The 71,207-nt window shown below is 46.6% G+C and overlaps 2 protein-coding genes across 2 annotated transcripts; one reads left to right on the top strand and one right to left on the bottom strand.

Moving 5' to 3' along the window:
- Nucleotides 1-30,462: 30,462 nt before the first annotated feature.
- LOC102938919 (60S acidic ribosomal protein P2) lies at nucleotides 30,463-39,231 on the top strand. Its single transcript, XM_037885083.2, has 5 exons — nucleotides 30,463-30,733; nucleotides 34,080-34,203; nucleotides 36,560-36,608; nucleotides 38,338-38,427; nucleotides 39,112-39,231. The coding sequence occupies exons 2-5, from the start codon at nucleotides 34,081-34,083 to the stop codon at nucleotides 39,186-39,188; spliced, it is 339 nt and encodes a 112-aa protein (XP_037741011.1). The 5' UTR covers nucleotides 30,463-30,733; nucleotide 34,080; the 3' UTR covers nucleotides 39,189-39,231.
- An 11,871-nt stretch (nucleotides 39,232-51,102) lies between these two features.
- LOC102931927 (omega-hydroxyceramide transacylase) lies at nucleotides 51,103-62,175 on the bottom strand. Its single transcript, XM_037885105.2, has 7 exons — nucleotides 61,974-62,175; nucleotides 56,800-57,032; nucleotides 55,769-55,834; nucleotides 53,933-54,142; nucleotides 53,447-53,507; nucleotides 53,216-53,284; nucleotides 51,103-51,236 (listed from the first exon to the last, which is right to left on the bottom strand). The coding sequence occupies exons 1-7, from the start codon at nucleotides 62,173-62,175 to the stop codon at nucleotides 51,103-51,105; spliced, it is 975 nt and encodes a 324-aa protein (XP_037741033.1).
- Between the last annotated feature and the right edge of the window lie 9,032 nt (nucleotides 62,176-71,207).

The following is a 71,207-nucleotide window of genomic DNA, read 5'->3' as shown; positions in this document are numbered from 1 at the left end:
GCACTCAAAAATCAGTGGCCCCTTTTAGCTGCGGTGAATCAGTGGGAGAGATGGGAAGAGGGCCCAAGAGACTGCGCTCCCCCATGTCCTGCCCACTTAAATCATTAAAGTTCCCATGGAACCCTTCACAATAATACAGATACTGGCTAGGACAGCAGGGCCAATCTCCCTACCTAAAATCCCCCTTGTAGTTTCAAATGGAGATGATAGTCTTCGCTGTCCCTTCCTAAAAAAGAATTGTATAGTGGTGGTAAAAGGCAACATGGTAACTGCCCACATAACATTTCAATGGAGAGGCAGACCATAGGAACCACTTTATCAGTCTGTAAAGGCCCTGGCTCCTTCCGGGTTAAAGGCACTACAAGAATGCAAGATCCCTATAATTTTTAATAAGACTTGTGAAATACAAAGTGTTTGAGGAGTCTCACCTTCCCGTTTATTTCTATCAACAGCTGAGTAACTCTGACTGTCAGGTGTTTATTAGTCCCGAGTACAAAGTAACAACCTCTCAATCCACCAGCTGATGCTCTGGGCTAAATCTAGCCCTTGTCTAAGTGAATACTGGTCTTACACTAAGACCTGGAGTCCCTAACTGAGATCAGGGCTCCATTGTGTATGTACAGCTCTTGGCACGTATTAAGAGACAGTCTCTGCTCCAAAGAGATTCTAATCTAAATCGGCCAGATAATGTATCCACCCAGTTTTGAGAGAGGGATTTCAGGCAAAGATTTGCCCAAGGCCACACAGCCTGTGTCAGTAAAGGATCAAACCCAGTTTTCTTGATTCCAATATCAGTCTCTTTACCACGAAACCATCCTGACATGAATCATGCCAACCCCTGAAATGCTCTGAATTACAGCAGCGAGAGGAGCTAGCTGAAATCAGTGGCAGCCTTGTATCTCCTCTGCACAAACAAGGCCAAATTCTTCCCCAGCTGTCTGACTTTCTCTAGATGGTGAGGTTGAGAGGCTCAGAACACACGAGATGGCCTTGCGGCATCTATCCAGCTCTCCTGTCATTACTTTCCATCCAGCATGTACGCTTTGTTCATTCCCATCAGCGTTCACGTGAAAGGCCCCGTGTTAGCCCATCCCTTGGGGTGGCCCTTTCTAGGGGGAAGGACAGCTCTGAAGGGATCAAATGTTCGCCCAAGTATTGTACTCTGACGCATGGGTTTACTTGTGTACGTGTGTCTGTCTCTGTGCTGGTGAAAGGTACCGGGCTGGCAACCATGGAAACGAATATTCTTCCTCTTATCCCCACAAGGCCAGCGCTAGCCATACAAACCTCTCCACTTCATACCACCCCTGACTCGAACAGGTCTGCTTCAGAGCTAGCTTCATCCTGCACTGGTGACTGTGCCAGCTCAGGGTCAGAAATGAGGGAGGCAGCTTGTGCCTCCCTTGTTCTGCGGCTACAGGGGCCATTGTGCCCCCTGGCACAGGTAAGGCTGCCCCAGTTCATGCCCTTATAGGACTTTGCTAGGATGCAGAATCACAGGGATATGGGTTCAACCTCCCCCCTTGCCAAGCCTGACCCACTTCCTTCCTCTTCAAACCCACCCCGAGCACTGAGCTGGCTCTGAGCCTACATATAGGAGCCCTCTGCACTGGGGCTATTCCCCAGGGGACCCTTACACCTGTTCTCTGCCCCCTTTTGTCCCAGCCCTCTGTCTCTTAATCTAGACTTTCATACCATGTTCAGCACTATGGTATCTGAGTGTGAGACAACCAGTTTGGTGTTTGCTCTCCGACTTATCTGTCCGCTTGGAATTCGCCTGTGAACACCAGCTCACTTAACATGCCTTCTGCTGGCTCTTTGGCGCTGTCACAAGTTTTAGCCACTCTCACCCTGGCATGGATGTGGATATACTAGCCACCTTGACCCAAGTTCATTACCAGCCATGTGAGCCCAGGAAGGAGATCTACTTTTGTATTATTGAAGATGTCCAACTAAAAACAGAGTCTTAAAGGCCTGATTCACCATTGCACTGCTTGTGTGGTTGGTTACACCATGGCAGAGTAAGTATAAAATGTACCACTCTACAATGGCAACACCTTATTCTCTGCACTCCTACAAAGGTGTAGGAAAAATAGTTAATCAGGCCCTGTGTCACTTACCCCAGTGCAAGGTGCGAGCATTTCATACATGCTTTGCAACCTTTCTGAGCTGGCATTGCCTTACCCCTGCTTTGCTCCAGTTACAAGGTGAAGAAAAATAAGACCTCAATTACCCTCCCGTTCAGCTTGCTCACTGCTTGCATTTTGAGTGCTTTTGGTTGGGGACCAGAGAGGGGGCATGGGGAGGAGAGTGAAGGTTTTGCCAAATACCATGGAAAATCTGGTAGGATATTATTCTGAAAATTCTTTAGGATATTACAGAAATGAGAAATAAATGCTACTGACCAAAATGTCTCTTTGGAGAGAAATGATGGTGTAATTGCCAGAATTGTTCAGTTTGGCCAAATGTAATTCTCAAAACAAAAAGCAGATGGCTTTTCTGAGCTTGGCTTTTAAGTATTCATTTGGGGAACGTGGATTGCACAGAAGAGAAGCATAGGCTTAGTACGTTGGTTGCCTACATTAGGGACTAAGGGTACAGCTACACAGCAAGCAGGATTCTGTGGCAGTGAGTCTTGGAGCCTGGGCTGAAAGATTCTGGCTCATGAGGCTCGCCCTACAGCACTCAAACCAGCTGTGTAGACACTTGGGCTCTGAAGCCCAAGGAGGGGGTGGGTTTCAGAGCCCAGACTCCAGCCCAAGCTGCAACGTCAACACTGCTGTGGGCCTGTGTGTGTGGACCCAGGCTGCGAGATTTGCCACCACAGGTTTTAAAATGCAGTGTAGACCTACCTGCTGGGCCCTGAGCTCTTTGGAAAATCTGGCCCTGATTCTGGGTGCGGAGCCCTTGAAAATCAGGCCCTTAATTTGTTTTGAACGTTGCCGTGACAGAGAGAAAAGAGAGATGAAAAATCAGATCTCAGAAGGGAAAGCTTTAAACATGCTGGGGGGGAGGGGTTCTCCCATGCGGTAGCAAATGTATTGCCAACAGGCATCAAGCCTGAATCCCATCAGCAGGTGAGAACGTGCTAGGAAGAAGTGTGATCTATCCAGAGTTGCATCTATTTTTAAGGTGCTGCTGTTGCCCATCTGTTAGCAATGGGCGCTTTTTTTATTTAAAAGCGTGTAAATGTAATGCTGGTTACAGTCTCCAGGAACAGCTGTCAACCTGGAACTGAAGTCCTCTGTTTAATCATGGAACAGCACCAGCGCACCTCCCTCTTCCGCCCTATTCAGTGCAGGTTAGGTCTCAGCTGGAGTACTGGATCCAGTGTTGATCATCTGTGTATAAAAAATGTAGAGGAACTGGAAAGGTTCCAGAGGCGAGCATCGAAGATGATCAGAGGGATGGAACACAAGTCCTACGAGCAAAGGCTGAAGGAACTAGCTATGTTTAGTTTGGAAAAGAGGAGATTAAGGAGGGACATGGTAACGGTCTTCAGATATTTGAAAGGCTGCCATGAAAATGATGGAGAAAGTTGTTCTCTCTGGCTACACAGGGCAGGACAAGAGGTGATTGGGGCCAAACTACAGCACAGCTGATTTCGATTAAACCTCAGGAAAAACTTCCTATCGGTCAGAACAGCAGGACAATGGAACAGATGCCTCGGGAGGCTGTGGAAGCTCCTTCACTGGAGGGTTTTCAAAAGGAGGCTGGAGCCCTCTGTCTGGGATGGGTTAGACACAATACAAGTCCTGTATCTTGGCAAGGGGTTACACTAGATGACCGTTGAGGTCCCTTCTAACCATATGGGTCTATGATTCATCTCTGATCTTGTATATGCATGAGAGTGGGCAGTGAGGTCTTCATGGCCCATACAGTCCTTTGGATGCTTACCAAGTGGAAAACTTGTGATGCTATTCTGTGTGAGATATGGACAACCGCCTGCTAGGATTAGGAACATTTCACATATCCTAGGCCAGTGGACAGTCATCAGATAGCAAACATTTTCAGTCACTTCCATACTGGGCTGGATTTTTAACTGGCAACTTGGAGATGAAAGGAGCTGGATCACTCAAACACCATCGGAGATCAGCACCCTACTGGGCAGTACAGATTCCTTTAAAAGCTAGACAAGAGATCATTATCCCCATTTTACAGCTATGGCACTGAGGTGCAGAGTGTAGGTAACTTGCCAGAGGTCACACAATAAATCTATAGCAGAGCTTGGAATTGAATCTGATTCATCTGAGTCCCATGCATGGCCTTTCACCACAGGACCATCCTTCCACCACATAGTTTAGCTCACTGAGCCATCGGGTCTTCCAGTACGTGGCTGCTGTAAAAGTTGCAGAGGCATCTAAGAGGCGAACTCAAAGCTCTATATGAGAAGAGCTAACTGAAGGGTCTGAACACATTACTGACGGGGAAATGAGATGTCGTCCCAGAATATAAAAGCAGAGATGTGTGAAGAGTCTCATAACTGGTAAGCTGCTGTTAGTGACTGGGGTGGGATAAAAAGCCACTGCTTTTAAGAAGACAGGAATCAAAGCTAGCCACTTCCTTCACTGCAGTGCTGTAGGCTAGGTGATGGTTTACCCTCCCCACAGGGGAGAGGAAGTGTGTTGAATTCATCCTAGCCACAGACCATCTATTTCAGCCATGAGTCGGCGCCAGAGGGCTTTGTGACAGGCAATAAGTTACCTGACCTGTCAGACCATGTGAGCTTCTCTGCAGCCTGTTCTGTATCTCCCTGAAGAAAATACTTTCTTCCTCCAGCTGGAGAAGCTTGATTTGTGCCAATGCCTTGCTGTCCCACTTTAATTTTTATTAGCCCCAAGGCCTGATCCTCAGAGATGATCAACACCCTCGACCTCTGCTGGGTGACCGAGCTTGGCACTCTGCAGAATCGGGCCCCTGCTTGTCTCTGAAGAGGGTGGTGGGAAATGAGCCGTTTAAAACTCGCTGCTTCAGAGACCTCCGCAGAGATTTGTCTCTAAACCCTAAGCAGCCTTCCCCTTGTAATACTTCTGGTAACCATGCACTCATCAGTACACACACTCATTGGGCCTGATTCTCTTCTCAGTGAGTGTTTGTGTCTCTGGATGTGTACTACTGGGTGGATTGTTACCAAAAGTGTTACAAGATGCAAATAAGTGTGATTTACACTGGGGTGAGTGAGAGGGGAATCAGGCCTGCTTGTGAATCACGTCTGATTTACACTGGACCTGACTCCTCCCCTGTTCACACCAGTGTAAATCTGGAGCAACTCCATTGGACCCAACTCCCCTCTTACCCATTCCAATGGAATAAGTTACACCTGATTTATACCACTGAGAGAAGAGAATTAGGCTAGCTTTTTACCATTCATTCTCCAATTTAAGAGGTCATCTACAGCTGCAGGAAGTGATCTGAATGTCAGCTATATCCTCCAAATCAAGGCCATGTTACCTCATGCAAACATTTGCCTCCATTATCCAAATTCCTTTAATGCTGAAAGAATAATTGAGGTGCAGTAGAAAGCAGGGGGGAACCTCTGTCAAACTGTCCCTCCTCCTCTGAAGCAAAATGTCTCTGCTGTCAAAGCAGCAAAATTGAGACTACAGCCGCCTTAAGGAAAAGAATCACTTAGCATTTCATTAGTGTGAAGTACCATGTTAATTCATAGCATGGCAGCAGGAATTGTAAAGCACACTCTTATTGGGAGAGGTGGGCCAGATCCTCAGCTGATATAGGTTAGTGCAGCTTCAATGGAAGCTATGTGCATTTACACCAGTGAAGAATCTGGCCCAGTGTTCTTAAATCAAACCTCCAATGTGTTGGAATGGAGCAGGGGGAAATATATTTGTGGTGCAATGAAAATCTTCCTGCTCTAAGGAACCTAAAGTCACATGGGTAATTACAAATCATAGAAGATTAGGGTTGGAAGAGACCTCATGAGGTCATCTAGTCCAACCCCCTGCTCAAAGCAAGACCAACACCAACTAAATCATCCCAGCCAGGGCTTTGTCAAGCCGGGCCTTAACCTCCAAGGATGGAGATTCCACCACCTCCCTAGGTAACCCATTCCAGTGCTTCACCACCCTCCTTGTGAGATAATGTTTCCTAATATCCAACCTAGACCTCTCTCACTGCAACTTGAGACCATTGCTTCCTGTTCTGTACAAAGCCTTGAAATAGCTTCTGAATGGTTTAGGGAGCCTGATCCAGTGAGGTGCTGAGCACTTTGAAGGGGAATGGAGGATGCTCCACACCTCACAGGGGTGCTCAGGACCCAAGTTCTAAACAGATAACCTATACAGCTGTAATGGGCTGGCTGTTAAAGTGTGGTGCAGTGACTTCCCACTGAAAGCATTGGAGCCCTAGGAAGGTTCTGTTCTGTACTGCAATGTGTGCTGATGGTTATGGAAACTCTGAAAGGGCTGGTTTCTGTGGCTGTAGGTTTGATGGCAAAATCTGGATTCGAAGCAATCTGTCTAGGGGAATGGCTGATGTATTGAATTTGCAACCAGAGGCCCCAACCAAGATGGTGGCTAAGTGCTGTGAAAAAACCTAGTGAGAGCAATTCCCTGGTAGGAAGAGTTTACAGGACAAAAAGTAGGGCAGAAACAGGCACAGAAGGTGAAGTGACTTGCTAAGGATTGCAGTCTTACTTTCCAAAAAGAAAAGGAGGACTTGTGGCACTTTAGACTAACAAATTTATTTGAGCATAAGCTTTCATGAGCTACAGCTCACTTCATTCAGCAGTTCAAATCTGGCCTGGGTCCATATGGCATCACTTAAAGAATCCTCATAGATATATTTGTTAATGGTGAAGGGCCAAATTCTGCTCTGTTACAGGGGCACAATTCCCACTGAAACTGAGGCCAGTAGCACCCCATGTAACTGAAAGCAGAATTGGGTCCTGTCTGGCAAAATGCAGTTCTCCCCACCAGCTGCTGCTGTAATGAGCTTCCCCTCCCTGGCCACGCAGTCTTGTGCTGGAGTGATAGCGATCGAGGCACTGGAGGGAAGTGTCTCCAGAGCAGAGAGCGTAATAGTGAGATCTGCCAAGGCTCTGGAGAATGTACAATGCATGGGCATAGTCACCATTGCCAAATCTGGATTGACATCCGGTAAGAATCTGGATTATTCCAAGATCTTGACCCAGATCTGGAATGCCCAAGGTAGGTGGGTGTTTGGCTCTAAAATTTTTGGCAGAGGGGTCACTTGCAAAACGTGGATGTGGAAATGGGTTGGGTTTTCTAGCATCCCCACAGCTCGACAGTGGTTGGATCAAGTGTTTGGGTTCAGGGCAATGTGTCATTGATGCTGTTGATGGGGTTCTAGGCACCGTGTTACTTGAAGTGTACAGAGATTGTTCAGCGCTTCAGAGGGGTAACCTTAGAAAGCCAGGTAATAAGACTTTGCAATACCAGGGACAACCTAAAAAAAGTTCACCGGTAAGGCTCTTAAACTGTCAACTAGCCTTAAAGGGTCAAAGAGGGTGAAAGTGGAGGCCGCAGCTGTGCGAAGGAGACGGAAGATGGGAGGTTTGGGGGAACATGGGCTGCATGCAGTAAGAGCTGGGTCAGTAGGGGGTCAGTATTCAGAGTCTGCAATGCACAGTGTAAAATTCAGTCCGGGAGAAAGGGATACCCATAAAGTGTGTATGTGAGGGGGGTGGGTGGATTTTAAACGGCCTGGGAAAGGAATTAGTATTCAATTAGAATGTAATAAGAGAGCAAATCAGCCAGTGTTTAATTTGTAATGAAAGACGTGCCGGGGCTCAGGCAATTGTCTTATTTTCATAACTGATCTGGCAAGCCTAGAGGTGAAGCCCTGAAACCAATTCCCACCTCCAGGGCACTGGAATCGGTGTGGGTCTCAGCAGAAAGGAGAGCATGCCCTCCCCCCCCGCACAGCCCAGTTCCAGGGCTCCATGCCTGGCAGCATATAGGGGCAGATGGGAACTGGGTATGGGTGGGCTGAGACCAGAACACTTGCTGTTGCAGGGATTGTCTCACCCTCCCCACCATGACAGGGGCACACAGGGCTGCTTCAACCATGGCCAGGAAAATGCCTTGCCTTTCCCTTGTGCATCCTTTGCCCCAGCAACTCCATTTTCCCCTCACTGGGCTGCCTATTTGATGGAATGTGTATTGTACAGTGTCTTCCATCAGTAGATCTCAAAGCCCTTTACAAAGGGGATAAATCTCACTACCTCTATTTTACATATGGGAAAACTGAGGCCCAGAGGGGCAGGAACTTGCCCAAGGTCACCCAGCAGTAGAGCTGGGATCAGAACCCAAGTCTCCTGAGTCCCAGGCTAGTGCTCTATCCCCTAGAAGACCAAACTTCCAAATGGTAAGAAAGACTAGGGAGTGAATCTTTCCTTCACTTGCTCCTGTGCAAGCATGAGGAGTTTAACAGAGCAATATGGAAACTGGGTTACTGGGGAACTCCCTATGTCCGGTTCCTGAGACTTGGTACAGAGGGACATAACTCGGAGCTTTATTGATAGCATGTGTGCTGCATGAGCATCCACACAGCCCAGGCCGAAGTCCCGAAATCCCATCCCAGGACGCACTGGGCTCAGTGTCACTCTGGCCCTATAAGATAGGGACACTGCTCTGAATCTCAAGAATTATCCTGGGATTGAGTGGGCTGGCAGCCTTGAAGCAGAGGAAATCATAGAATATCAGGCTTGGAAGGGACCTCAGGAGGTCATCTAGTCCAACCCCCTGCTCAAAGCAGGACCAATCCCCAATTAAATCATCCCAGCCAGGGCTTTGTCAAGACCGACCTTAAAAACTTCTAAGGAAGGAGATTCCACCACCTCCCTAGGTAACGCATTCCAGTGTTTCACCACCCTCCTAGTGAAAAAGTTTTTCCTAATATCCAACCTAAATTTCCCCCACTGCAACTTGAGACCATTACTCCTTGTTCTGTCATCTGCTACCACTGAGAACAGTCTAGAGCCATCCTCTTTGGAACCCCCTTTCAGGTAGTTGAAAGCAGCTATCAAATCCCCCCTCATTCTTCTCTTCTGTAGACTAAACATCCCCAGTTCCCTCAGCCTCTCCTCATAAGTCATGTGTTCCAGTCCCCTAATCATTTTTGTTGCCCTCCACTGGACTCTTTCCAATTTTTCCACATCCTTCTTGTAGTGTGGGGCCCAGCACTGGACACACTACTCTAGATGAGGCCTCACAAATGTCGAATAGAGGGGAACAATCACGTCCCTCAATCTGCTGGCAATGCCCCTACGTATACATCCCAAAATGCCATTGGCCTTCTTGGCAACAAGGGCACACTGTTGACTCATATCCAGCTTCTCGTCCACTGTAACCCCTAGGTCCCATCATGCCATAGGGCAATATTCCACACTTGGTAACTTAACTTACTGCCCATCAGGCATTATTGTTTAGCAATATACGTTCTCAGTCTTGTCTGTCTCTCTTTCCTCTGATAACTGGGGGTATTTAGCTTGTATTTAACACCCTCTCTTGTATTTAACATCCTCTCTCATAGCTGTCACTATGTTGAGATAATGACCTTGTTTCTGGGCTGTGGTCAAGCTGAACTTGGCGTAGCTGTGGGAAAGGGGACACAGGCGGCTGCAGTCTTATTCTTCTTGGACTCAATTCCCTATATAAACTAGAGCAGCCTCTGGGGCTGCTCTGATTTACACCCTGTCCCTAAGGGACCGCCCACAAGAGACACAGTGCAGCATGCCCTGGCCACAACTCTGCATTGGCAGCAAAGGGCCATTCTCTGCCCTACGCTGTTTTATGTACAGTATGCTGGGTAATAACGTGAGGACTACATGTTACTAAAATTAAAGAGACTTTTTAAGAGAACTGTTTCCACAGTGGCTGCAACTGCGCATGGCTTGAATGCTACTTGCAAACAGTCTTACTGGTGTTACTGCCAATCTCTTCTCTCCTGCAACCTGTGCTCCTGCCTCCAGCTTGCTACATACACCTCTATGGATTCCCTTTTCCCCTAGAGGAATTCTTGCAAGGGGAGATCCAGCAGGCTTCAAGCCCCTTTACACTGCTTACTGGCATCAAAGCACCAGAATGCAGCTACACTTGGGGCCAATCACTGCCGGGGGCAGAAGAAAGCTGATTTATGAACCTGAAGGGAAGCAAATGCTTTTCCTTGACCTCAAACAGTCCTGAAAAGGGACTGGCATATCACACTGCTAGCCAAGGCCAGATTTAAACCAATACCCCAGAAATACACCTCTCCATAGCCCTTTACCATCCTACCGGAACTGTTTAGATAATCAAGCCATCAATTCAGCTTGCATTTCTACCCTCCAGCCAGACGTGTGGCTGACCTTACTGGAGTTCCTCCAGTAAGAAGTGTTTGCACGACTTGCTTTCGAAAGTGCATTGTAAAGAACTCCATCAACCATTTGTGAATTAGGCTATTGGTCTCTAGGCAGTTGGTAGTTATGAATGCAGAAACAAAGACGTGTGGCGTTTATACCTGGAGCACTAGCACACGCTGCTGCAGAAACTGTGCTAAAATCCTGCCGGTAGCGATTTGAACCCAGCTGCCGCTTGCCCAGTTCTGATCTCAGCAGGGCCATGGATCTGGTTTGGTTTTTTTTTTTTTTTTTTTTTTGTTTCCCAATCTAAAGTCAAAATAATCAGGGACTGAAGATGATCTTGGAACCCAGGCATAAAAGAATCCAGCTGAAGGCTTTCTTTGTTTCTCTTGTCTTTGGTAAAACAGTCCCAAAGGACCAGAAAGATAACACGTTTCATGGGCAGATGTTCATTTGGTGCCCAGCTGAATTTGAGCCCAGAAAGACTGAAGTCAAGGAAGTAGAAAACCTTGCATGTTGACCTGTCTCCAACTAAATACATGTAGGGGATTAACTGAGCTAATCCGTTGGAAATTCAGTCTTATGCACCATGTTTGCAAAACCTAAAACTGGACAAAAATAAACTCCTGAGATGCAGCTGTTTGCCTGCAGTCATCAAGGCAACTGAAAATGCAAGGCCCTGAGGCTGTTAAATGCTACCAGAAATCATTACAGCTAGAGTTTCCCCCCCCCCCCGAGTGCTCAGCAACCCCAGCTGAACCCCCACTTTCAGAAGAGTTCAGTCCTAGGACCTAACTTTTGGTTGGACATGAAGCCCATTGGAGAAGCTCAATGGAAAGATTTTTGGATTGGGCCTTTTAGCAGGCACTGATAACCCACAGTACCCTTCAATTTCACTTGATATCTACAGAAAGCTTGTAGCTTGTCAAGGTTCATAATTACTCTGAAATATATGTAGGATAATAACACTTTATGGATAAATCTCCTGTAAGACAAGTTTAGTGTAGTGAGTTTGTCAGGTCTGAGGTGAGATGTCTGCAAAGAAAAGAGGACCCTTTGCCAAGGGGGTCTTTATCATTGTGTGTGATTCTACTTCCATCTGAAAATCTCAAGCATTTTACAGATGTAACCAGTCACTCTCCCCCCCCCCCCCCCCCCAAGTTTCCTGAAGGGGAAACTGCAGCTAAATGACTTGCTCAAGAAGTCAGCAGCTGAGCCAGCAACAGGACCCAGGACTCAGAGTCCCTTGTCCTGTGCTCTAAACCAAAGTACCAAGGACTGACACCAGTCTTTGAGAGTTAGCTCCCTGATACAGTTTAGGAAGGTAGCAAGCTGGTCTCTGGTCTCAAAAGGGTTGAGAAACACTGCTCTGAACAATGAGCCCCAAAGGCAACTGAGTGTGATCAGGAAGTACTTTTTCAAAGGATCCTGGTAATGAGTGACTTTAATGGAGGTATCTGTGAGGACCTTCTGTAGCTTTTGTCATAATCAAGATGGTAAGTGAAAATTCTGTATCTCTATCTGCACTCAGATATACTGGAGAACTTCCAACTGAAGTCAATGGGGAATTGATTAAATCAAGAAGTTGTCTCTTGGCTTGGCAAAGTGGATGTGAACATATCAAGCAAATCGGGGATGGTACTGCCAGAGCCCTGGCTGCTGGTCCTCTCCCCAACCTCTAATCCCTGCTCCTTTTGCTATCATTAGGCTACAGGGACTTCCAACAAAGGGGTCCACACAAGTAAGTGTAGTATGCTGACCTGAGAGTCCAGTACAGCCACAGCTAAACCTGGAGGGGGTGACTTTGAGGGTGGCTCTAGAATGGCTGAGAGCCAGAGCCTATGGACTGTTCTCCTTAGGAAGCTTTGGACAAGAGACAGTGGATAATTGTGGTGGTTGTTTAAATAAAAATCTTCCACATGAAACATCAATTTTTCAAGTTCTGTTTTTTTATTAAAAGCCTCAGAAATGTCAAATTTTGGCAAACAAAAGATTAGAGATACCTGGTGGTTAAGGTAATTTTTTATTTTTTTTTTTAAATTGGACCAACTTCTGTCAGTGAGAGACAAGCTGTTAAGCCCCTCTCTCTCTTTCACCACCAGAAGTTGGTCCAATAAAACACACTACCTCCTGGTCTCTCTCATATCCTGGGCCTGACACAGCTACAACACTGACAAAAAACCTAAACTTGTTTTATGCAATCTCTTGAGGGGATGCAGGGGAGAATATGGAGGGGAGGGCATTTCATGGCCAGCTGCAGTCTTGACAGTTCAGATGTAACAAAGACGTGGATAGAACAAGGGTAAACTCCTCTGAAGAGATCCACATTAGTGAGTCTGGATGGTGTATATCCTATTGTGACCATTGTTCATGCTGATCGATGTTTCTTTGTGCTTCCCCTTGTCAGTTACAATACATGGGCAACAGGTGATTCAAGCTTCTCACGGAAGGGACTGTCTCTGTTAGTACAGTGCCTTGCACAATGGCCATGATGATACCTGAGATCATATTCTTCATCCTCCCTGGGGAATTCCATACTTCCTGTGCCAACAGGGCAAGAGAGGCTGGTCTCATGGTTAAGGCTCAGGAGGATTTCAATTTCCAGCTCTACTGCAGACTCCCAGGTGACCTTGGGTACATGACATGGGGCTACAGGGGTTCTCAAACGGGGGGTCAGGACCCCTCAGGGCATCACGAGGTTATTATATGGAGGGTCGTGAGCTGTCAGCCTGCACCCCAAACCCCACTTTGCAGCCAGCATTTATAATGGTGCTAAATATATTTAAGTCTTTTTAATATATAAGAGGGGTCGCACTCAGAGGCTTGCTATCTGAAAGGGGACACCAGTACAAAAGTTTGAGAACCACTGGGCTAGACATTCCTCGTATTGTACACCACATCCACTGCTGAGGCTAGATTCTCAACAGACCTCAGAACCAATAGGGGTGGAAGCCCTGGGTTTCCCAGCTCTGCAGCTGGTGGAAGCGGCATTTCCTGTCAAATCTGTTCTTTCACCACCTAGTGAATCCCAAATTGAATTATGGGAAGGATGTTGCACAGCAGACAGCTGTGTGTAGCAGATGTTCGAAAGCATGCCAGGTGAAGAGGGTGCCTCTACTCATGTTGCATCAGGATCTGTGAAATTAAGCATGTAACTATGCAGTTTCTTGTCCCACTGAAACACACACACACACACACACACACACACTGTATAGAGTGCTACAGTGTGAACCTGCATGAGCATTTTGAAGCTTGCCTGCTTAAGACCAGCATTAGTCCAAAAACTGAAACCATTTCAAAAAGCACATGCTATTTAGTGGCTTGCAAAAGGAAGGGGTGCATGGGACGTGTGTATAGAATATCCCCACAAATTGCACCAATTTAATTAAATTGATTGAGAAACCAATGTAGTTAAATTAGGGCACTGAATTAAGCTAAATCAGTGTCAGGTACTTTAAAATTGATTTGAGGGGGTCACACAATGGGATTGCCCTGATTTAACTACATTGATTTAGAAACAGATTTAATGTTTTACAACTTCCATGTATAGAGCAGGCCTCACTACTCACAAGGTGAATTGGGCCACTTCATCCCTATCACTTGGAAGTTCTGTGGGCTAGCAATAGTTCCAAATAGCGGTTGACTAGGAAAACTTGCTTTGCTTTGCACAAGTGTGGTGAGGCAGGGCTGAAGTTCAATGTGCCTCAACCCTGACCGCACCTAGGGGATGAGGAGGAAGGTGACTTTGGTCTATCCAAGTGAACTAATGGATACTCCTGCCAGTGTCAAGATCCTGGAAAAGAAAGTTCTCAAGGTCTGTCCCTCCGAGGCCTCTTTGACATGAATTAAGCAGGGTCTTAATCCTGCTGCTAGTAGAAAGGGTGTCCACACTACACAACCACCACCAGCACTGACACTATTGCATACTCTTGTTGATCCTCACGGCAAAGAGGCCATGGAGAACGAGCTGGTATATTTACCCCAGAGGCAATATCCCCAAATCCAGGGGTGAGGCCCATGAGCGGGGCACTGTGGTGGAAGCTGGCCGCTGCTGTACCTGTCCTGGGGGTAAATAGGAAACATCACTTAAACTAAACCAGATTTAGAGACTTGTGTTCAGCTTAGGAGAGGAAGGAATACATGTGGCTTTATGCCACCTTTTTGCCTCTGGGGTAGATGTGGCCTCCTGAATATATTCGAGCATTGCTCTAATTTTAACGCAGGTTCCTGAGAGCTTCTTAGGGGCTAGTCTAGAGCAGCCTAGAATCCATGCAGTGGGTTGTGCTCTGGCCCTGCACCCTCCCCTGGCATATTCCCTGTGGTGGGGCTTGTGAGGGGACCATCCTAGGGCCAACACAATGCCTGCAAAGGTGAAATTCTCCCCTCTGCTCCCTGAGAACTGTTTATGCCACCACTACAGTACTGCATACGGGCAGGGATGGGGGCAGAATCCCTCCCCATGATTGCTTTTTTTGGGGTAGTAAAAGACCATGGAAACAGAAGTGCAGATGCTAGTCTAATCCCCCATGGGGTGAATCTTGCATTCCTTGCACATCCAAGGTTCCCATTTAAATGGGAGTGGGGATTGTCCATTGTTCCCTGCAGATGTATAATTATCTCTGCTTCCTAAAAACTAGGTGCTGGAGCAACAATGCGAAAAACAACTAGCCCTACAAGCCAACTAATCTAGTTCCAAGAAACTAAAGAATGGCAGTGAATTATTTTAGATCTCATTATGCATAACAGCCTCTGGTTTCTTTTTTTGACTCAAATGAAGAGAGACAGAGGCGGGAGTTAGTTACCCACTTGGCAGCAGCCCAGTTAGACTTGATTAGATCACCACAACTGAGTCTAACGCACTGGAAGATCTAGGGAATTAAGCCACATGCGCATATGTGCGTGCTCTGTCAGATTTCTTCTCTACCCCTCCTCACCATAGTGTCTGAGCACCTCCGTGACATGAACAGCACTCGGCCTGAGTGAGCCCAGGCGTAGCTGAACGTGATGGGGTGGTGCTGAGCGTGCCAAAATGGTGGAGGGAATGAAGAGACTGACATGCATCGCCTCAGTGGTCTGGGTGCAACACACACGTCACTGCCGAACAATGTCTCGGACCATGTGTAGCAGGATGGTGTCACTGGAAAATTAGAAGAGGGGCTCAGAATTGATCCCACGGGATATTTAGGTGGTGGTTCTGGCCCAGGGGACAGAGTCTGATCTAATTTACATCACTGTTTATCTGGTGTAACTCTTCTGAGCTTAGAAACTGACCTCCCTCTTATTTAATGTCCATACATTGATTGGCATCTCAGGGTCTAGTGACCACTTTGGGAGACAGCAGGCCTAATCCTGCTCACACTGGTATAAATCAGAAGTAACTCCTTTCAAATCAAAGGGCCAGATCCTGATCTCCCTTACCCTAGTGTACATTTGGAGCATGTCCATTGTATTCATTAGTGTAGTAAGATGAAGCCCTGAAACATTAACCCTTGGTATCAGAGGCCCGGTATGAGGCCTAAGGCCTGAGCTAAAGTAATGGTCAAGACTTTGCTAACATAAAGCAAAGTTAAGAAGTGGACCAGAGGCAGGCTCTGCTCACAGAAGCTGGCAAGGAAAGGGCTGATGCTGCAAGAAGATACAGACCTAAAAGGTACTGGACTCTAGATATCAGAACACTCCGATACTTGGATGTTCCACACACATAACAAAGAACAAGCTGACTCATCCTAAAGACAGGGGCAAAAGGGTACTATGATGGATGGGGTTGTTTTGTTCAGACCAACATGTACAAGGTGAGAGGCGGCACCTTGCTCCGCAGAGGGGTTGCACCTCAGTACGTCAGGAGCGATGTGTAACTTGTTTGTACCTGTGTATAAGAATGCGTCCTTGGGGCGGTGTCTTTGTCTGGCCTAGGGGGCAGTGGAGAGTCCCGCCACTGACTGAGCCGGTCCATTGCCAGAGGGCACATATTCGTAGTATGTCCTGTAGAGTGTGCGGGGAACTATTACTGTGCTTCGTTTGACAATAAACCTGGCCGGGTGCCTTCGTACCTTCTCGGAGTCTGTGGTCATTGGGGGTTCTCTCGGGGTCTGCTGTGCCAGCAATCTGCAGAGCCGGGGCAGCACACAGAGGGAACGCACGCACGCAGCTGGCTGATATCAACATTGAACAGAGCAGAGCACCACACCAGTGACATCTGACAACAATTAGAATCACTCTGGATTTACACAAGGCAAACTGAGATCAGGATTTGATCTGGGGCGTTACATCCATGAATGATCAAACAGAATCAGGCCAACATCTGCCTCCTCTAGCAGGGGCCATGCACAGAAACAAGCTGGAATGGACTGAAAGGGGGAGATGAAACTAAATTGGAAAAACATTTGATTACATTTTCATATCCCTAATAATTCTTGGAGAGCTGCTTCCTTCTAGATTAATATGTATCGCTAGAACCCCCTCTAACGAACACTAGCTACATCCCAGGAGCTAAACTTAAAACTTTCTGTCAGCATCATGCAAGGAAATGAGCGAAACAGCACTCTGAGCTATTCCAGGCCTTTTACTGGTAAACCCTGCTTCTCTTCCTGAGGACATTGCTCTGTTAGCTAGAGCGCCCTTCCAGCGTGGCACAGTCTGGAGGAATGAGAATAAAGGTCAAAGGCAGAATATCAAGGAGAGAGAAGGATACAACAAATAGAGGGGGGGGGAGACACATGGCTGCACACGTTCATGCTGAAGCTATGGCACTAGGTGCTGCATACGATGTGTGTCTTTTGAAATAGACAAACACTAGCAATCCCTGTACCTAGACTCCATTGAGATTTGTAAGGCGTCTAAAGGAGTTAGACACCTGAATCTTAGTTCCAATAGGAGTTGGGCACCTCCTCCTTGAGTCTCTTTTGAACACTCCAACCCTAATCCTGTCTACTTATGGCACCTCCCAGTGTGCCCACCATGTACTGTCCAGATGCCAGGTACAAAAGCAGGCTTATGGATGAAAATTGCCCCAGGAAAACTCTTCTTTACCATCCCATGCTTCTGTTAACGGTTTTGCCCAATGAACAAAATGTGCTCTGAGGCACGCATCCCCTGCAGCAGATGGGAGACCTTCCACTATAGGGCTGTGTGAGCTGCAATGCCTTGGCACAGCAGAGCTGACCAGAAGGTGTTGTGAGAGCATCAATGGTTATATCCTTTAAGGACACTCTCAACTTCCCCTTGGCCTCCATGGAAGCTTGATGTCTGGAAATGTCAACCTAAAATGTATTTGGACCCTTTGGTGGCTGGGCACATCCATATATGTCTGTGGCGGGGGTTTTGTGTGATGTAGGGGCACACATCACTAGGAACTAGAATAGACCAAGATCCTGCAACTTATTTCACACCAGCTGATGATGGCTTTTGGGGGCAGATCCTCAGCTGATGTAAATCAGCATAGGTACACGGGAGCTATGCACCAGCTGAGCGTCTGCCCCTTGATCACAAGGGATCTGAATGGCCTGGTGGAGGTGAAAGGCTCTTGCTTCATTACCAGATTCCTGAAACGTTCAGTCCCCTTTTCTCCTGCCTCAGAAGTTCTCATCATTTGTCAGTGACAATGTAAACCCATTCAGAACAAAAGGTCTGGTACATCAGCAGTGTCCCCATCGTTCATATATATAAAAATCTCCCTTCCTCCATCGTCTCAGCCGTTTATAGGAGGTGTCTGTCATCTTACATAGCCGCTCGCTCAACCCCCAAAAAGAATTCCAAAGCCGAGGTTTTCAGCATCTTAGCAGCTGACGCACATGTGCCTAACTACAGCCAAGAGGCATCAAGAGAACAAATGTCAGCCAACAACGGACCTTTCTGCGATTAACCTTGAATCTCTCTAACCAAAGACAAGGGGAAACAGGGATCCTATTGAATTAATCAGTGCTGATGGTTATGTAGGAAGACAGTGTGGGCAAACAAATATCAACTAGTTTTAGAGTCAGACTTTTTTTTTTTTTTACTCCATGGTTCATTTCTTATTTTTAAGGTTATAGTCAAACAATTCCGAAAGGAAACCCAATACAAGCACCACCCACTTAGATTCATTGTTAAGTGTTTTGATTTAAGGCCATCAGTACTATTAGGTCTCTGTGAACAAGTCTCAAAAGCAAAAATAAACAGGTGGGAGGGGGGTAGCAGAATTATTCTTTGCAAACAGGACCACAAAAGTGAAATCAGACCCATTTTTCTTACATAGACGCTTATGGGTCTGTGAGAGGCAGTGTGGTAGAGTGGGTAAGGCATTTGGCCTGGGAGTCAGGAAACCTGCCTTCTCTTCCCACTTTAACCCTGACTGGCTTGTAACATTGAGCAAGTCACGCTGCTGCTCCCTGCCTCAGTTTCCCCACCCACGCTCTTTGATGTAGGCGCTGTCTCTCACTATGCATGTAGAAAGCGCATAGAGAAATGTGGCCCTGATCTCAGTGGGAGCCATTAGGTGCTACTACCATACCCCTTATAATACAAGATTTTAAGCTCAGAAGACATCCCCGTGGTCAATCTGATTGATCCAATGTAAAGCATAGACCTTCACCCAGTGATTCCTGCATTGAGCCCAATATCTTGTAGTTGAACAAGAGCATATCCTTTCGAAGGAGATCTAATCACAGCTGGGAACTCGCGGGGTCAGTGGTTGAGTGAAGGGGCTGTGGAGCCCTTTATTCCTAGGGTAGCAGCTCAAAGCCACCCAGGGCAAGTTGCTGCTATCTCATGCATCCACCACACAAACACGAGTCTCCTACCTTACTAGATGTCTGAATAGAACCATAGAATATCAGGGTTGGAAGGGACCTCAGGAGGTCATCTAGTCCAACCCCCTGCTCAAAGCAGGACCAATCCCCAATTTTTGCTCCAGTTCCCAAATGGCCCCCTCAAGGATTGAACTCACAACCCTGGGTTTAGCAGGCCAATGCACAAACCACTGAGCTATCCCTCCCCCGCCCCCGAAAAAATTATCATCTCAGACCTAGCTAAGGACGAGCTACACTGGGAGGGCACGTTGGCTGCTGGATAGTACAGAGAAGCAATTGCACATTTATGGACAATAGGGCCTGATCTAAATCCCATTAAAGTCAATGCAAAGGTTCCCATTGACTTAAATGGGACCTGGATGGGGCTCATACTGTAGAGAAGACTTCGCTCCCAGTTTTCTAAATCTGGTACCTTTCACCATCACTAAAACCCCCACCACACTGGTGCATTTAGCTATAGGGTGCTGTGCACTGTCCCTTTAAATCTCTAAAAGGACTCTTGTTAGCAGATGAGACTGGCAGCTATGTGGTGTTCAGTGCAGACTGTTAAACAGACACATGCTGTACAGAGAAACATATGTACATCAAGATCAAAGGAGTGAGGAGGCAAGAAAAGATACTTCTCTTAAAGGGGAAAAAAGAGGCCTGTCTTGGGTGATAATTATTCAGTTTAGTCTCCTCTTGCTATTTGCTTATTTTAGTCCGAATGAAATTCACCCCTGGGCCGAGACCCAGCAGTTAAATCCCACTTGAGCGCTCACAATAAGGTTTAAGGGGGACTAGAGCAGCCTGTAGTGCTTAAGCATCCTATGGACCAGGACATCATTGTGCTAGGAGCTGTACAAATGCAGAACAAAAAGATGGTTCCTGTCCCAAAGGGCTTCCCATAGGCCCTGTGTGGGCTCTGTGCACAGGAGGCCCCTGTCCCAGGAGAATGGTCAGCACCTCTGTAGCTGCTTTATAAAGAGATGTGTTGCACAGCAGTGATATTTCTAGTCCTGCATTAACATATGACTCACACGTTTATTTTCACTGGTTTGTGGCTATTTTAAGTAGCGTCTAAAGAATCCCAGTAACTATGTAATAACTGGAATGAAAGATGCCAGTATTTTTATTTTGCTTTACATCTAAGCTAAAAGGTTCATTTTTAATTCCTTTAAAAAATCTACCAATGCTCCTGTCCTCCCCCACCCTCCCCCCCGCAAAAAAAACCAACCCTGCAAATTATTTTAAACATTTTGGCCCCAATCCTATAAACTGATCCACTTGGGCAAACCCCTACCTCAGCTGAGCCAGATCTGGGGGAGTGATAGCTCAGTGGTTTGAGCATTAGCCTGCTAAACCCAGGATTGTGAGTTCAATCCTTGAGGGCACCGTTTAGGGATCTGGGCCAAAAATTGGGGATTGGTCCTGCTTTGAGCCAGGGGTTGGACTAGATGACCTCCTGAGGGCCCTTCCAACCCTGATATTCTATGATTCTATGTCTGATGTAAATTGTTGGATCAATTTACACTAGCCATGGATCTAGCCCATTACCTTCAGTGAGGTTCAGCATGGGTGTTGGGGCCTGCCATGAAGATCGCGATGCAGGAGAGGGCCCATGTCAGCCCCAAAACAATTCTAACATACCTGCATCTACTATTAAAGCTACATGAACAATCAGCACAAACCTGAGCCAGGATTTTATGCACATAGATTTGGAAAGAAATAAAGAACCGAAAAGAAATAAATTATTTGTAGATTTCAAAACCTGCTTTTATCTTTTCAATGGCTCAATAATCATAAAAAGACCAGTATCCCCCAAGGGTGTGTAAGGGTTGGGTGAAAGTGAGTCTAACAGGTTTTCAGTGGCTTTGCTGGAGGGGCTGACAGTGAAATATGTACACTGTCTAAGGAACTACCAATGTGCAGTCCAGCAGAGTCATTTCTATTCTCCTTCTCTCCAAGTGAGAGCCAGGGCCTGTGTTTCTTTACTCAAACAAAAATCCCATTGACTGCAAGTGGATTTCTACTCTGGCCATTGAAACAATATTTTCATGCAGCCCGAGTGAAATTGACCCTGTGCAGAGAGCAAGCACAAGGCCAATGTATACGCAATTCACAGCTGATATTTGAGTCTGCGGCAGCTTCCTGTTCCTAGGCGCATCCTTTAGCTCAAGCGGTAGGTGCTCATGGGTCTAGTGTTGAGGGTTCCAGGTTTGGAACCAACTAATGGTCCGAGCAGCATTGGCTGCATATGTAGCGCTTAACCCTTAAAACAAGCCATAAATTGGACACGTGCTTTATACTAATCCTCTGCGTTGGAGTACATTTCCCTCTCTGAGAGGGTTTTGGTATGTATATGTGCACCGCTGTCCTCTGCTGAATAGAGTAGGTCAAACCCACTCATGTATGTTAATTTTTGTATCAATTTCACCTACTTTTCCTGTGTGCAACAAGCAGGTAGAGTGGACTCAGTGCATCCTGCCGCCCACTGAAATCAATGGAAAAACTCCCGCTGCCTTTGATGGGCTTTGGATCAGGTTGGGAGGGTGCTCAGCGCTTTGCAGGATCAGACCCATACAAGGCAGTTTTTCCTACCTTTGAGAGTGTTAGGCTGGTGTGTTTACCTTGGGGCAATTCCAGTGCTGGCTATGGAAGGGTTAAAAATATATTTGTTCTCAAGCCCTATTTATTCTTTTAAAAACAAAACACAGAAGCTTGAATTGTTTCAAGGAGACAGATTACTGAGGACCCCTGCTATTTCAGCTTGACCATCTGCACTGATCCAGGGATGACTGGCACAATCTCTCATCTGCCCTGTTGCAGCTGTGTGCTTTGTGCTGTTGTCCATGGACCTGACTGACACTCCCTGAGAAGAGCTTATTCCCTTACTTGGTTTAAGAAGTTCAAGATTAATACGCAGAGCTTCGGGATTCCTCTTTGCCTAGCTCCCCGTCACGCCAGCTTGCGAGAATTCTTTAGCTCATGGTCTGCCCTTTGCTGCCATAGGGGGTTAAGATGTAAGCTTGTCTCAGTCTGCCATCTGCTCCTGCAGAATGTAGACGGGTGTGGTGTGTAGTGGTCAGAGCAGGGTGGGGGTGACTGGGATTAGGACTCCTGGGTTCTATCCCCAGCTCTGGGGAAAAATATTGTCTAGTGGTTGGTGGAGAGGGGTGAGAGTCAGGACTCCCCTAGCTCTAAGAATGGGGTTGAGGGGATGGGGAAGGGGGAGAGAGCTAGGATCCCTGCATTCTGTTCCCAGTTTCGGGAGGGAGTGTTGACTAGTGGTTAGAGTGGCAAATGAGGAATGGAGGCAGGGAGACTGAGTGTCAGGACTCCTAGGTTCTACCTGTAGCTTTAATGTTGCACTCATTGCATGGCCTCGGGCAAGTCACCGCATCACTGTGCCTCAGTTTCCCTATGTGTAAAATGAGGATAGTGCCTCCTCATTGAAGGGTTGTGCGGTTTATTAAATGCTTTTGAAGTGCTTTGAGATCCCCATAAGAAAGGAGCTACATAAATGCAAAGTGTTGGTGCTGTAATGACATTTCATTATCTGACAAATTAAGGGAATTATGTATTCCATTTATGGCTGAGTTTGTAAAAATGCACTTATAATATCCAGAATAGGAAATTCCCAGATTCCTTTTCCAGAGGTTTCCCAAAAGTGAATAAAATGTTAAAATCCACCCAGAAGACATTACTTTTTGAACTCCTGAATTTAACCCATTGATGTGGCGTAAATACAGAAGCCGTGGCAAAGTTTCAACCATGTCTGGTTTAAACTAAAGTGAGTGCAAGATGACTGACAACAGTTGTATGTGCATTAGTCAGTAAGAGTCTTCAAACATGTAATTACCGTCCTAAACCACTACATTTCCCCATCCCTTTCCTTCATCGGTTTGCTGCAAGGGTGGGCCTTGATCCAGAGCGGAGGATGGAGAAATGGATAGCAAGAGCTCTTCCCTGCCCTTCACCTGTTAGGCAGAAAGTAAAAGCATGCTAGCCCAAGACATTCCTTTCTAGGGCTAGCAGAAAGTCCCCAAACACAGGATCCTTCGTCTTCCCTAACGATTCAGATCTAGAAGTTTTGTTACACTCATATTTCATACAAAACGTTGTTCGGATCGTTTCTCACTTCATAGCTGCTTGCTTTCTGCACACCTCTCTCTAGAATAAGTCACCTGCTGAAGACAGAAATGGGTCCAGTTATTCAGTCCTGCCCTAGTCTGGGAAAGAGGGGACAAGGAGGGATGTTACCATGTATAGTAGTGGGTAGATTAAACACGTGACTGTTCCAGTATAAGTGTGTGTTTCTGATCATATACCAGCATGGATCAATTTTTTTTTTGTCCTTGTTGTTATTCTACACAGTGCGTGTATGCCAGTTCTCTTGGTAACTCCTGACATACGTTTCTGTGTGATAGAGAACCAAAATGTCCTTGAGAATTTTCCATCTGAAAGCCCGCGTCAGGGTCAGAAAGGTGCACACTGTGTTTCCACAGCTGTTTTCTGCCCTCTTGTGAAGATCTACCGCAATCCACATCTCTGGGTACATCAGCATTCATGCCAGCAGTAAAAACCCTTTCTAGCGTGCTCTTTGCATTTTAAGCTAGAAGCTCTTCTGTAGCAGAGCCTTTCATAGACTCGGTCAGTCAGTTTGGAAGGAGTTGGATGAAAAATGTCTCCTAAAACATTCCAATGCGTTTGTGCAAGCCACAAATTTCAAACTTGGGTCCTGACCCATCAATCAGATCCACTAGCATGTGCCCCTGTGGATTTGCAGTGAAACAAGTGGCGTGCCCGATGCAGACAAGAATCCATGCTAATAGATCCACAGGCTCAGTACCAGGTCACCTACAGCCAGTCACCTAAATCCATTTTTGGCACCTAAAGACAAGTGGATCACTCCAGCTGCCCCATCCTGTGCACTCCCCTGAAGCTCTGATATTGGCCACTGTCAGACAGGATGCTAGGTTAGATGGACCATTGTCTGACCCAGTGTGGCCGTTCTTATGAAATAAGTGGCTTGATTTTCAGATGTTGAGCACCTTCAGCTCTCATCAACCCCAGAAACCCAATCTGAAAACGTTACGTATCATCTATTTTAATAATTCTCATCTCACGTTAAGGGCCTGATCCAAAGCCCACCTAAATCAATGGCAGTCTGAGAGCAATTTTTCATCCAAAGGTTCCCAAGGCTCTTTCTTAATTATGGTGCAGATTTTCCAAAGCACAAAAAGGCAATGAGGTACCCAACTCCTGTGGAAAGGTGCCTGCCGACCTGTCACCTGGAGAATCTCCCCCTATGTTTTATACATCAAAGTCACAAATAAATAAAGTGCTATTCCAATTAATAGGTGCCCACCCTACGCCCGGGCGATAATGAGATGGATATTATCCAACTGTAACAAATGACAGAGCACTCACACCATCAGAGGCACCTTGGGCCCACACCCTGCAGTCTGATCTATGTAGGTTTCATAGATTCTTAGGTTTTAAAGTCTAGAAGGGACCATTATGATAATCTAGTAAGACCTGCAAAACATAGGCCAGAGAACCCCACCCCATAACTTGTGCATTGAACCCAGAACTTGTTTGTGCGGGAGCATATCTGGCGAATCCAGGCAGAGCTCCAATGGAACGTCCACATCCCAGACTGGGAGATGGGGTCCCGAGGAACTAAATACAGTGGGACAGGTTCAGGCCTCTATTATCTTCTGCTGAAACACTGGTGGAGAAGCCCAGCACTGAAGTGCACAAAGAGGTGGTTGCAGGAGTGGAAAGCAATTGGAGACTGTCTTCTACCAGCAGATACTTATTCCATGGGTCAATGAAAATCTGCTGAGCCATCCACTAGTCCTATCCCATGGTGTTTCAATTGATTGCATTTTAATTGTACAGCACCCCAAGTGTCTGCAGGCCCCGAGGGCAGAGGGAAGTTGCGGGAATAGGTTTGGGCCACTCCATCATAACATTTCATACCATTTTTCTAATAACCTGGGCTGTGAAACATCTGCAGTATCTTATTTAGTGAGGGCCTGATTCTGTAGCATTGACATCAGTGCAGCTTTATTCTTTTCATTTATTACTTACAGTAGCATCTAAAGGCCCCAGCCAAGATCAAAGCCCAGTTGTGCTGTACATTCACATACAGAAAGATAGTCTCTGCTCTGAAGAGCTTGTAATCTAAATAGATAAGACAGACAAAGAGTAGGACACATGAGAAATTATTGTGCCCATTTTAAACTGAGACCCAGAGATGAAGTTACCCACCCAAGGTCTCACAAGAAATCTGTGGCAGAGTTTGGAAGTGAACCCAGATTTCCTGAGGCCCCGTCCAGTGCTTTAACTACTTAATCATCCTTCGCCTCCTAGGGAAGGAGCTTTGCCACTGACTTTAATGGGACCTGGATCTGGCCTCAAACGCACACCAGGCTGCGCCCTCTTCACTATTACCGGAACTGTTTTATTCCTGGGAAATCTATTTTTAGAAGCACTGGGCTTCCTGACTTTCTCACAGATGCTTCTTGACATTTGTCTGCAATAAACACAAATCGCTCTTGTATCGCTGGGCTACCAGCCTGAGCCTGCAGCTCCCCAGAGAGCTAGCAGCAAGAAAAACACCCTTAAAAACTAGTAATGAGCACATCACCTAAGCTAGCATAACTGTCTGGGCTCTTGCATGCAAAATTGCTAGGCTCTTTGGTACAGAAGAGCCAGTGCAGTGCTTGGGCTCTTTTCCCCTTCTTTCATTTTTCACTGTGTTTGGTGCCACTGTTTTTAATGCGGCTGCATTAAATGCGGCTGAGGTGAGAGAGGGATTCCAGGACCTGAGCCTGATCTGCTCTTAGGAATAGTCCAGATTGAGCCAACAGTGGCCCACAATCCATGCAGTTGGATTAATAAATGTAGATAAGGAAGGCTGGGGCTTGTAGCAAAAAGGTGGCAACTGTCTACGACTCTGTACAGTGCCTAGCCCAATGGGGCCCTGATCTTGGCTGGTCCCTAGGCATTACCGTAATAAAAATGATTACTAATAATAACTGAGGTTTACTCCTTCAATGTTTGTATGACAGAAGCACCTGAAGGCTCCAACAGCGATCAGCATCCCATTGTGCTAGGCTCTGTTCGTACGTGGTAAGAGACAGCCCTGGCTCCAAAGATCTTACAGTCTAAATGTACAAGACAGAAGGGTCAGAAGGGAAATGACTCGCCCAAGAAAAAACACACAGGCAGGCAGAGAATTGGGTCTCCTGACTCCCAATCCATTGCACTACCCACTAGGCAACACTGTCTCTCACACATACTCGTGACTACACTAACGTGTCAATGCTGGAGCAGCTGTGCCAGTTGCCGAATTGGGGCTGTTCCTGAGTGGAGACCAGGCCTTGGGCTGCTAGCTCCTCCAGGCAGAGTAAGGGCCATGCATTGGTAAGCTGTCCTGTGCACAGGGCCGTCCCTAGGGGCGTGCGCGGTCTTGGACAAATCAGCCTTCCCACTAGTCTCCTCGCCGTTTGCCCGGCATGCCCGCCCACCTGCTGCTCACCTCCTCACACACACCCCTTGTCCCACCGTTCTCCTTCTTGCTGTCCGCCCCCAGCCTGCTGCTTACCTCCTCGCCCACCTGCCCGCCCACCGCTCGCCTTCCTACTAGTATCCTTGCCGTCTGTCTGGCGCTCCCCCTGCCCCCCCGCTCTCCTCCTTGCCATCTACCTGCCCACCTGCCTCCTCACCCCCCACCCGCCTGCCACTCGCTTCCCCATTCGCCTCCTCACCCCTTTTGCCCACCCGCCTCCTGCCTCACCTCCCCGCCCGCCTCCTCACCTGAATATCAGGACAAATGGTGTCCCGATCGTACATCGGTCAGGATGCAGGACAAAGGGCTAAATATCGGGACAGTCCCAATTTTAGCGAAGAGCAGGGCCCCCCAGAGCATGGGGCCAGGGGTGATCACCCCCATTCACCCTACCCAAGGGACGACTCTGCCTGTACATTTACAGTGCTATGGTATATCAACAGTTTTAATTGTTGTTATTTATTAGCATCTCAGGGGGAGAATAGTTGGATGCATCTCTGCTCTTGATACTGTTTCAAAATTAATAGCCATCTGTCTAGGCACTTCTCTGGCCCCCATCACCGCAGTATCTGAGCATCTCCCCTAATTAATGTATTTACCCTCACAATGCTTCTATATTAAAAAGGATTAGTATCCCCATTTTACATAATGGGGAAATGAGGCACAGAGGGATGGCATGTTGCAAAGCCTTGTGCAGAAGTTTACCCATTAATCCACACAAGTCCCATGTGTCGCATTTTACCAATGGGGAAACTGAGGCACAGAACGGGGCTGTGTCGTGCCCCAGGTCATCCAGCGAAACACTGGCAGAGTCAGAGATGAGACCTTCCAGACCCAGGCACAATCCAGGTTGCCTCTCTAAGAATAATGCTTCTGTGCTGAAAACATATTGCAGTCACACAATGCACAGTAATCACGTTATCTTCCTGCTTTGTGTTCATTTTGTGATGGGTCTGGAAGCCTTTACTATGGTATCTAGTCTGCCTGAGGCACATTTAATGTTTTTATAGACAGTTACTGGCCGCATCAATTATTAAGCAAATCCCACAGGCGCTACATTAAAGCAACTTTTGCATTGCAATGTTGATGCAATATTAAGTATTTGGTAAGTCAGCCTCGTCTACAGTATGCTCCAAAGCACACAGGGTGATATACCTTTCACCAACAGAGATCACAGACATTAAGGATGCAAAAGGCCTATAAGGTCCATCCCTCACAGCCTGAGAAGTGAAGTTCTGGAGCAGCCTTCCAAGGGGAGCAAAAAACCTAACTGGCTTCAAGGCTGAGCTGTATTGTGCAGGTAACAGAGCTTGATAAGTTTATGGAGGGGATGATATGATAGGACTGCCTACAATGGCATGTGGCCCAACAGTGACTGCCAGCAGCAAAAATCCCCAACTGCTGGAGATGGGACACTAGATGGGGAGGGCTCTGAGTTACTACAGAGGATTCTTTCCCAGGTGTCTGCCTGGTGGGTCTTGCTCACATGCTCAGCGTCTAACTGATCACCATAGTTGGGGTTGGGAAGGAATTTTTCCCCAGATCAGATTGACTGAGACCCTGGTGGGTTTTCGCCTGCCTCTGCAGCATGGGGCCCGGGTCACATGCAAGTTTAAGCTAGTGTAAACAGTGAATTATCTGTAACTTGAAGTCTTTAAACCATGATTTGAGGACTTCAGTAACTCAGCTGGGTTAGGGGTCTATTATAGGAGTGGGTGAGGTTCTGTGGCCTGCAATGTGCAGGAGATCAGACTAGATGATCACAATGGTCCCTTCTGACATTAAAGTCTACGAGTCTGAGTTCCTTAAAATGGATTCAGTGCTTTATCCTCTCTCGGTTTAAGTGACCCTCACAAAAAGACTTTGCACTGTTTACATAATATGTAATTCAGAGTTCTCTCTCTTCCCTCACCTCACACAAATTGAGGGCAAAGACCATCATATCATCAATACATACGATAGCACCGGAATATTTTTCATAGGACTCTCTCTTTCCTTCTTCATACAGCTTTCCATCTCCCCTCTTTAGCTGCTGCTGCACTTCCATGGAGCTGCTACTGATACCTCGAGCCTCTTCCAAAGAGAGAAGTGAGCTGTAGCTCACGAAAGCTCATGCTCAAATAAATTGGTTAGTCTCTAAGGTGCCACAAGTACTCCTTTTCTTTTTGCGAATACAGACTAACACGGCTGTTACTCTGAAACCTGTCATTACAATTACTGTAATTCAGCACTTCAGAACCAAAGCTACTCGCCAGATGGCACCATTCAGCTACCCACCAGCACTGCTCAGTTATCAGATAACCAGCTCTGCTATTTGTTGTCTGATGGAATCTGTGTTTATTTTGCAAATAATACAGGAGGGATGTCCAAGTGTCCTCTCCCTTGGAAGATCTTAACACATTTGACGGTGTGGCATTTAAAGGTTGGATGGCAGATCTTGCACTCTGTGATTACAATAGAATTGGACATGCGGTAAATGCACAGTGTTCTTGGTGCTATATCATCTGAGGGTGTGATGGTACTGCCTTTCCTATGCTGCATCAGGCTGGGTTAATACTGGAAGGGAGGCTTTTGATGAACACATGCAGGAAATGGTGGAGTGATTCAATTAAGGCAGTCTTCCCTCTGAGTCAGTACCAAACTGCCCAAGCATTGTGCCAGGAAGTGCTGTGGTGCTCGAGGGGTCATGGCCGGTCCTGATTACCTGTGATCATTAATGATCTTTTCACACAAATATTCCTCCTGGAGTCCTGTTCAAATTCTGTCGTGGATGATTACATTCTGAAATCTCACAGCAGCTACAGCTTCCTCTGTCAATTGTGTCACTGTAGCATTGTTAAGCTATTGTTGTGTTTCACCCCACAAGCAGCTGTACTTCAGTGAGGACTAAAGTGAGCCGTGCTAGAGGCTCACAAAGCGTTTTAGCTTACTTTGGAAGGTAAGAAGCTGTCTGCTTGAGCTTGGGGTAATTGCTCCTAGGAAGAAAACATCTCTGCCTCTCTCCAAGCCTGATCCTGCAGGGTGCTTGCGGGGGCTTAGTATGAGGGTTGTCTTGTTTTAGGGTGCTCATCTTTTGTACGACTGGATCCTCTCTCAGGATAAAACAGGAATGTTACATAGTCTGGTCTCCGTAAGGTGGCCAGATAGCAACTGTGAAAAATCGGGATGGGGTGGGGGGTAATTGGCCTCTATATAAGAAAATGCCTCAAATATCGGCACTGTCCCTATAAAATCGGGACATCTGGTCACCCTAGGTCTCCATCACTTTTTAGGACTAGGTTTCAAAGTGTTGTTTATTCGTGCCACTGGATAACTCGCTGTCCTAGAGTCTGTATAGAGGTGTAATGCCCTGTGGGCATATTATGGGGGAGATTAAATTAGCCCTCAGTGAGCCCGAGCCAATCAATGGTCCAGATCTGCATGTCAGCCTGGAGGCAGAACGCAGTGATGCTGGGCCAGGGCTGTTATATGGTCTCTATCTTGGTATAATGGCCTATGGGCAGAATATGGTGGAGCTTTGACTGGTCCTTGCCAGGTATGGGCTGCTCCATGGTCCATACCCAGGTATGCCAGGCAGAATATTAGAGCCTCCCGTGGTCTAGGCCCAGCCCTGTGCCCCGGAGCAGCTTCCCCTCCCCCCGTTTGCCAACCCTGAGGGGTGCCTTGTGCTCCCCGCCGCGCTGGCCCCGCCCATGGGCTGGAGAAGAAGGGGCGGGGCTCCTGCCCTCTTTCCCCCTTTCCAACATGGCGGGCCCGGCGCCCATTGCCCGGTCTGTGTACGCACGCGCAGACCTAGAGCCGTTGGGGGCGGGACTAATGGAACGGTCATTCCGTATCTTGTTTTCTGGTGTGTTTAAATGGCAGCTTGTGGGGCGGGGCAGCGGCGCGTGACGAAATGGCCGAGGGAGCGAAAGGCGAGGTGAGGTGACCTTTGACCCCGCGCCCTTTGCCCCGCCCGCCCCGCCCGTGAGCAGGCGCCGTGCGGCCCCGTAGGCCAGTCGTCAGCTGCTTCTCGGAGCGCGGGGCAGAGCGTGCACATCGTTTCGGGTCTGTGCCGGACTTAAAGTGAGTGCGGGCCGCGCCCCCCCCCCCTCCCGCCCCCCGAGAGCCCTGGGAACCCTGCCAACCCTGCCGCCGCCCAGTGACTGGGGTCCGCCCCCGAGAGCCCAGCCCCCCGCCAGTGACTGCCCCCCCCCCCCGAGAGCCCGGCCCCCCGGCCAGTGACTGCCCCCCCCCCCCACTGAGAGCCCGGCCCCCCGGCCAGTGACTGCCCCCCCCCCCCCCACTGAGAGCCCGGCCTCCCGGCCAGTGACTGTCCCCCCCCCCCCACTGAGAGCCCGGCCTCCCGGCCAGTGACTGCCCCCCCCCCCCCCACTGAGAGCCCGGCCTCCCGGCCAGTGACTGCCCCCCCCCCCCCCCACTGAGAGCCCGGCCTCCCGGCCAGTGACTGCCCCCCCCCCCCCCCCACTGAGAGCCCGGCCTCCCGGCCAGTGACTGCCCCCCCCCCCCCCCCCCTGAGCGCCCGGCCCCCCGGCCAGTGACTGCCCCCCCCCCCCCCCACTGAGAGCCCGGCCTCCCGGCCAGTGACTGCCCCCCCCCCCACTGAGAGCCCTGGGAACCCTGCCCCAGCCCAGTGACTGGGGTCTGCCCCCCCACTGAGGGCCCAGCTTCCCCCAGTGACTCCCCCCCCCCCCACTGAGAGCCCCCCCGCCAGTGACTCCTCCCCCCCCCACTGAGAGCCCCCGGACCCTCCCGCCAGTGATCCTCCACCCCCTGCCCGAGAGCCCTGGGAACCCTGCCCCCACCCAGTGACTGGGGTCCACCCCCCACTGAGAGCCCTGAGATACTACCCCCCCTCCCCCCAAGAGCCCTGGGACCCCCTCTGCCAGTGACTGGGACCCACCTCCCACTGAGAGCCCCAGCTACCCACCCAGTGACTGAGGCCTGCCCCCCACTGAGAGCCCAGGGGAGGGGGCCCTGTTTCCCACCCAGTGAATGGCCCCCTACCCCCACTGAGAGCCCTGGGAGTCCCCTGCCCCTCAAATGACTGGGGCCTGCCCCCCACTGAGCGCCCTCAGTGGTGGTTCTCTCAGTGCTCTTCCACTGACCTAAGTTTGCAGTACACATGGTTCTATAATACAGGGGGCCTGGAGGGAGCAGGGGCAGCCTTTAACTTCTGCTTCACCGTTATGTGTATGCAGCTTTCTCTGGACAGGCCTGGAGTGGGACTTGAATCATTGGATTCTACTGGCACCCTTTGGAAATCAGCATGTTTTAGAGTGAAGTACTGTTCTACTCAATATTTGTGTTGAGAGTTATCACGGTGTAGGACTTAAATGAGCAGCTAGATTTTCAGCTTAATAGAAAAACACACTTTTCTGTCACAGTACAGCATGCAAACTTTCCTGTAACGCTAACTTTGCAGTTAGTTCAGGCAGATGGGTTTGAATTAGTGCACCACTGCAGGCATTTAGTGCAGAAAAAGTTTACAACTCCATGAGAAAACAGGTTGATTTCCAAACTACACGAGGGCTTTAAATGCAGCTCTAGCCAATCGATTCGTAATGTTCCTGACTCTTTAGGGAGCAGCTGCAAAATGTCTGTTTCAAAATTAGAAATATGACTCCTAGTCAAAACTGCAGTGGGAGGCAGACATGAAAACAAAATGTGGTAGGCAGTCTATTGAGAGAAAATGATTAAGCACCAACAGTTGTGTTTGGTGCTGTATAAGAATGCTGTTTCTCAATGACCGGTCCCTGAGATCTCCCTGACACGGTTTAGGAAGGCAGCAAGCCACTCCCTGGTATCAAAAAGCTTGAGAAACATTGGTCTAGAAGACTGAATGTACTGATTTGTTTACTCATGGAAAAAGTGGAAAGGACTAATTTTCAGAAACACCTATTACATGCTGGGTAATGATTTACCCTTTTATTTAAGGTGTCAGAGATCTTCTGTTTTCCAAGGGGAGCAATTGAAGTATTGCTTACCAGCCACTACCAGCTTGTTTGGCATCAACTTTAGGCCTTGGTTCAAGGCAGGTTTACCCAATTCTGTATGACACCAAACTCCTCACTGGCCCATCTCTTTCTCTCGGGCACATACCCCCTTCCCCCAAAGTAATATATGCTGAAAAGTTGACCTACCCTAACATTAACACTTTGATGGGATGTAGGAGAAGTCCCATTTTCTTCAGAATTCTGTAGGTCCCAGGCCTTATTTTGATCATGAGAAGTAATTTAAACCCTACCATTTTTTTGTGATTTTTGATCTTTTCTAAAAATGGTTTGCTCTCCATCACCATCAGTTTAGCTGTCACTATCCCCATATCTGGACTGGTGACATAGTTGAAGCTCTTTTCTTTTGGAGCTGAGAAAGAAATTGCTTCTATGCTAAGGCCTTGTTTTCATTTAACCTGGCAGAGCCATGTCAGTTAGGGGCATGATTTTTTTTTTTTTAAACCAACATAGCTATGTCAACAAGGCCCTGTAGTGTAGATGCAGTTTTGCCAGTATAGCAACATCTGCACTACAGACTGATTCCGGCACAGCCATGTTGGTTGGGTGTGTGCTCCTTGACTGATAGAGTTTTGCTGGCAGAAGTCTGTAATGCAAGTGTAACTATACTTACAAAACTGCTCTTTTACCATAGCAGTTCACAGTGCAGCTTTGCCAGGATAGTCGTGTCCACCTTAGGAGCACTTGGCCAGTATAGTATACGGGTAGTCCATACCGGTAAAGCATTCCTAGTATAGATGTAGCCTTACTCTGTTTATACTGGTATAGCGTATGCTGTTGCCCTGAACCAGCAGACGGCCTGGTGTGCACTAGATGATTAGGTCAGATTAACTAGGTCGGTTGGGGTCTGAAAAATCCACTGAGCGGCATAGTTAAGCCCACCTAAATCTCTCTGTACATAGTGTCGGCCTAGTTACCACCTCTCAGGGAGGCGGATTACCTACGCAGATGGAAGAATCCCTCCCATTCATGTAGGTAGAGTCTATGCTGAAGTGCCACGGTGGTGCATTATCAGCTGTGTCACTGTAGCGTTTTAAGTTAGACAAGCCCTAAGTTATACTTTATATTAGTATAAAAGTGCTGTCACAACTGCAACCACACTAGAAGGTTTTGCTGGTGTAACTATGTTGGGAAAACCTTCCTCGTATAAAGACAGCGTAAAACCTTGCCTGCTAGTTTGAGACCCAAGGAGGTATCTGTATCTGATGCCCTTTGTCCAGCAGTTTCCTCCCTCTGGATTTGTAGTTCAGTAATAGTCATTAAATGCGTAGATGAGATTGTTTATATTCTCTTTTATGTACCATAGGTTCTTATATCCTGACATGGGAGCTCTTTAAGGCAACACTTCTGTATCCAAGACATTAACTTGAATTCTTTCCTGTGGGCGTCTGTTTCAGAATGCGTTACGTGGCCGCTTACCTGCTTGCTGTCCTGGGTGGCAACAACAACCCTACAGCCAAGAACATCAAGAAGATCCTCGACAGCGTTGGTATCGATACAGATGATGAGCGTGTCAACAAGGTTGGTTTCTTTGCATTAGTGTCTCTCTTGCCTTTTGAAGTAGTTACAGGAACACTCGTCTGAGAGAATATTTGAAGCAGTTATCTTACACTCCAGTACCATACAGAATATAATGCCCTGGTAGTTTAATAGTGTAAACGGGCTTCTTAAACTTCTTTCCTGGTCTGTATAGCTTTGGAAAAGCCTAAGGGTTCTTACAACTTGCCAGTTGGAAGTTCACTGGCGTTTAGTGCAAACATAGGACTGGAAGAGACCTGCTGAGTCATCGAGTCCGGACCCCCACAGCTCCCGCTTGCAGTGATGGAGGTATGGGTTCAAATCTCAGAGGAATCTTGGCCAGGGGAGTAAAAATTGTGACACTTGAGTGCAAAGTGTTTTTGTGGAGGGGAGCAAAGTTCAGGCCCTCCTTACCTTCCCAGACTGCTGGAGACAGAGTCTCCTGTGAAGATGGTATCCATGACTTCTGGATGATTGTAGGCATTTGGACTTAGTCAAGGCAAAGATACGCGTATCCAGATATCAGCAGGAGAGAGAAAAACACACTGCAATATGAAATTTTTGAGACTTGGGGGCTGGGAGGAAATCCAGAAGAATCTCTGACAACTTTTCTTTTTTCTTCCCAATGTACTTTTGTCACTATATATAGTCTCTATCAGTAACAGAGTACATAAACCCATCTGCAAATGTTCTCTCCTATGAGTTTCACCTTTTGCCTGCTCTAAAAGCTTTAATATTGATTGTCGTCTACTGATTCATAGTATGAACTGTAATATTAATTACTGCTGGGAAAACACTGTACTGAAATACTATTCCTGATTTTCTTCAGTAATTGACTGTCCTATTGATGCCTGCCTCTGAATGGGAGGAAGAATGGGGAGGGTGTATGGGTAAAGAGAGAAACACACACACTTTATATATAAACATCTGTTTATGGATAAAGATCTGTATGTGATGTAACCTTTCTTAGCTGTACTATGTGGGTATGGCAACTGGAAAACAGCCAGCGTCGGAGCAAGGTGGCAGCAGGTTTGTCACGTGGCTCTTAACCACATTGAAGCAAGGCACATTAACACCTTACGTGAAAAACGTGGACGACTTAAAGCAAGTAAACAGCAATCTGCAATCGTCAGGGACAATCTCGTCTGTCCCACTTGTAACCGTGTTTGCTGTTCTCGCATTGATCTGTCCTCGCATTTACATGTTCACCAGTAGTATTTGCTGAGTCCTGATACGTCGACATCAGCATGAGACTCCATCCCTGTCTATGGGTGATATGGGCTGTTCAGTTAATTTATTATTTATGGTGCCTAGAGGCTCCAGCTGAAATTGAGTCCTCGTAATAAGTGCTATACCAGGTGGATACTGTTCTGAGAAACGAGAAGTAGGTGGACAAAAAATAGGAGGGAAACAGAAGGAGGGAACAGCCTTGTTCAAGGTTACAGAATAGTTCAGTGGCAGAGCCGGGATAGAACCCAGGGTCTCCTAACTCAGAGTCCAGTGTCCTGATTTAGTTGGGGATTGGTCCTGCTTTGAGCAGGGGGTTGGACTAGATGACTTCCTGAGGTCGCTTCCAACCCTGATATTCTATGATTCTATGATACCTCCCCAAACTGTTGCGTTCCCAAATAGCTTTAAGCAATTGCATGCTATGAGAAATTTTAAATAAAGGAATAATTTAACTTTAAGACTTCGGATCAGCTTTTTTAGTGTTAAAATGTTAAAAGCCTGGATGAGTTCAGTGACGCCTGATCCTGCACCATAAGATGAAAGTGCATTGAGCAAATGAGCATGCAGTGACTCGTTACTGAACTTAGTTATTACTTCTACAGCTTTCAAACGTGTAGTTTATAGTTTCTATTAAAAGAAAGTGTTATACTAGAAGTCTGTTTGTTTTTTTTAAAACCACTTCCTTACCTGCATGTGTCTAAAATTTCAAATCTGGTTTGTTCTTTGCTATTTATGCTATGTAATTTTAACACTGGTCAATGTCGGTGTCACTTACCTCCTTCCCTTTCTAATGCACTAACTTCATTCAATACTGCAATGTTTGGGTTGCAGATACTGCAGGGTAATGTTTTTTATCCTGACATGTGTTCTGTTCAGATCTTATTTAAATTTTATGCTAATATTGCTGTTGGTTGATCTTGTAAACATTCTCCAGAAACCTACTTTTTGTCTGTAAGCTACTCTTTGTCCCTTTAATTCCTTAATGCTCTGTTTAATTATTCTGTTACGCATCCCTTTGTGGTAATGCATATGTTGGGGAATTGCCAGTAAAGAGACAACTAAACATGTCGAACACCCAAAATTCCAGGATTGATCTTTAACCTCTTTCTTCTTCTCTCTCATAATAAAGGTCATCAGTGAACTGAGTGGCAAAGATGTTGATGATGTTGTCAACTCAGGTAAAAACTTACCAGATTTTAAGAGCTCAGTTGTTGCAAGACAGAACTAGACAGATCAATCCATTTGCATTTCTGTGGATTCATCTAAAAGGGAAATGTTGGGTTTCATATTTGCTTGACAGAAGCAAACGCCAGCTAAAATATTGATTTGCGGAGAAGTGTCTCCAGGCAGTTGTCTGTTACAAGCTTATTAAAATACAGTAGGTGTTTGTCCCGGCAGCTCAGTCGGTGTTAAAGTGCATTTTATTGTAAACGAGTGTATAGATTCTTGCTCTAAATCAGAAGATGAGCCTTGTATGCAAAGGCTTAAAACCAACTCTGACTTCCCTTTATTTGAAGTGGAAATTGGATATTTCTTTATTTTATCCCTTCAAATGGAAAAACACTCCCCTTGTGACTATGGGAAGACACAAGAATGTAACTAGAGTGTCTTTGATTAGTATTATGAACTAATCAACCTAATTTTGAATCACTGTTCACTTCCGTTAAATTACAGATTCACAATGGAGTATCAAATTTTTAGGTATACTCCAACAGAATACAGTAGCAATCTTTCAGTTCATTTTTTCCTGCTATTATGAAAACACTTACTTATATGCGTGTAAGCATTACCATTAAAATAAAGTTGCCACCAAGATTCTGTACTAAATTAAGCAGGGGTTAAGATTCAGGAAATTCCTGAGTTTCAATGAAGCCTGGGATATAGCTTCTGGGGCAAGTCACTTAATCTTTCTGAATGTGTTTTCCACATCTCAGAGAGTGGGGAAGTGATAGGAGGCTTAATTAATCAGTGTTTGTAAAGTTTGAAGCAAGTTTTAATTGCTGAATGTTAAGTTCATTACATTCCTTTCAGATTTGGTTCTGTGCTACATTATAAAGACCATTGATTTTTACTCTCGTGTTGACTTTCAGAAAGATTAAAATTCAGGTCTCCACTGCCTGCGGATATTTTATTCCTGTGGAGTTTAACTTTTATAATTCAGAGGCACACTCTAGATTCAGAAAATGTGGCGTTGAGCATTGGAATAAATTTAGTGCAAAGCTGAAGACCCCATTTCATTTTGGTGTACTAGTTTTCAGTCCAATGCTCATTTTGCACACCAAATAATTTCCCAGCACAAATCAGACACTTCCAAGATTAGTGTTCACTTTCATCCAATGTGAGCAAAAGTGATTTGAAATAACTGAACTTGGGGGGAGGGATAGCTCAGTGGTTTGAGCATTGGCCTGCTAAACCCAGGTTGTGAGTTCAATCCTTGAGGGGGCCATTTAGGGATCTGGGGCAAAAATTGGGGATTGGTCCTGCTTTGAGGAGGGGGTCGGACTAGATGACCTCCTGAGGTCCCTTTCAACCCTGATATTCTATGATTCAAAATGGCCATTTTGTACCATGCTAATTCATTTACTACATAACACATTTAGTGCAGCTGCTTGTGAATTTTCTGTTTGGGCAGCGTTTATCTGTGTATACCTTTCAGAGTGGTTGCCTTCACATGTCTACGAAACACATGAGACAAAGGTTAAAAATCATTTCATTTGTCTCAAGTGCTATGCCACACAGTGCTGTCTTGCTTCAGGCGTGCACTTGTGCCCTGTATGTGAAATGTTGTCCTTGTGTCGGACGTCATAAGACGAAAGGTTACCTAGGTACAACACGTTCTGCCTAACTTCGAGGGCTCTTAGAATGAGGCTGTGTGTGTGTGTTATTTACAAGTCTCTCATGTCATAGGCCTCTCCAAGTTAGCCTGTGTTCCAGCAGGAGGTGCCCTTGCTACAGCCCCTGCTGCATCTCTGGCTGCTGGTGAAGGCGCACCTGCAGGTATGTCTTGTTTTTGCGGGAGGGGCGTTCCTGGGTTCTGTGTGAGACTGAGAATGCTTCTCTCTTAAGAGGGTCTCTTATTATCCACAAACAGAAAATCCATGAAGAATCTGACCTGAAGCATGAGCCTTCATAGCTTTCCTAACTGTAGGAGCTGCTGTGCTTGGTTTAAACATAGAACTACTTTTTTTTTTTTTTTTAAATGTACACAGTGCAAACTTTTAAACCAAGATTAGCTTGGGAAACATCTTACAGGAGTGACTGTTCATTTTAACGTAACACTTTGGTGACTGAGGATTGTATTTTCTAAAGCTACATGGGTGAGAGGCTCAGATGTCCCATTAAATGTCAATTCGATTTTTGCACCTATGTCATTTGGCGCTTTTGAAAGTCTCCCCCCAGTTGGCACAGAATAAGCCTTAAAAACCAGGGCCTGCCTGCCCAAAATTTCTTTTCCTGGGGCATAACTTTTATTGCCTTAAAGCGTAACTTTTATTGCCCGCAAGTGGCGGGGAGGTAAAGGCTTGCTTAAATTCATACATACTACATTTGTCTCCGTGTACATGCACACAGTATTCATTAGTCAAACACTAAATTAACATGCACAAGGGTGATCCAGACTTCTGTCTCTTAGCAGGAGCTACTGGACTTTCAAATATAATTTACACTTTCTTTGACTTGCAGAAGAGAAAAAAGAGGAAGAGAAGAAGGAAGAATCTGAGGAGTCTGACGAGGACATGGGATTTGGACTCTTTGATTAATCACTTTGTTCTGGAAAAACAATAAAAATAGCAAAACCCAAAACTCTTTTACACACAGACTTGATTTACCTACTAAAGATAGACATCTTAGAAGGTACTCCCTCGAGAAATTCAGTTGGATGCCTAATTCCCTTAGGCTCCTCCTCTTCTTTACGGAAGGATTAATGGTTAGTGAGGGATGGGGAGCCCAGTGATTTATCAACCTCAGTGAAATCTACTAATGAGGTTTTCAGAAACATGTTTGCTGCATTGCAATATTTAATTACCAAGAGCATATAGTAGTATGGGAAAGAAATGTTTTCAGATCCTCTCATATGCATGCTCTCTTGAGTTAAATAGGCCTATTGGATAGCAGAAAACCAAATAAGAAGATCTGAGTTCTTGCTGCTTTCACTGCTGTGGGACCTTGGTTGTGAAACGTAACTGCTCTCTCTGCCTCACTTTCCCCATCTGTAAAATGGGAATAGTACTTCACAGGTGGTAGGGTTAATATTTATAAAGCACTTTAATGTCCTTGGATGAAAGGCACTATAGAAATGCAAACTGTCGCATTCAGAACCTGAACAGGGTCCAACTCTCCCAGTTGGAAGGGTGTTGGAATGCTAGAAGTAACAGATGGGACTTTAGTAACTGCAACTTCCACAACTGGGTACCAGTATGCTTTGCTTTACGCAGTACAGTTCAAACATGCATGCAATTCAATATTAGGGCACTACTAAGCACCGTATATACTTAATAAATATCCACATATTGCTTCCTGGCTTTATAAAACAGACTGGTTTGATCACGGAAGCCTAGCCAATCTATTCTGCTGTATAACCATCCAGTTTACCATGTTCTACAGCTTCCCTATCCTGCAGGATCACACAACTCCTTTTATTGCACTTAAAAAATGCAGTCAACTTTGTAAAACAATTTGATTCATGGAAAAACTAAAAATCTAACTCTTCTGTTCTGCTTTTCATCTGCTTCTCAAAGCAGCTAAATCACCATTTTACAGCTGGGGAAACTGAGGTATATGGAAATGAAATGACTTGCCCATGGTCATACAGCAGGTCAATGGCAGATCTGGAAATGGAACTGAGGTCTCTAATTAGTCCACTGTTCTATCCACTAGGCCATGCTGCCTCCCCAGTGACCACAGCAGTGGTAGAACAGGGGAAAGTACAACTGATTGCTCAGCAGAAGGTAGGATTCTGTTCCTTAAAATGTATCACGTTTTCCATCACTTGAAATTCACTGTTTCTGGTGTCAATACATTATTCATTGCCCTGATGTCTGTATAGGTAACTGTGAAACCCGTCCTAATGTAGAGGATCAGTGAAGGTCAGAGCCGTGTACCTACCCTTCCTTGACTCTGTTTAGAAAGCTAATCTCCGTCTCCCTTCGCTTTTGCTCTTGTTAACCTATGCCCTTGTACTTTAAAATAGGATTAAGGCATGAGCCTTGCGTTGATTCGTAATGCAGTGATTAGTCTAAAGTGCGTTCCAGGATTTTAGGCCGTAATGTGTATTATAGAGTTGAACATCATGTAAACATTTATAATCCCCTCTTAGGGACAACTCAGATGAGAGAGATTTTCCTGATAGTTGGGAGTTTTTCAAAATATTCCTTGCAGGCTGCCTTATGCATCCATCCTATATTTAATAACCAAGACAACTCCCAACCTTTCATTTCATCCCCCATGCCTCTCCACTGTGGCTGTGCATGGAACATCCTCCCTTTTTCCATATGCCAAGCAGCCTTGTTTTCCTCCATGTCCTAAAATTTCTCTTTTGGCTAGTCTTTTTACCTCTCGCCACAAATGGCTTGCTCTTGTGCCTCATCTGACCTTGCCCGTGGGTGGAGCACACTGAACGTTGTAAGCAAGACACAAGAAGTGATTCTTTCCCTCCGTGCTGATTAGGCCTCAGCTGGAGTATTGTGGCGCTCAGAACTGGACACGTTTCAGGAAGGACGTGGACAAATTGGAGACAGTTCAGAGGAAAGCAACAAAAATGATTAAAGGTCTAGAAAACATCTATGAGGGAAGATGGGGGGGGGGGAAAAATGGGTTTGTTGAGTCTGGAGAAGACAAGACTGAGGGGGAGACATGGTAACAGTTTTCAAGTACATAAAAGGTTGTTACAAAGAGGAGGGTGAAAAATTGTTCTCCTTAACCTCTGAGGATAGGACAAGAAGCAACGGGCTTAAATTGCAGCAGTGGAAGGTAGGTTGGACTTTAGGAAAAACTTCCTACCTGTCAGGGTCGTTAAGCACTGGAACAAATTGCCCAGGGAGGATGTGGACTTTGTCACTGGAGGTTTTTAAGAACAGGTTAGACAAACACCTGTCAGGAATGATCTAGTTATTATTTAGGCCTGCCTTGAGTGTAGGGGAGTGGGTTAGATTGGTGGTGCTCAACCTGAGATCTGTGGACCATGTCTAAGATTTCCAGAGGGGATCGCACCTCCGCTTGAAATTTTTTAGCCATCCGTAAATGGGGGAAAGGTTGAGAACCGCTGGACTAGATGACCTATTGAGGTCCCCTCCAGTCCTATACCTGGTGATTCTGTGGCATCTTTATTCACGTTTTAAAATGGAAGCTTTTGTTGAACAGGAGAGAGTAGTTAATGCCAAGTGCCGCATGGGTAGGTGCGTGGGCTTATGGCATAAACACGTTAGCTGGGAGATTTAAAAAAATGATAAAACCAGTGAAATAATTAATGTTGGTATGTGCTGCTGTTAACTTTAGCATTGTCATGAGTTGAACAGGTTAATTTGAAACAGCAAATATTTTTTTCCAGTTTGCAGACTCAGGAAGACAATTCCGCGTGGGTTTGCATTCAGTTAATACTTTTAAGGTGGTATTCTCAACCATGACGATTGGCAACGACTTTTCTTTTTCAAACAGAAATTCTGTGCCATGGCTCTGTGACCAGTGACTTTAATATACCAGGATCCAAGCAGCTATTGAAGCTGGCAGTAACAAGACATGCTATTATTAAATAACCCAATTCCGATCACCTTTGTGACATCCCTTTCCTTGTGTATGCTTTGTCTGTTAGTAGCCTCTTTAGGCAGACCTGATTTATCTCTGATGTCATTTGCTGTACTGTAACACTGGAGTAACTCCTTTGAACTCAATGCAATGTAGTGTAACTGGGAGCAGAAGGTGGTTCCTACTCTTTTCCAGACCTGTGGGGAATGTTTTGTACGTTATTGGTACTACACCACTAATGAAGGACATCAATAAGCCAAGTTGCATAGTAAGTTTTGGCACAGTGTCCTACTCACAAATCTTTATAGTCCGGGAGCAAATAACTAAATGCAAGAATTAGCACTTAATCCCTCTAATCCACAAAGCGATCCCTCTCGGCATATAAAGGCCATGCAAAAAAGAAAAAAAAAAAGATGATTGCATTTGTGTCATTTTGTTCTGCTTTTTCGTTGCCCTCTAAATAGCAACTCCTGTCTGCAAGACGTGTGGATTATAAAGAGAAATATGGGGTGGAGGGGAATTCACTTCAATGGCAGATTTTCTTGGTCATGCAGACACAATAATATAAATTACATGGTATTAAATGCTGCAATTCAAAAGGATGCATCTGCTTGGGACAGCTCTCCCAAGTGGCTCTGTAGGAAGATAGGTTCCTAGAGGATTATAGTAGCTAAAAATGGACAAAGTCCTATTAAATCATCAAATTAATTACCGTAAGCAAAGGCAGGAAATCAAGTCAAAGGAATCTTTAAAATAACCATTTCTTCCAAGTGTAGTCAAGATATCTGAGGTTGGGTCTGAAGCTGCAACATCTGTGCCTTTCTCACTTCCCAAAAGTTTCACACTTGATCTCATGGCTTTATTTTTGATTGATCACTTTTCTGGTGTAACTTGACCACCTAGACCTGGTCCTAGTACAAGATGAACCATTTTGGACTTCAGTGGCCATAAACCACACACCCTGGTGAGTTTTCAAACCTGGGTGCCTGAAGTGCCCCATCTAAATAGGGCGACCTGATTTTCAGAGGTGCTGAGCGTTGTCAGGCAAGGCTCTCCTTCTCTGTGCCTTTGCTTCCCTATCTGTAGAATGGGATTAACAACCTTTAGAGTGAAATCCTGGTACTATTGAAGTGAATGGCAGAACTCCCATTGAGTTCAACAGGGCTAGGATTTCATCTTCAGTGTACCTACCTCCTAGGTACGTCATAGAGTTAAATCCATTAACATTTGTGATAAGTGCCAGGGGGAATTAGATACTTTTTGTTAAAAAAAAAAAAAAGGGAGGGAGGGAGGGATTTCTGTGGGGAGTAAGTCTGACTACTAAGGACCCAGTTAGGAGTCGTTCCATTGACTGACTGACGCTTTTTGAATTAGGACTCTAGAGACTCGTCATAGCGGGGGGGGGAGCAACCCACTTTCACCTGCTGCCTTTAGCTGTGATGATGGGACCCTGAAGCCTACGGCATGCGAGTATCGCAACGTTTTGATATAACCTTAAGGAGCACGTTGGAAACCATGCAATTCAGAGCGCTAAAAGTAATGCTCCTTCTCACTCTTGTCTGTCACTTCGTAGGCAGCCTGCCTGGTAAGCGAAACATCATAACAGTAGCTCAAAGCAGTGAGCGGCCACTCCGGTGCCTTCTGAGCAGTGTTCAGATGCCTGCATGGCCCTGTTGAAAAGGTTAAAATAGCCGGGACTGCCATTGAGGGGTTGGCATAAGATAAAGGTGCAGCTGCTATGAACTGTACAACTGGAAAAGCCCCTTCCCCCACCAAGCATTTGACCTGGCCTTATCATTGAAAAGGCCCAAAAGTGACGCCGGGATCATTCGAGCTGCCTCGCTACGTTGCCTGACAGGGAAAAGGAGAAGCTCACGACTTCTGCCCAGCTCGTCACCGGTGTCACTCCATTAGTATCAGCCGGGGTGAATATGGCCCAACGTCCGTCATCCCTTGGATTTTTCAGGCTGGAGGTGGGTTTGTTGAAAAGTGGCATAAAATGGCTCTTCTGTCGTCCTATTTTGCCATCAGAATTTGCTCCCTTGTGGTAGATCCTGGCCGTTCTGGCTCCATCCAAGCTGCAGAAGCACTGCGTTTGGGGCCGCCAGTTATGAAATATTTGTTCCCTGACTTGGTTAATGCTCGGTTTCTTACCGTAATGTGGCCAGGACCCAACTGCGTTTTAATCGTGTACCTGAACAAAAGTTACCACTTTGGACATAACAGGGCTATAACAGGGTCATGGTTAAAGCACACTTCAGCCCAGATTCTCAAAGGAATTTAGGCACCTTAATTACAATGGCAGTTAGGTGCCCCTAAATACCTTTCAAGATCTGGACCTTAGGTCCTATCTAAAATGGAGCAGGATTTTTACCACAACCTTCAGATTGTCCAGGACAGATGAGCCCTTTCATTTAGGAATTTAGGTGCCTGATCCATGCCTAGAGTTATTTTAAAACTAAATTGGGCAAAGCAGTAGCAAATCACACAGTGGGGAACAATTCTGTGCTGCCTTCTCAGGGCGATGGGGTGACGTTCTGGTAAGAGGGGGAAGCTAGAGCAAGGGCATGGGTCTGCAGTGATGCAGGTGCACTAGTCGTAAAGCTTCATGTTGCTGGGATTCAGAGAACATATCCCTGTCCCACCCTACTGCGGGGTCTGGAAGAGCAGTTCTGTTCAGCCCCTCCACAAAAAACCCTCGGCCTTGGCCTTAGTGGAGGGAAAGGGGGGCAATAATTCCTTTTGTAGAGCGGAATCCAAAGCCCATGGAAGTCCATCAATATGAGGTACTTTTGTGGGCCCGGTTACCATGGTATCTAAGTGCCTCAATCTTTAATGTATTTCTTCTCGCAGCACCCTCATGCCGCAGGGCAGTACTATTATCCCCATTTTACAGATGGGGAATGGAGGCCCAGAGATACTAAGGGTCTGCTTTTTAACAGTATATCGGAGCCTAAAGACATGAGTCAGCGTCCAGGTGCCTAACTCCAATGTGAGTTAGGGCCAGATTATTAAAGGTATTTAGAAGCCCTTCAGGAGCCTAAGTGACTCACCCAAGGTCACATGGAGTTTGTAGCAGAGCAGGGAACCTGGGTCTCTTAAATCCAACTAGTGCCCTACCACTGGACCATCCTGCCTCTTAAAGTCAACAGGGAGTCTGTCCTTTGACTTCAGTGGGCTTTGGATCAGGTCCTTAAGCATGTGTTTATTGCAGAGGAGAAGAGACTTGTTTCCTGCCGAAATGTCCTAGATGTCTCTCTTGGGAGAGTAAGTGCTGACTGACACGTACCTGGGAGAGCGAGAGGGAAGCTGCCTCTGTAGCAAAGGCAACAGGTGCTGAGGGAGGTTCGTTCCCAAGGGTATCGGGATGCCGATGTTGCCTTAGAAAGGAACAGTAAGTGCTGTGCTCATGGAGATCTTCTGCTGAATCCCGGCATTGTCCTGCCTCCCAAGGGGTTGTGAAGACAGGAATGTTAATAGATTGTGAGGCGCTCCGATGGGATGGTAGCGGGGAGCATACAAATACCATTAGGTAGATCTAGGCCAGAATTATGCCTCTGCCAGTGGCCAGCTTCAAAGGAAGGTGCAAGAAACCCAACAGTAGGCAGACTTGGGATAATCTGCCCCCTAATCTATAATAGCTAGAGATTGGTCTAAACCATGTAGCATGAGGTCCTTTCCCACACTTTTTTCTTCATATTAACTATGATAACTCTGGCTCGTCTTTTTAACTTTTAAATGTTCAGTCCTTCTTTGAACGTTGCTAAATTCCCGGCCTCTGTGACATAATGTGGCAAGGAGTTCCCCAGTCTAAATATATCTTGTGTGAAAAAAAAATTATTTCCTTTGAATGGTTTTTAATGTGTGGCCCTTTGTCACCATTTCCAGCCGGTGAGAAGAGGACCCTAAATGGAATAGCTGCTACTGCACTGTGGCAAAGGTAAAGGCTCTGGCTTTCCTTTGGTTTTCATGAGCCCTGTTTCAGCTGCTCTGAGATCTCTGTGGGAAATGCAGGGGAGGCTTGCAAATGTTGCGAGGAGAATGACGCAGAGATTGTTGGATAGCCTCAAAGCCTGGTAACTACGCCGTGCCTGGGATCTCTGACCAAAACTGGGATCTCTAGACTCAAGCTGCTCTGTCAACTCAGCTGCATAATGGAAATTCTAACTACTGAGGGAGAGGGCGGCTGTGCAATTTGGGGACAGGTGTGTTGGGCTGAGCCTGATATCCAGACACCTATCAATTTTAGGGGTTCCTTTAGCTGAATTTGCTCTACAGACCATTAGTCATTTTTTTTAAGGCTTGTGTTTGTTCATTCAAGTTTGTTTCACACCCATCAGCTTTCGGGAGAAGTGTCAGTTGCCCAGAAGGGGCCTGGATTGCTGGGCTCAGCTGCTGGGATCACCTCCTATGTCAGACAAGCTGCCTGAGAACATAGCTTTTCTCTCAGTTAGAGGTAAGAGCAACTTGAATGAGAGTTTCAGCTCGGGTTTATAGCCTTTTCACACCTCCAGTGGTCATTAAAGGAGGAGGCGGTGTGTTAGCAACATCAAAAGTCCAGGGCTCTGTTCCTGATTCTGCCACCGAATGATCTTGGGACAGTCCTTTAACTGCTCTGTGCCTCAGTTTCCCTACATGTCATACTATGACAATATGACTGTCCATAGGTTCTCTATGGGCCCTGTCACTATAGCATCTGAATTATACTTGTCCGTCTTTGTGTTTTGATGTTCTGGGTGGTTAGCTGCCATGGAAGTGTGTAGAGTTATTAGTGTCCTATTACCTTAAACATCCCACAATGGGTGTTGTGAGAGCAGGGGTGTTAACCCCAGTGTCCTGGCTAAATTCTTAAATTAGGTAATTATATTCTGCCTACAGGTATTAAACACTCCTCCTTATATCTTGAACTGGATGCAACATTCTTCCTCTCTTATGGTGTCGTGTAGCATTGTTGTTCTCAGTTTAAAAACTGCTGCATTTCACTTCAGAGGTGGCTGCATATCAGTGGCGCACATTGTGTGTGAAGCAATATTTTTTAAAGGGCGGCTCTACTCTGACTGTGTACGAATGGCACGTTCTCATCAGCTCTGTCCCCTCTGTACATTTCAGATTCTTACTTGCTCACTTTAGTACCCAGCGTTTGGCCCGTACAATTTTTGTTACTGATGATTTTTGCACAAGCCAGAAAAGAAACAGCTTGACTTTCAAATCTCAGGGTGCATGTGCATCTTTTTCCCGGGAGGGAAAAAACAGCCATCATTTGACTGGTACACTGAGCAAATCCACACCAAAAATCACTAAGACTCAGTAAACATGGAACGCTATCCAGAGCAGAGCCAAACTTGAAATCTGAAGGCTAGAGAGAGGAAAAACTGCATTTAAGATAAGAGCTGAAGGAACCCCAAGTCACAATCAGAGATTATAAACTCTTTGGCGCACGGACCATCTTTTTTTTTTTTTTTAAAGTTGAGCACGTGCTTTGCTGAACTGGAGCCTAGTACAGGACTTGACAAACGAATGGTTTTGCAGCTCCCATTGATTTGGTCTCCCACAGGGCCTTTCCCATTAACTGAGCAGTGGTTCATCAGCAAAGGACTTAACTGTAAGGCCAAGGGAAAGGCTCCAGTCCTTCGTTCTTGCTAGGCAAAACTCCCCAGCGACTTCAGTGGGAGTTTTGCTTAAGTAAAGACCACAGGATTTGACTCAGATTGTCAGACACATTTGTTTCACACTCACTCATCTCTTAAGATTTGTGACTTTTCGATCTTCCCTTGATGGGGCTGGGTTAGAAGGTGCAAAAGGGCTATTTGTTTAAGCTTTGCGCCTCTTACACCTTTGCCTTCTGTATAATACCCCTTTATAAGGGCTCTCTGGTGTGCAGAGACCAGTAGCTGCAGAGCGTGCAGATTGTTTAGAAGACACACACTGTGCTCGCTCTTGGAGACTTTACTTTTGTTCTTTCTTGCTTAGTTGTTCCCTTAAATCTGAACTAAAAGCTCTTCCTGGCTGCAATTACCTGTTTGCGCATTGTGTATGGGAAACAGGACAGATGTAATCAGCTCTGATATATCAGAGGAAAGAGGAATCTTTATTATTATTTTGTATTACAGCACCATAGCTATGCATAGAACAAACAAAAAAACACAGCCTCTACCCCAGGCTCTTACAATCAGAGAGGAGTAGGGCACATGATCTCATTCCAAAGGCCACTACAGGGGTCCTTTGCTGGACTCTGAACCCCATCCCAGGGCTTGCACAGATAGTTGGATAAAACTCAGCATGACACAGTGAGAAGGGAGGGAGGCAAGGTGGAGTAGGAACGGGAAGGAGATGTGCACAGGTTGTTAGGTTATCTGGTGTCACAAGTCACGCTGTGTTAATCCCATTTCTTTATCTATATATTATTTATACATGTAAAGCCTGATTTCCAGAGCACCCATGATCTCAGCTGAAGTCAACGGCAGCTGTGGGTTCTGCGCAAGGAAACCGCGTCTTCACGTGGCCCATCACTGTTGAAGGCTTTCAATAAGAAGAGCTGTTGCAGTTGTCCCGGTTTAGATTTTCCAGAACGGCCCTCGTCAGCAGTTACCTAGAGAAAGTAAAGAGAGATGATCCCTTCCTAGCTGTGATAATATTTTGGACCACCATATGGTCAAGAAAATGGCAAACGCCACTTTGATTCCTCCATATTGGCCCTACCACCACCCATGTTTCATTTCTCACCCGTCTCTCCCGATTCCACTACAAATTTATAAAGGAAGTGGCCTGTGAGATACAGGAGGTCAGGCCCTTCTGGTCTTGAACTCTGTGACTTCATATGTACTTCAGAGTGGGGCAAGGGGCCAACTGGACAGCACAACAGACTGTCCCAGTCCTCATTCCGGGCCTGGTCCAGATCCCATTCAGGCAATGGAAAGACTCCCATTGACTTTGGTGGGCTTTGATCTGCAGCTGCGGTCGGAATGGCCTCCTTGGAAGTTGGATTATTGGTTGTCTTCCTGTACCGAGCAAACATTTCTCCCCGGGCATAGATCCCTGTAGCTCTAGTGACTTCAATGGAGTGGTACCGATTTACAGCAGCTGGGAATCCAACCCCTTGTCCGGGAATTCCATGCCCAGCTTTGGGGCTGTGTAAATGATGATGACAGGTTCACCTCCCTGCTTCCGATCCACTATCTTCCAAACTCCAGTAGGACTTGCTTGCCTCTTCATTCGGCCCTTTGCTCCTTCCTTCTCCACTAGCTCCTTTAGCTCCTTCCAGCCATGCCCTCAGCCCAATTGGGTTTTTAAACGGTAGAACGCCTTACCTCTCTGCTGCTTATGGATCCGGCAATGCAATCAGTGATTTTAACAAATTACCGCCAATAACCCTTGTCGCTCAACCCCTGTCTCCCACAAGGTCCCGCAAACGCCCTGTGCTTTACAAGCTAATGAGAGAAGAGGCAACATACTCTGGTGGTGCTCAGAAGAAAGCTCTAGTTGGCAACACTCTTCTCGTCGGGTGGAGCTAACTGTTCACCTGGCAGAGGCTCAACCCCCCTCAGCAGTATTCTGGCTAAAATCCAATAGCTGGGCTTTCCGAAAGTGACTAGTGATTAAGAAGTTCCTCAGTATTTGTGTGCTCAGCTTGAGCTGCCTAATTTTCAGAAGGTAGGTGCTCAGGAGGCACCGAAAAACTTGCGCATCTGTTATTCCAGAGGCCGGGCCCAGATCCACAAAGGTATTTAGGCGCTGAACTACCATTGATTCAATGGGAATCAGGGCCCCAGCTGTCTCTGAAGATCTGGGCTCAAGCGCCTAATTTAGTGACGACGAGCCCTTTGAAATTCCACAGTCGATCTCAGCTAGGGGAATCCAATAAACGAAGGCCATCTCTCCAGCACAAGCATACAGCGGCGCATTGTACCGACACAGCTGTGCCGCGGTAAGAGCGCGCGCGTAGCCGCGTTATGCTGACGGGAGAGCGCTCTCCTGTCGACATACAAAACCAGCTCAGCGAGCGGCGGGAGCTATGTCAGCGGGAGAGCGTCTCCTGCCAGCATAGCACTGTGCACACAAGCGCTTATGCCAGCCAAACATATGTTGCTTACGGGGTGTGGGGTTTTTCCCCCCCCATCCATGAGTGACAAAAGTTTTGCCGACATAAGTACTAGTGTAGACATGGCCTAAATTTCATTGTTTTTTTTTCTGATTTGGGGTGGGGTTTTGGGGGGGGGGCAGGGGTTTACAAAGTGACAACAAAAGGTTAGAAGAAGTTTATAGGAAGACTTAGAACTATTTAACATCTCTATTGTAGGGTGTTGTTATTCAAGAACCCCTTGTCCGAATCAATTCAAATTTTGCAAAACAAAAGTTCTACTTTGGCACTAACCAGTCAATAAGGCAGCTGATATGACTGTTCTTGGAGCATATATTTGGGGAAGGCAAAATAGGACGTAAAAGAGGAACCCAGTTTCAATTTTAACCCTGGCTTAGCAACTCCCACTGGTTGATTTTGCTTGTTAGAACTTATTTGTCTACACACATACAGAGATATATGCAAGCTACATGACTTACCCAAGGTCAAACAGCGAATCAGTGGTTGAACTGGGAGCAGAACCCAGGTGTCCTAGCTACTTGTCAACTAAGGGACACTGGAGTCAGATCCTCAGCTGGGGTAAATCAGAATAAGTCTAACTGGAGTCATTGGCATGATCAGATTTACGCCAGCTGAGAATCAGTTTTTCCGTCAAAGTAGCTGAACTCAAGGAACTATCCTGGGGAAGACAAGGCAGTGCATAGTTTTAACACACATGACCTGGTCGAGTTATGGACTCTGTGGCACGCCTTGTCTTCACTCAGCTACTAGCTTGAATGAAGAGCACACCCTTCTTTTCGGATGAAGACAGGGCCTTCGTGGCTAATGCTGTTGTGAAATCCTCATACAAGTCGTTCTCACCTGTCTGTGAGAGAACGTGACATGTTCATGTGAAGTTTGCATGGCACAAGATGCTGTGATGCTGTGATCTCAGCAGCTGAGCCCAGGGATCCAGGCATCTCCTGGCTCTTTGGAGCAGGCAGAGCTACTGCTAAAAGCCAACAGAGGTGAAACAAACAAACACAATCCTTAAATAACAAGTGGTCAATAAAGGCAAATTCAATTAAGAGGAAACTCAAATATCTGCTCTCCCTTAGTATGCAAAAAGAAAAGGAGGACTTGTGGCACCTTAGAGACTAACAAATTTATTTGAGCATAAGCTTTCGTGAGCTACAGCTCACTTCATCAGATGCATGCTGTGGAAAATACAGTGGGGAGATTTTATATACACAGAGAACATGAAACATTGGGTGGTACCATACACACTATAACAAGAATGATCAGATAAGGTGAGCTATTTCCAGCAGGAGAGAAAAAAAACCTTATGTAGTGATAATCAAGGTGGGCCATTTCCAGCAATTGACAAGAACGTGTGAGGAGGGGGGGGGGGAGGGGGGAATAGTTTTACTTTGTGTAATGACACATCCACTCCCAGTCTTTATTCAAGCCTAATGTAATGATGTCCAGTTTGCAAATGAATTCCAATTCGGCAGCCTCTCATTGGAGTCCGTTTTTGAAGTTTTTTTGTTGAAATGTTACGACTTCTAGGTCTGTAATCGAGTGACCAGAGAGATTGAAGTGTTCTCCGACTGATTTTTGAATATTATAATTCCTGACATCTGATTTGTGTCCATTTATTCTTTTACGTGGAGACTATCCGGTTTGGCCAATCAGGGGACACCATCATAGGGCCTAATCACATCAGCCGCACTATCAGAGGCTCGTTCACCTGCACATCTACCAATGTGATATATGCCATCACGTGCCAGCAATGCCCCTCTGCCATGTACAGTGGTCAAACAATTAACTTAGGCTTGAATAAAGCCTGGGAGTGGATGTGTCATTACACAAAGTAAAACTATTTCCCCATGTTTATTTCCCCCCCACCCCCACCCCACTGTTCCTCACACATTCTTGTCAACTGCTGGAAATGGCCCACCTTGATTATCACCACAAAAGGTTTTTTTTTCTCTCCTGCTGGTAATAGCTCACCTTATCTGATCACTCTTGTTACAGTGTGTATGGTAACACCCATTGTTTCATGTTCTCCACGTATATAAAATCTCCCCACTGTATTTTCCACTGAATGCATCTGATGAAGTGAGCTGTAGCTCACGAAAGCTTATGCTCAAATAAACGTGTTAGTCTCTAAGGTGCCACAAGTCCTCCTGTTCTTTTTGTGGATGCAGACTAACATGGCTGCTACTCTGAAACCTCTTATTATTATGGGTCAGTGCCAGGGGCAGAGGGATAGAGCTGCAGACCAGCCACTGACCATGTTCCTCTCGCAAAGACCCCTCTGGGGTTGCTGCTGGGCGTGGCTCCCAGTACACATCTATAATGCTACATAAGTAATGAGTAATCATCGTATAACCATCTCTGCCCAGAGGGAGTGAGAAAGAAGCCGGACCCGCCGAGATATTGGCTTGAGTCGGCCCATGGGGCAGAAGGGAAGGAGCCGTGTGTCTGATGATGTTTCACACACAACCAGCTCGGCAAGATGCACCAACAACAGTCACTTTAGTGAATATGGCCTTCGCTGTCTCCCATAGGTGCTGACTTTTATTTTTCCGTGGGGGTGCCCCATAAGCCTCTCTCAGCCCCGAGGCTCCGCCCCCTCCCTCAAGGCTCCGCCCTCGCTCTGCCTCTTCCCACCCCGCCCCCACCTCCTCCCTGAGGCCCTCGCTGCTTGCTGCCCTCCCCCAAGCTGCTCCCTGAGCCACCAAACAGCTATGGCTGGTGGATGCTAAGCACCCACTAATATTTTTTCTCTGGGTGCTCTGGCCCTGAGCACCCACAGAGTTGACACCTATGCTCCCTCCCCTTCCTGATGTTCTCACCGCGTTCCTGATGGGTTTGCAAAGGAGGTACTCCATGTCCTTTCACTTCCTGCAGCATGCCATAGAGATCTCAGTGTAATGTTACTCAGTAGTGAAAACCAACAGGAGAGAAGAAATACAGATCCTCTACCTTTGTCACAGTGCACAGGTGTCTGCTGCAGTATCTTCTTGTCCATTCCATTTACTGTCCAGTTCTCCCCTATTGATAATTACAAGAGTTACATGTTCACAAATAATCACATGAACTTGGGTGATGTGTAATGACCTGGGATTGTGCAAAAAATCCTAGTGATGCTTTGTGAGACGGAGCAAGCTAGGAATTCCTAACTCACATAGACCTCCCAATCTTTGTAACACTTACTGTGCCTCTGTAAGAAGAAAATGGCATCGTGATATCCTTGTAAATAAAACTCGCGTAGCATCTGCAGGGGAAACCACTCAGCGTTATAAAGGAGAGTCATTCGAATTGCAAAAAAAGTGCCCCTGTGGGCAGTAATCACAGTGTTGCCAACTCTTGCCATTTCTTTGTGCATCTCACAATATTTGGTGTTTTTCTTAAAGCACCAGCTACTGGAGTCATGTAGTTTTTTTATTTTATTTATTTATTTTTGGTGAGCATCTCTGCCTTCGTTAAAAAAAACATTGCTGTGGAGTAAAGCCTGCACATTTGAATTCTAAAGGCTGAAACATCAGAAGGCCAAGAGAACCTACCCAGAATTTTTTCCTAAGGCATGTGATTTTTAAGCAATCTCATGATTTGGGCTGGGGTATGATTTATGATCCTCACATGCTTGGGGTTGGCCATACTGAAATGATCTGTCACTGTGCAGTCCCTGGGGCTACTCACCGGAGGACTGGGTGGGAAAATACTGTAAATAAACCTGCTTAGGTTCTCAGCTGAGAGCAGGAAGGTGCCTTGGAAGACGCTAATGCAGTTGAAATAGGCCGGGCAGTCCCTCGGGCAGATGTCGACCTCTCCTGTGTAAGGGGATACCTTGATCATGGTTTCCGAGTCCGAGCCAGGCTGCATGTTTGTCATACCTCCATCAATGTAGCGCTGAGAAGACATGCGGTTTGAATCAGATAATGGTTCATCTTTGGTGTGTATCATAGCATGCTTATCTCATGTGCACGCCTTAACAAGAGAGCCAAATCCCATTAGGAAGTCCAGATCACAACTTAGGCACGTAAAATGGGAACTGTGGGGCCCGGTTCTCATTTACATTAAGGCCACTCAACACTGGAGTGCAAATCACGTTGAAGCCCATTTTAAGGCCCTTTTACGCTGTCTTAGTGCAAATGAGAATCAAGGCCTTATGTAGCTAATGCCATTGAATGAAGGGGTGGTCTTGTGGTTAAGGCAGCAGATTGGGAGTAAAGAGATCTAGGGAGTGGATCCTCAGTTCAAGTAAATCAGCACAGGTCCATTGCATTTACTAGAGCTATTCCAATTCACACCAGGTGAGAACATGGTCCCTAGATTCTAGATGCTATTGTGTAGATCTGGGTTCAGGACGGGCCCTTATTAATATGCAGGCGCATATTAACTTGTGCCAGCTGGGGCACATGACAGTGCTAATGGCTCAAGCAAACACTTGCAACCTGGAGGGATCCATATGCCCAGGGCTTAACTCGCTGGTTTCGTTTGCACTTTTGCCTCCTCCACAGTTCCCAGCCATCCTGAAACTTGCAACAAAACTCAAGGGGTGTGAAGTCCCATGGACTGAAACTGACAAAAATGCTTCTTGGAATAATAACCCACTAGGACCCTGTCATAAACATACAGCTAAGGTAGCATAAAATCCCTCTTTTACCTGTAAAGGGTTAAGAAGCTCAGATAACCTGGTTGGTACCTGACCAAAAGGATCAATAAGGGGAGAAGATACTTTCAAATCTGTGGGGGAAGGTTTTTGTTTTGTGTTTCTTTGTGTTCTCTCTGGGTCAGTGAGGAACCAGGGCAGGGAAAATACATCTCCTAAAGCCATACCTGGACTAAGCATCTAAGCTTACAAATTGTAAGGAAATGCGTTAGATTATCTTTTTGTTTAGCTTGTGAATTTTCCTTGTGCTAAGAGGGAGGTTTATCCCCGTTTTTTGTAACTTTGAAGTTTTGCCTAGAGGGGAATCCTCTATGTTTTAATCTTATTACTCTGTAAAATTACCTTCCATTCTGGTTTTACAGAGGTGTTTCTTTTATTTTTTTCCTTTATAATAAAGTTCTGTTTTTTAAGAATCTGATTGCTTTTTAGTGTTTTAAAAACCTAAGGGTCTGGTCTGTGCTCACCTTATGTACCTATCTGGTTGGTAGATTATTCTCAAGCCTCCCCAGGAAAGGGGGTGAAGGGGCTTGGGGGAATATTTTGGGGAAACAGGAACTCCAAGTGGTCCTTTTCCTGAATCTTTGTATAACTCCCTTGGCGGTGGGAAGCAGTACCCATCCAAGGACAGGGAAGGATTTGTGCCTTGGGGAAGTTTTTAACCTAAGCTGGTAGAAATAAGCTTAGGGGGTCTTTCATGCAGGTCCCCACATCTGTACCTCAGAGTTCAGAGTGGGGAGGGAACCCTGACAGACCCCAGGCAGCAAGGGCTGCACACCACAGCTGCGTGCCTGAGATCCATGTCAGCCCAGCGTCTGGTGAGATCAGAACATTTTCCGCCTGGAGCATTGGCAAAGAGCACTCACCATGCCTTGGAAGGAGGGAGGGTTGAATCCACAATAGACGGGAAGGAAGCAGCTACAGATCACTGCCTGTGGGGAGAGAGGCGGAGGGTTACAGGTGAGTAGAGAGAAATATTTTAGAGGCGCATCGTCAGCCAGGAAATAATGTTTCCCTCTGAAAATGCTGCACCTATTGTTACAAGTAACACCTCAGACTGACACGATGGGGCAAGCGTAGAGGGGGAAAAACCTGGTCGTCTTTATTTCAGTGAGTTGATGCTGGGCCGTTGCCAGCAGCTTGTGTACAGGCTCTTTGGCCGCTCTGCGGTTGGTTCGTTGCACTTCCCAGCTGAGGTAGGGCAACGGACCAGCTGAGGTGGGGGCTATTCTCATCTCTGTCACTGACTTGTTATGGGACCTTGTGCAAGTCGCTTCCTCTCCCTGTACTTCACTTTTTCCATCTGTAAACTGGGCACAATGATGCTTTTCTTCCATACGGGGCCAGCTCTTCTACAGTCATTGGCCAACACGTTGGCCAACACAATGGCCGACGCATTGTCGCAACTGATTCAAATGAGGACTGAATTCCAAGAGCCTATTAAAGGTTTGATTCCCATTGTGCTGCCTGATGGGAGAATTCCAGAGAAACTGATGGTGAATCCAGCCGGACAGCTCTGTAAATTGGTAGGTCAGAGCAGAACTGGCATTTTCACTCATGGGCACAGACCATGCAACGGGCAGAGTCAAGCACTATGGATTAATTTGTATGTGGCCACTGTCTCCGTGTCCAAATGACCGCTGGATAAATAAGCCAACAAGAGTTAGAGCTGATGGAATATTTTGCTTATAACTTGATGCTCAGCTGGGGGTGGAGCCTCTGTGGAATCGGACCGAGTTGGAATTCTCCCTTCGTAGCCTGCACCTGCAGTTTGAATTAGGCTCAACACTCTTAGAGTCCTCTCTCCCTAATAAACTCAGTTGTTGTTTCCCTAGCTCATCATCAGTTTAATGACTTCCCCCTCTTCTAAATACATAGGAAACAAAGCCACTGTTACCTGTACAACCTCCGCCTTCGATCTGTACTCTGAAATGATGACGTTCTGTAAGTCCGACACACGCGTGAGGGAAATGCAAAGCTTCCCCGAAGCCAGCTGGTGTGAGTTCTCCGGCAGCATTTGACTCATCCCCTTCTCGATGATCCGAATCATACGGTGACCTGGACAAAGGGTGAGAATGCTCACTTTCCTGGCTTCTTCCACAGCTTCATGAAAAAATTCTTCTATCAGACCTGGGAGGGAGTAACCGATCACAATCACCAGCGTTTACAGACAGAAAGGAACACATTCTCTCCTGTCCCAATAGCAGGTGCTATCCTGTGATGAATGTGGGATGAGAACCGATAGAATAGAATATTCTAAAATCTGTAGACAAGAATGTTGTTACTTGTCTTGTGGTAGTACCTATAATTCCCTGTCAAAGGTTCCACAGTGCTAGGGGTTGTACACGCAAGTAATGAAATGGTCCCTGTTCCAAGATACTTATTGCCTAAGATTAAGAGAATCAAGGGGAGCTTTGTTGTACGCATATAGAATTTGGCTCGTGGTACCTTACAGTTAATTTGATAGCTGGTTAACTTTAGCCTCCATTTAATTGGATCAGAACCCCAGGGACAGAAATATTTGTGTTAAGAGAGCCTAAGTATTTACACAGGCTCAATGTGTCTAGTGAGTCAAAATGTGCCAAACAAATAATAGAGAGTCCCATCTGTGAAAAGAAAAGGAGGACTTGTGGCACCTTAGAGACTAACAAATTTATCTGAGTATAAGCTTTCATGAGCTACAGCTCACTTCATCGGATGCATTCAGTGAAGTGAGCTGTAGCTCACGAAAGCTTATGCTCAAATAAATTTGTTAGTCTCTAAGGTGCCACAAGTACTCCTTTTCTTTTTGCGAATACAGACTAACACGGCTGCTACTCTGAAACCCATCTGTGAAGCCATCCCTAATGATGTGCTAGGCAATATCCATTATTATTATTATTTTATTTATTATTAAGGACCTGATCAGATTATCGGCGAGCACCCTAAATAAGGCATTTGCAATCCAATCTGGCCCACAATCTGGGCTGTAAGCATTTTATTTAAGGTGTAGCCCAGGGAGCAGGTTCACAGTCTGTGACCTTGTAATAGTCACAATTAATAATCCCCGACGGATGTTACTTTACACGCCATTGGTAATATCTTCAGGGCTGATGCTCTCCATTATATGTTAGGCACATCTGGATTCATTGTAGCCTATGGTGATGTATAAATAATTAGCAATATAAAGTGATCTCAACCAGCACTGGGTTCTGTGTAAAAACTGTTTCCAAGAAGAATCTCAAAGCATATCTTCTCCACGGTTGCAAAAGAAAGAGCTGTGAATCTGGGTTTCCCCAGTGAGTCCTGCGGGGGCTGTTGGGTGGAGCGGTGTAATAAATATCAGGAGTCAGGGAGAAAACAAAAATCAAACAATCTGTCAGGGGGTAAGAAACTTTTCTCCCCTGCAGTTGCTATTTAGCTGACAGTTGCATTTTCACAAGAAAGCATTAAGGCCATAAGGATATAAGAACAGACATACTGGGTCAGACCAAAGGTCCATCTAGCCCAGTACCCTTTCTTCTGACAGTGGCCAATGCCAGGTGTCCCAGAGGGGATGAACAGAACAGGTGATCATCAAGTGATCCATCCCCTGTGGCCTATTCCCAGCTTCTGGCAAACAGGGGCTAGGGACACCATCCCCGTCCATCCTGGCTAATAGCCATTGATGGACCTGTCCTCCATGAACTTATCTAGTTCTTGTTTGAACCCTGTTATAGTCTTGGCCTTCACAGTATCCTCTGGCAAGGAGTTCCACAGGTTGACTGTGTGTTGTGTGAAGAAACACTTCCTTTTGTTTGTTTTAAACCTGCTGCCTATTAATTTCATTTGGTGACCCTTAGTTCTTGTGTTATGAGAAGGAGTAAATAACACTTCCTTATTTACTTTCTCCACACCTGTCATGATTTTATAGAACTCTATCATTTCCCCCTTAGCCATCTCTTTTCCAAGCTGAAAAGTCCCAGTCTTACTAATCTTTCCTCATATGGCAGCCGTTCCATACCCCTAATCATTTTTGTTGCCCTTTTCTGAACCTTTACCAATTCCAATAGATCTTTTTTGCGATGGGGCGACCACATCTGATTCAAAGCACTCTGAAGTGAATGGAAAGACTTCAGAGGGCTTTAGCTCAACCGTAAATTGGCAGCAATCTCAATGCTGTAGATTTCACCTCAGGAGCAGAATCTAAATATTGCATCGTAGACGATGACTTTTGTAACTGAAGACGCTTGCACATGTTGTTACTAGATTGTACCTAACACTCCCCAGTGTGTTTCACCCACACACAACATCACAAGACAAGTCCCTGGATTTGGTCCAACCTTACATCTCACCAACAAAACTTCCTTTCAAAACCACGTTGGCTTGCATAAGGGCAAGCCCCCCTCACACTCATCTCTAAAAGAAAGGAATGGATGAGTTAAGAGAAACATCTTCCCCCTATTGTATCCCAACAACGTGCAGAGTACGCAGACTCAGTGCCACCCCCAGACACAGAGAGACGCTCCGTTCCCTCATCCATCCGCCTTGTGTTGCAATGCCAGGTCCTTATCTCTGACTCCTCAGCAACATTAGCAGGTTGGCATAGGTGCACTGGGGAAGTACGTTCATGGCCCATTGGCAGGGAGACCTGGTCTGATGAGCTCCAGGATACTTGTCAAACCATTTCTGCGGGGAGGAAAAGGAAGTAAGATCCCTGGGCTAAAAGAGGTATGCATGAGGGATGCAGAAATATGCCTGTTATGGCCCACCCAATCCTCATTTATCTCTCTACTGTCTTCATACACATTGTTCCTTGATCCAGACCTCCTCCAGTCTTCTATTTAGGGCTCCTGTCCCCCATTGCCTCTGTCAGAGTTCAGGGCAACTGCATTTGCATTCCCCTCCTTGGTCCACCAACGGCACCCTCTCTGTGCTCCCAGCAACTCAGCCATCACCTCTTGTGGGTAGAGACCTGTGTCTCTCTCCCTCTTGACCGGGGTTTTTCCAAGCTGCACAGTTCCCTGCCCTGTGATATCCCCAGCAAGCCAGACTGCCTAAACAGCCCAATGTGCTTTGCTGTCTCTTTGACGGTTAGGAACAGCTGTAACTGGCAGCAGTGACAAGTGACCACACAGCCTTTTGGAAGCAAGCACATTTATTCTTAACATGAAAGCATTCCAGAGGAAACCTATTAAAACAATAAAAGAACCTACGCTCCTGCTAACATCGTTACCAGAGATCACCCCTCATTCCAGTGAGTGCTCTGGTAGGAGTCAGTCCTTCAAACCACACCAGGGGTTTTTCCTGTGGTTACAAGTTCATAACAACCTTAGCTCGAACTAGCACTCCCGTAAATAGTTCTATCTTTCCTTTATACAGCTTGGTCCTTTGATACTGAGACTCCAGGAGCTAGTGATCATCAGAAAATGATCCCCTCCTCAAAGTGTATGCTGGGTTTTTGCATATCCGGAAGTGGGGAATTTGCATTCACCTCCATCTAGAGATACCCCAGGAAAACCACTTGACCCTCTTTGCCCACAAAGTCCACTCTTGCCTAGTACATTGTTCAGTATCCCCAAACATACTTAAACTTAATTCAATAAGGTCTCCCACAGATACTGGAGGAAATTCCATATCTGTCACAGCCTCCACTCTCGGTGGCTGCCCCCGCCCCCTTCTCCCCTGATCAGGACACTGCTGGCAGAAACCAGATGTTTGTGGCAAAATGCCAGAGGTTTCTAGGTGTAACTCTCTGGAATTATGCCAAAGAGCAAGAGAAATAAAGACATAGGGAGCTCGACCAGAATAAGTCGTTCCATAAGAGCCCTAAGTGTGGGCCAGGGAGAGCCAGAGAATGACTCAATACCTGGTGGGTAGCACACTCACCTGGGAGACCCACATTCCAGCCCCTACTCCACTGAATAGTTAAGTGTTTAGATAAAGCGCAACCACTCCCTCAGGAGAGCACTCTGCCCCAGAACACACAACAGCTCAGTCATTAGGGCATCCACCTCGGAGGCCTGTGTTCAAGTCAGGCTCCAGGTCAGGCAGAGTGGGGATTTGAACCTGGGTCTTCCACAGCCCGCTAAGTTCTCTAACCGCTGGGCTGTTGGGTAAGGGAGTAGGAGGCAGCACCACCACCACCACTCATGCTCTCAGGGTGTCTCTGAGCATGCCTACCAGATTGGGTCCCACAGGCAAAACAGACAGCGAAACGCCTCGTCTGGGACTCCCGTTGGGGCTTTGATGTGAGTTCAGCACCGAGATGCTCAGTCATGTCAGGACTGAGGGGGCTGTGTGCGTGCCCAGCTGCAGACGCTTAGGGGCCAGAGGTCTTTGGGTGGCAGCTGAACGGCGGTTGTGTGAATGCCCATGATGCCTAAATTTTGGACTGAGGCACGTTCATCCCTCTTGTGAGTAGCCCTGAGTCACTTGCCCAAGGACGTACAGGAATCTGTGACAGAACAGGGAATTAAATCAGCTTTCTTCAGCCCAAAGATAGTGTCCTAACCGCTGGACTAGCCTTCCTCTCATATATACAAGTCGCTACCCTCAGGCATGCCAGCAGGACCCAATAACACTCTTCAGATATGCTAAGGGCTGTTATAAAGAGGACCAGGATCGATTGTTCTCCATGTCCTCAAGGTAGGATAAGAAGTAATGGGCTTCATCTGCAGCATCAGAGATTTAGGTTAGATGTGAGGGAAAACTTTCTAACCATAAAGGAAGTTATGCTCTGGGACAAGCTTCCCAGGGAGGTTGTGGAATCCCCGTCAGTGGTGGTTTTTAAGAACAGGTTGGACAAACCCCTGTCAGGGCTGGTCTAGGTTTCCTTGGTCCTGCCTCAGCACAGGGGGACGGACTAGATCCGTGTTTCTCAATCTTTTTGATACCAGGGACCATCTTCCTGCCTTCCTAAACGGTGACAGGGAGATCTCAGGGATCGGCACTGGTCCATGGACCGGTTGTGAGGCAACACTGGAGTAGATGACCTCTTGAGGTGCTTTCCAGCCTTCCATTTCTCTGATTCTCTGCCCATTGAAGTACCCCTAGAAGAAGCCATGTTTAAAAACACGCATACGGAATAAAGTAAATCGACACCTTCCTTACCAACGTCAACATCGCACGCCACTGCTGCAGCTACAACTGACCCACACGATGTTCCGTAGACCTTGGATGCTGATCTCATTGTTTCAGGTGCCAATTCCCATAAAGCCTGCACCACTCCTACCTGGTAGTTTATAAGAAACCCACTCCCTGAAAAAGAAAGAGAGATTGGGCTTCCGGGCCCCTTTGGATCTTCTTCAGCCATTGCCAGCCACGCTGGGAGCTCAAACCTGCAGTTTGCAAAAGAGCTTGTGGGGTGCTGAGCTTCTAGTCCGTGGCAGAATGGCTGCCCTTTGCTGACAAGCAGTGAGCACTGAGGTGTAGGCAGGGTTGGGTGGGGTCAGAAGACGCTTGGTGTTTTTATCTGATGCTATTCATCAACTCAGAGCAGTGGGATTGCTCCGTAGCACTCAGCACTCAGTAATTATGCCGGTTGCTTTCTTCATTGGTAATCACAGAGTACAAGCGCCACACGAAACCTTATGAAAACGAAACATTTGCATTGGTTGTGCAAACATTAATGACCCCGGTAAGAAACTTCAAATGCATTTCCACCGAACCGGCACGGTTTCCTTATCCACTACAAGGGCATTATATATGTTAGTGGAAACTGAGACAGATGACTAGGGAGGAGTATAAAGATATTGCTCGAGTGTGCAGGGGTGTAATCAGGAAGGCCAAAGCACACCTGGAGATGCAGCTAGCAAGGGATGTGAAGGGTAACAAAAAGGGTTTCTTCAAGTATGTTAGCAACAAGAAAGTGGTCAGGGAAAGGGTGGGACCCTTAATAAATGGGGGACGCAACCTAGTGACACAGGATGTGGAAAAAGCTGAAGTACTCAATGCTTTTTTTGCCTCTGTCTTCACAGACAAGGTCAGCTCCCAGACTGCTACACTGGGCAGCACAGTATGGGGAGGAGCTGAGCAGCTCTCAGTGGTGAAAGAACAGGTTAAGGACTGTTTAGAAAAGCTGGACATGCACAAGTCCATGGGTCCAGACCTAATGCATCCGAGGGTGCTGAGGGAGTTGGCTGATGTGACTGCAGAGCCATTGGCCATTATCTTTGAAAACTCATGGTGATCAGAAAAGGAGTACTTGTGGCACCTTAGAGACTAACCAATTTATTTGAGCATAAGCTTTCGTGAGCTTATGCTCAAATAAATTGGTTAGTCTCTAAGGTGCAACAAGTACTCCTTTTCTTTTTGCGAATACAGACTAACACGGCTGTTACTCTGAAACCTGTCATTATGGTAATCAGAGGAGATCCCAGACGATTGGAAAAAGGTAGATATAGTGCCCTTCTTTAGAAAAGGGAAGAAGGAGACTCCCTGGAACTACAGACCAGTCAGCCTCACCTCAGTCCACAGAAAAATCATGGAGCAGGTCCTCAAGGAATCCATTTTGAAGCACTTGGAGGAGAGGGAGGAGAGGAAGGAGATCAGGAACAGTCAACACGGATTCATCAAGGGCAAGTCACGCCTGACCAACCTGATTGCCTTCTATGAGGAGAGAACTGGCTCTGTGGATGAGGGGAAAACAGTGGACGTCATATACCTTGACTTTAACAAAGCTTTTGACACAGTCTCCCACAGTATTCTTGCCAGCAAGTTAAAGAAGTATAGGCTGGATGAATGGACTATAAGGTGGATAGAAAGTGGGCTAGATCGTCGGGCTCAATGGGTAGTGATCAACCGCTCGATGTCTAGTTGGTAGTCGATATCAAGCGGAGTGCCTCAGGGGTCGGTCCCAGGGCCGGTTTTGTTCAACATCTTCATTAATTATCTGGATGATGGGATAGATTGCACCCTCAGCAAGTTCGTGGATGACACTAAGCTGGAGGGAGAGGTAGATATGCTGGAGGGTAGGGATAGGGTCCAGAGTGACCTAGGCAAATTGGAGGATTGGGCCAAAAGAAATCTGATGAGGTTCAACAAGGACAAGTGCAGAGTTCGGCACTTAGGATGGAAGAATCCCATGCACTGCTACAGGCTGGGGACTGACTGGCTAAGCAGCAGTTCTGCAGCAAAGGACTTGTGGATTACAGTGGACTAGAAGCTGGATATGAATCAGCAGTGTGCCCTTGTTGCCAAGAAGGCTAACAGCATATCGGGTTGTGTTCGTAGGAGCATTGCCAGCTGATCGAGGGACGTGATTATTCTCCTCTATTCGACACTGGTGAAGCCACATCTGGAGTACTGCGTCCAGTTTTGGGCCCCCCACTACAGAAAGGATGTGGACCAATTGGAAAGAGTCCAGCGGAGGACAACGAAAAAGATTAGGGGGCTGGTGCGCATGACTTATGAGGAGAGACTGAGGGAACTGAGCTTATTTAATCTGCAGATGAGAAGAGTGAGGGGGGATTTGATAGCTGCTTTCAACTACCCGAAGGGGGGTTCCAAAGGGGATGGAGCTCGGCTGTTCTCAGTGGTGGCAGACGACAGAACAAGGAGCCATGGTCTCAAGTTGCAGCGGGGGAGGTCTAGCTTGGATATTAGGAAACACTAGTTCACTAGGAGGGTGGTGAAGCACTGGAATGGGTTCCCTAGGGAGGTGGTGGAATTTCCTTCCTTAGAGGTTTTTAAGGCCTGGCTTGACAAAGCCCTGCCTGGGATGATATAGTTGGGGTTGGTCCTGCTTTGAGCAGGGGGTTGGACCAGATGACCTCCTGAGGTCCCTTCCAACCCTAATCTTCTATGGTGCTATGATTATTCTTAAGAAACAGCAATTAAAATTTCTGTACCAGTAAATTCCACTGTCAGCTGATTAAATAGGTCAAGAGACAGAATTGCCTAATACAGGGGTTCTCAAACTTAATTGCTCCGCAGCCCGCCTCTGGACAACAAAAATTACTACATGACCCCGGGGGCGGGACCGAACCTAAGCCTGCCTGAGCCCCGCTGCCGCAGGTGGTGCGGGAAGGCCCAAGGACTTCAGCCCCAGGCTGGGGTCCTGTAACTTGAGCCCCACCACCCAGGGCTGAAGACTTTGGGCTTTGGCTTTGGCTTCAGCCCCAGCCCTGGGCGGTGGGGCTCAGGCTTTGGCCCCGGGCACAGGCACGTCTAACTCCAGCCTTGGCAACCACATTAAAATGGGGTCCCAACCCACAGTTTGAGAACTGCTGGCCTATTAGATAGAAAGCATGATGGTTTGGGCAGGCCTGGTTTCTATTCCTAGCATTGCTGGTGACCTGGAGCAAGTCACATCAATGCTCCGTGCCTCAGTTTCCCCACCATAAAATGGGAATAATGGCCCTTCTCTCCTTTGTAAAGGGCTTTGCACTCTATGGATTGAAAGATATATGTATCTGTATATGAGCTTACCCACTGAAATATATCCCTTGAAAGAAAATGTTTCGATATTGAAACGCAAGTTGGAAAAAAAATTCAATTTTTAAAACAATCAGTGGGTCAGAGTTAAGGCGATTGTGTTGCAGTGAAATGCATTTCTTTGTACTTATGAGAATTATGTGTTTATTGTGTGTTTGATCCTGCCCTTTTGAAGACTATGGGAGCTTTTCCACTGACTTAACAAAAGCAGGAACAGACCTAGTGCGCTGTAACCATTGGGTTAAGTGCATTATAAAAACACAGTAAAAGACATTCCCTGCCCCAGGGAGCTTAGGGCCAGATTTTTAAAGGTATTTAGCCACCTAAGATGCAGATCAGCACCTAGTGGGAGTTAGGTGCCTAGGGAGGTTTGAAAATTCAACTAGGTGCCTATTTACCTCTAAGGCACCTTAAATACCTTTAACAATCTGGCCCTTCTGTGCTAAACAGACAAGAGGTAGGAGGGGAAACTGAGGCATAGAGGGGGTGAAATGACTTGCCCGAGATCACCTAGAAGGTCAGTGGCAGAGCTGGGAATAGAGCCCAGGCTGGCAGCCATTCATAGAGCAGCCCTGGAGTCTGGCAAAGCAGCGATTCAGGTCCTTAAACCAGGGTTTCCCCAGCTTTCAGTGGTGGAACCTCCTGGTCGGTGGATTGGCCCCTCCAACTACACCCCTTGTGTCTCATTGCTCCATGGCCTGGCATAGTTGCTACCCTACCTATTTTCTCTCGCGCGCATGTTTTCTGCCTCTGTTCCCTTTCCTTTCCTTTCTCCTCTGTGTTCCTTTGCATGCCGGTAGACAACATGCTGCCCAGCATGCAGAGGGAAGTGTCTGCCCATGAGTGACTCTCCCTGCACTGCATTCCTGGGGCTGACCAGGGTGCCATATGAGCAGAGAAAAGAAACTTGGACTGGTGAGCCCTGGACAGGAGCATCAGGGTCTGCTGCAGGAGCAGGGAAGGCAGATACACGGGGATTGGGCACATCCTGTGTGGAGCAGCATTCTCCTCTCTCACAGCGCCTCTCCTGTGCCTTGCTCTCTCCCTGGACTAGTCTGTCACCTACCCCACCCCTGGTTGAGAAATACTGGTCTATGTTGCTGAAGGCCCAGGGTGCCTATTGAGCAGGGCGTAGCTAGTTCCAGCAGGACTGAACAAAGAGGACTCATGAAGGCAACTCCCTCTTTAACACAGGCTCAGAAGGTTTCCTTTCCAGGTCAACTCAATAGCTAAGCAATTCTCATGTTCCTGTGGAACACGATTCCTCTGGTTTCATGGCTGAGCCGAGTCTATCACTTCTGAGGTCCCATTCCAGACAGTTTTAACAGAACCTATGTGCCTCAGTTTCCCTATCTGTGTAAAGAGGGGATAATGACAAGGGGCACCTTTGTAAAGGGCTTTGAGCTCTATGGATGAAAAGAGCTAGGCATTATTAATTTGAGATCTATGGCTGAAAAGAGCTAGGCATTATTAACTTGGGTGAAAGCCCCATCCTTTGGGATAATGAAGCCAGACAGCACACAGCCATAAAAAGGTAGGTGTGAGAAGCAGCCTTACACAATCTGAGCACCACAGTAACCTCCCCAACTGGACGATTTCCTGCTGCTGCCATTATACCAGCAGACAGAGGGTGCCATAACCACAGGCTGAATTTCCCCCTTCTGTGTGATTTCATTGTTTATATTAAGTACTTCATGAAGCTGGACTCCCCTGATCGTTATTCGAGGACGGCAGGGACACATAAAAGGTCAGAGAAGCCTGGCGGGTCACTACCCCCAATCCCCCCCACACAAGCCCATCATGCTCCTGAGCAGGTCAGAGCACAGTCCCCCTGTAAAGCAGGTCAGGGACCGTCCTATGCGCTTCCCACTGCTGGGCCATGGCAGAGCCATATGGCCAGGGAAGCTCAGGTATGTGCCAAACCTGTCCTCCTGCTGGGGGAGGCTGGCTTAGGCCCCCCTCCATCGCTCTCCCATCCCCTCAGGGATCGGGTGGGAGAGGTGCAGCAAGAAGTTGGGGCTCTGCAGAATGGCCCAAGGGAATGGGGGACTTACAGGGAGGGGGAGTAGGTGCCTCACTGTCCTTTCTCCCAGTTGCCCGGTGCTGCAAATGCATACCCCTGTGAGTAATTTTACATGCATGCCTAGACCCATATGTCATCTAGAGCACGGCTCACCTGAGTAATTTACTCAAGTGCACGCATGTTTCCAGGACTGGATCCCAAATAATACTAACCTGTAACCTAAGGACCTGCTCCTGACCCCATGGACATTAATGGCTAAAACTCCCTTCTAAATTCAATTAGAACAGGACTGGCTTTACAATCAAATCTAAATTATAGTCCAGCTGTCGGTGCAGTGCCGCAAGCCACTGAGCAGGGGAAGGCCACTTGATCAATGAAATTTGTCATGTATAAGCTATTCCTCCGGAGAGTAATGATGAATTGTTTATAGCGTTCCATTTCCCCTTCAGAAAGCTGATGTTGTCACCCTTCTGTGTAAATTAAACTGACCTGAGGGCTTGGCTACACTTGCGAGTTGCAGCGCAATAAAGGAGCCCCGGGCGCACTAGCTCAGTCCCTGTCCACACTGGCAAGACACGCAGAGCGCTCTGACTCCGCAGCTGCAGCGCTGCTGGTACGCCACCTCGGCCAGTGGAATAACGTTTGCTGCACCCCCGCTGGAGCCCCGCAGCGCCAGTGTGGACGACGTGTTGCTTTACTGCACTCTGATCAGCCTCCGGAAATGTCCCATCATCCCCTCAAGTCAAGTGGCCACTCTTGTCATTGTTTGGAATCAGCTGTAGGAATGTGGATATGCCCTTTGAAAGCTCCATTTCTGACAGCCGGCTGCTTATCTGCTCTGAGGCAAAGCAACCATTAGTGTGGAATGCTGTGTGTGAGAGAGAGAGGCGGGGGGGGGCGGTGAGGGGTCTGCTGCTGTCTGAACTTACAAGACAGCATGCTGACATGCTCTCAGCCCCCAAAAACCCACTCTCTCTCCCCCCACATACACACAACACACTCCCTGTCACACTCCAGCCCACCCGTTATGCTATACAAAGCAGAGAGAAGGCAAATATGCCATATTTATTGAAAATACAACAGTTAGCATATGCTTTTCAGTCACACAACATACACACAAACACACACATACAAGTCCTACAGATGGTCTTTATAATTACCAGTCTGTTGTAGCTTAAGTCAATCTAATGGCCAGTTAGACTGAGCACGAGTGAGGAGCTAGCTCTGAGGCTTTGCAGGACTGAACCCAGAGTTTCATGGCAAAACACCCCAGCTTTATACTTGTAAATTCCCATTTGAGTCCATGCATTTTGCAATGTCATCCTGCAATCATTAGTCCTTAAGTGGTGGTAATCTTGGGGTTTTCCGCTGTTATCATTTGATGGTTACTGTCGGGCTTCCCATCGTTATCTCCTGTTTGTTGTCTTGCCTTCGGGGGTGCCTGCCTCACCTCTGAGGTCGTCAATGCTGCTAACATGTTTAGCCTCGGATACAATGGATATTTTCTGATTGTCTCCTGGTGTTCCAAGTCTCTCACTTTTTCTTGACCATCTGGACATTTGTGATGGCTTTCACACCTCATCTTTTCCTGATGCATGCATTCCTCATTCACACAAACAGTCTCTCACAGAAACCTTCAAAGGTATGGAGAATACATTGTAAATTAAGTCTTGCTAAATCTTATAACTAAAACAATTCACATTGGGACATCAGACCCTCAGCATTTCTCTAACCTATTTATCATAGACACAATACAAAATCCTGTCTTTTACTAACTAAACTTTATAACAGGTCCTAATGGTAATGCATAAGGGAAACAGAATCCCAGTCTCAGACAGTCATTCCTTTCTGTTATTCAAAAAGGGTGGCTGGCAGAATGAAATCAAAGTTTACATCAATTCTTATAGTACAATTATAAAATTTAGCCCTTAAATCCCACCCCATTTGAAAAGCACGTTGCAGCCACTTGCATGCTGGGATAGCTGCCCACAATACACTGCTCCCAATGCCGCTGCGAGTGGTGCAAATGTGGCCACGCCAGTGCGCTTGCAGCTGTCGGCGTGGACAGACCGCAGCGCTTTCCCTACGGCGCTCTCCGAAGGCTGGTTTAACTCAAAGCGCTCTACGTCTGCAAGTGTCGCCATGCCCTGAGACTATAAGGCAGCAGGGTTGATTCTCATCTTGCTTTACACCAATGTGACTCGGAAGTAAATCCACTGAATTCAATACAGTTGCACCAGTGCTGATCAGATCAGACCCAGCCTCTCATTCTGGACACGACTGTTCCTGCTACTTTGAAACAAATTGGTGATTTTATTATCCATTTGATCACTGCGGAGAGGGGGGACCTCTGAGACATCTTTTATTACCAGGGATTCTGCCTAAGGCTCTGTTTTTTCCCTTCTCTCTCATTCCAACTTCAGGGCCCTTAACTTACTAATTCAAGATCCGTTTTCTATAGCCAGTGATTAAAATGTATCATATCTGCCTAAACAGGATGACACTGATCCAAACTAAAAGATGGATCTTGTATTTCTCTTTCATCCAAATGACTTCGTTTCTTGGACTTAGATCAAATTGAATGGAGGAAAATCGAGCCAGCTGTTGAATCAATGAGAAGATACTGTAGTAAAACCTCTGCCTTCATGTGTGTAGATGTCCATTATATCTGTCTTACTCTGTTCTGTATAAACCAGCAGCTAGAATTTCTCTTGATGGATGAATGCCAGCTACATAGTAGCACGTGTAGCAACAGATTAAAGTTACCTTTTAGCAGGTGACATTTGAATTCAGCCTGTTTCTCAGGAAATAATTTCTTTGGCTGAACTTGTTTTATGGACCATTTATGAGGTTTTTCAGCTTTATCCCTATTCTTTGTTTGCCTTTCCCACCTATTGGCTTTTGTCTGTGGCTGCAGCTCCCAACGGGGAGACAAAAAGAAGATAAGAGCAGGCTTGCTGAGTCACTGAGATTTCATGACAGGGTCTTGGGCATGACAAACTCCAGGGGAAACTTGCCCTTTCTCTGAGGAAAAGGTCGGAATCAGACACAGGAGAGTTTCTGCCTTTGCACAGCTGTAGGGCCGCTAACTAATGGGAACAGGATTTGGCTCATAGTGAGTGGGTGGCAATGAATCCTAGTGGTTAGAGCAAAGGACTGCGGGTCAGAAGACCTGGATTCTTTTCATGATTCTGCCACAGGTCCTCTATTCACCAGATGCTTGCGTTTTCAGTAATAGGTAACTTGTAAAACACTTCAAGCTCCTTTCGGAAAAAAGGGGCTACATCAGTTATAAAATATAATTAGCACCTGCTGTGGGCGTGCGGGTGAACTCTACGCTGACCTGTCACAGGGTGGCAAGTTCTAGAGTGCTGTATAGAGATGCAGAGCCCTTTTCCTGACTCACCCTGATGGAGCAAATTAATCCCACCTTACAATCTAGGGGTGAAATCCTGGCTCCACTGAAGTGTCAATTGCTAAACTGACGTCAGTGGGACCAGGATTTCACCCTAGAAACGTGAGTTGTGGCGTGTTTCTCAGCAGAGGCAATGAGGGTCAGACCCAAAGACAATGAACGGTCAAGCTCAGCCAGAGGCTCCATCTGAGGTTTAAGTTGCCTTGCTGAGATTTACATAAGTAGTAAAGGCAAAACCCTAAGACTGGATCCTATCCAGTGTGCAGCGACTGTGCCCGCAGTGCACACGTGTGCAAACTGCTCTGAGGGGGTGCTTTGAAAGAAATACAGTCTATAGTGAGTTTCCTTTTGTCAGACCTTGGCAATCACGAGACTCCATAGATACCGATGGGCACCTACATAGTGCATTGAACTCAGTTTGTAACTGTGTTTGGACAAGATTGTTCAGCCCTCGTGCTCCTTGGGAGTCAAA

This window comes from Chelonia mydas, chromosome 21, assembly GCF_015237465.2.
Source record: "Chelonia mydas isolate rCheMyd1 chromosome 21, rCheMyd1.pri.v2, whole genome shotgun sequence".
Lineage (NCBI taxonomy): Eukaryota > Metazoa > Chordata > Testudines > Cheloniidae > Chelonia > Chelonia mydas.
Note: the sequence above shows the minus strand (reverse complement) of the source record. Positions and strands in the feature narration are given on the sequence as shown.

Excerpts from the sequence above, each read along its gene's own strand:
- LOC102931927 (XM_037885105.2), bottom strand. The coding sequence starts at position 62,175 with ATGGCTGAAGAAGATCCAAAGGGGCCCGGAAGCCCAATCTCTCTTTCT. Across the intron at positions 54,143-55,768 it reads CTCCCTCCTTCCAAGGCATG|CGCTACATTGATGGAGGTAT; the intron begins GTGAGTGCTCTT and ends ATGTCTTCTCAG. Across the intron at positions 51,237-53,215 it reads ACCTGTGCACTGTGACAAAG|CAGTAGCTCTGCCTGCTCCA; the intron begins GTAGAGGATCTG and ends GTTGGCTTTTAG.
- LOC102938919 (XM_037885083.2), top strand. The coding sequence starts at position 34,081 with ATGCGTTACGTGGCCGCTTACCTGCTTGCTGTCCTGGGTGGCAACAAC. Across the intron at positions 36,609-38,337 it reads TGATGATGTTGTCAACTCAG|GCCTCTCCAAGTTAGCCTGT; the intron begins GTAAAAACTTAC and ends CTCATGTCATAG. Across the intron at positions 38,428-39,111 it reads TGGTGAAGGCGCACCTGCAG|AAGAGAAAAAAGAGGAAGAG; the intron begins GTATGTCTTGTT and ends TTTGACTTGCAG.